Source organism: Marmota monax, unplaced genomic scaffold (assembly GCF_021218885.2).
Source record: "Marmota monax isolate L192 unplaced genomic scaffold, Marmota_monax_Labrador192_F-V1.1 WCK01_AAM20220418_F8-fsc00454, whole genome shotgun sequence".
NCBI lineage: Eukaryota > Metazoa > Chordata > Mammalia > Rodentia > Sciuridae > Marmota > Marmota monax.
The window spans coordinates 358,614-430,702 of NW_026694720.1; the positions used below are offsets into that span (position 1 = coordinate 358,614).

A 72,089-nucleotide genomic window follows, 5' to 3' on the forward strand; every position below is an offset into this window, starting at 1 on the left:
GTACTGATCTACTATCTGAAAGTTTAGTTTTAGGGAATTTTCTTTAAAAAAAATGGAACATTCTTTTCCCTTTTGGTTATGAGAGAATAAAAGGGAGGATAAAAGGAGAGTTACTTAGGTTTTACAGTCCTAGTTGCTGGTGTCCTTGGGTGTTATCTATCCTTTCCCCAGAGTTTTCATGGCACCCTTGAAGAACAATCAAAACAAAATAGATGCTAATTCACATATAGAATTCTGTTTTGTAGTGTCAGAGTGTTTTCTTCTTTAAAAAATTAAGAATTAATTTTATCAAAGTAATGCAGGGATCTAGTTTTTAAAAATCAAACAGTACCAATGGGCTTATAATGAGAAGCCACACTATGTCGCGGGGCCGCCACCCCCTGGTCTTGTTCTCTAGAGGCAATCATTGTCTACTCTTTCAGCTCTGTCTTCCATATTTATCTCCATATTTCCAAATAATGTGTGTAACAGGACATGAAATGTGTTTTTTTGTGTGTGTGTGCTTTGGTCTCAGAATTGTAGCAATAGCCTAAAAGCTGAAAATAATAGATGCTAAGAACTCCTTCAGTCTAAAGAGAATTGACAGCATGACAGGATTTGTCTCCCAAGATCTTACTAACATGTAGCAGAAATAATCATCCTAACCTAATCTTACACACTGCTCACCGTTCTCAGGTCCTATTCTAAACTCCTACGACTTACTTATCATTTAATTATAGTAGTGACCCTGTGAGGGAGAGGTTGAGCATGCCCAATCCCCCCCCCAAAAAAGTTCTAAAGTTCAAAATGCTCCAAAATCCAAAACAATTTGAGCACCAAGGTGATGTCACAATGGAAGATTCCACACCTGACCTCTTGTGATGGGTTGCAGTGTGAAACTCAGATGCACTAAGCATGTAGTATAAGATTATCCTCAGGCTATGTATATAAGGTACATAATTAACATGAAGGAATTTTATGCTCAGACTTGGGGCTCATCCTAAGATACACAGGATAGCCCGTGACACATGTGCAAATAATCTCAAATCTGAAAAATATCCCAAATCTGAAATTCTCTGGTCCCAAGCATTTCAGATAATACCCAACCTGTACCTCTGTTTTACAAATAAAGTAACTAAAAAATAGAGAGATTAAGTAGTTTTGCCCGAGGATGGAATCTGAGTTCTATTTTGGGTGGTCTCTGGATAACATGACATTGCTTCTCAATGGCTTTGCTGCCCTCACCTGCCCCTTCTGCTCTGGAAATATCTTGGGAACCATAAGCCCAGAGGGAGAAACTGATGCCTCACCCAGTTGCTTTCTCCTGTGCACTCCCCATAGCAGCTCCAAACCAAGACATGGGGTGGGTTCCTCTGAGAAGGGGAGACCCACCTCTCATTCCTCTGGGGAGGTCTGCCGTGCTGCAGATGATTGATTGCCCTTGCTGCCTGTTTCAGCAGGGGAGAAAGGAATGAGAGCAAGGTGGGTGTGGGGGTGTGGCAAGGATGCACAGTTTCTTGTATAGTAGGGGACACCTGGGAAGTTAGCCATCTGGTGCCACCTTGGAAGGCACACAGTAGCAGGAAGCCAGGATGTGGGTTGGGTGGGTCAGAAGAGATGACTCCAGTGGTGGAAATATTCCTGGGGCTCCATCATAAAACTCATGAGTGATGTATGAGCGAATAAGCCCCAAGGTTCTAGCTGCCTGGTCTAAGACCAGACATCAGCTAAGATGTCGTGAGAGCATAAAGATGTTTACACTTTTTTTTTTTCCTGATTCCCACTTCCTGACCAAAATGGAGCCAGGTGAGATTTCCAACATTTCTTCTTGCTCTGGGATCGAGGTTGTGGCAAGCTGGGAGAGGAGAACATTCCATGAGATCCAAGACTAAAAGTTTTAAATGAAGGAAGGTAGGTGGACATATCACACCTTTCTTAGAAAGCTATGGATCTGGCAGAGAAGTTACTAAAAGAAAAACAAAAATTATTTTCCTTCTGTTTTTGATTTCTACTTTTAGTCCATTATGATCAGAGGAGATTTTCATGATTTTCCATCTTCTTAAGTTTTATTGAGAATTGTTGTGTGGCCTAACATATGGTCTATCATAGAGAAGGTTTTATGTGCAGAGAAGAATGTGTGTGTTGGGGGTGGGTTGAGTGTTCTCCAAATATCTGTTAGGTCTGGTTGGTTTATAGTCTTCTTCAAGTCTTCTTTTGTCTAGATATTGTTTCCATTACTAATGATAAAGTATTTACCTCTTCTTGTGTTAGTATACTGGGTTTTATAAATGATTCCTTTCATTTTTATTTCAGAGAAATTAAAAAGAAAAATACCAAATCAACTAATTAGGGTTAATTAAAAACCCTGTAATATTTTATTCTAGAAAAAAATGAAGGAAGTTTTTATGTCTACCATGCATCAGTTTCTTTCACAATTATCTAAATCTTTACAAGATCGTTTAAAATAAGTATTGTGTTCACAATTTTATAGAAGAAGAATTTGAACGCCAAGTTCCTTCAGAAACGTGTCAAGATGACATAATTAGCAAATGGTGGTGCTGAAATTCTAGAGTGAAGGGTTTTGCTCAATGTCACAAGCTCTTGAAGTGCTCAGGCTTCCATTTCATCTCATAGGATCATGAGAATCTCTGAGTTATATAAGGTGGGTGTCTTTATCTTATTTCTTGATAAATGAGGAAACCGTGGTCAAACAATTTGCATGACATTCTCACACACATAAAGTAGCTGATTGGAAAAATCTGAGCCACAACCAAATTTCTTAAGTCTGAATTCCATGGTTTTTGTCTGATGATCCTCAAATCCTTGGTTTGAGGGCAAAGTATTGCCATATAAAAATTTCATGACACATTTACCTATCCCAAATGAATGACCAAATGCAAATCACATGTAATGGCTTGGTAATACAAATTATGATCTCTTTTAAAAAGTGAGTATGTATTTATATAGCAGAAGTGCTGGGTCCCTGACACATTAGCACAGAGGATGTATGTTTAGCTAGCCCTGTTTCCCCTCCTCACCCCGCATCAGGGATTTCGTGTCTAACAGAACCTGGAAGACCTCCGTAGCATCTGTCAGCGGCAAGCTTGCCTCCTCTCCTTTTAAACTAACTTTGAGGGGAGTTGTGCTGAGCAAGCAGGGCCACCTCCACCCCGGCCCCTCTCTCAGTTTATATTGTCACTCCTAATGGGGAAATGATCCATCGCTGCCTTCCTTTGTCTCTTCTGATTAGAATCCCTGATGCCCTTCACAATGGTATCGGGCTCAGTGTGTTCCTGAGCCAGGCCTCACCAGGACAAAGGTTGACCAGCAGCTTCAACTCTGCCAGGAGGAGAGAAGCCTGGCATTTTTCTTCCCGTCTGCTGTTACCTATTGTTACCTGCCCTCTGGTATCACTTGCTGCTAGCCTCCTTCTGGGAATAAGTGTGAGTTCTAGCTTTCAGCACTTAACCTTCAGCTCATCATGAGAGTAGAGGTCTGAATTGTGCTCTGACCGGCCTAGATAGAACCCTGTCCCTGAGGATTGAAACCCCCTCGTTCTTATTTATAGATCCCACAATAATGGGGCCAGGAGGAGGGATGCCTTTTGTATTTTGTGGCAAGCTGACCAGGTTGTTGGTTTGACCTCCTCTGTGTAGACCCTGCTGAGCCAACCTGGAGCTCACCAGTCCCTTCACACTGTGTGTACTAGGTGATCCAGCCAGTCTCAGGTCTGGGCAGGAGGGCCTCTGTCCTGTCTCTCATACTCCAGCAAGAAGCCCACCAGGTCAAAGGGAAGTGCCCACCTGGAACTTCTACCTTCCCTATAAACCATGCTCCAGGTACCTGAGAAGTGAGAATTCTTTGCCTCAACAGCCCCGATCCTGCTTGGGACCCGTGCTGGCCTCCATCTCTGTTACAGGAGGATGCACGATGTGAGGGGCTGGCTGTGTGCACTAGGTGTGGGAAGAGCTTAGGTGCACACAAATGTGTGAGGCTTTGCCAGGCAGGTTCTAGCCCAGAATGGGGAGGAGAGTCAGGCAGGGGGGAGAAGGGAGGAGCTCTGGAATGTCACATTCAGTATTGAACCTGAAGAAACTCAAGAGCTCTCAATTCTAAATTGTTTTTTTTTCCAGGTTGTTTTGAAGTCTGTTTGTCAAGAAAAATGGGTAGAACTTATCTTGCTCGGCAGGCTTTGAACTTAACTTCAATTTGCCTACATTTAGGGGGTGGTGTGTATCTTCCATTTGTACTTTTACTCCAGACTCCGCAGAAGTAGAGGTGGGTCTGGGCTCAGCCCATGACTCATCGGGTCCCAGTTTCCTCTCCCCACTTGTTCATGTTCTGAGATGCCACATGTCTCACTCCAGGGTTGAGCCATAGTGTGACATAAATAGCTCTTCAGGAGGTAGGGAGAAGCCAGGTATGTTCAGAGAAGCTAGAAAATTCTAATATAAATAACAGGACTTTAGAAGCCAGCAACTTGTGCTGACATCCAGCTCAGCTAGCAAGTGACCCTCCAGAGTCTCATTTCCTCCTTTGATCCAGGAGGGAAATGGTCTGTACCTCAGGGTCCAGAAGCCTTAAAGGAAAGGCCCGAGTCACGTTCCTGGCCCACAATCAGCCCTCAGTAGACCTGCCACTTTCTCTTTCTACTTCTGGAAGGTTTCATTCTCCAAGGACAGGGTCTCCCACCTCTAACTCCGGGCCTCTTCTGGCAGGTTGAATGGAGAAGACATTTGCCACTGGAACCTGTCATCGGTTCCTTCCTTTTGCAGACTTCCCGTCGGTCCTCTGACTCCCTCCTTCACGCCTGCTTCCCAGACTAAGCCTTCTCTTCTGACTGTTTTGCTTTTCCAACCTTGGGGGGCAGCTTCTGTCTTGCTTCACCTTGTTTGGAACGGTCCAATGTTAGGTTTAGGTGTGAGATAACACAGGGATGGGCAGAGGTGAAGTGATTAGAGGATGAGAGTTGAAAGCTAGTCAGTGGATTGATCCATTTGAGGAATTAATAAAGGACTGCTGTAAGAGGTGGTGACTACAGACAGGTACTGTGTGGCTGGAAGAAGTAAGTCACTGGGTGCATGCCTTTGACCTTGATGAGAAGAGTGTTCCCTCTCCCTCTCCCTCCCTCTCCCCCCTCTTTCCCTCTCTCTCTCTCCCTCTCCCTCTCCCTCTCTCTCCCCCCCCCTTCTCCCTCTCTCTCTCTTTCTCTCTCTCTCTCCCCCTCTCTCTGTTTCCAGGCTGCCATGAGCTGAGTAGCTTTCTTCACCATGATGTTGGGCCTCACCTCAGGCCCAGAGCAATGGAGTCAGCCAGCCACAGACTGAGCCTCTGAATCCGTGAGACAAAATGAACTTTTCCTCCTCTGAGTTGTTCTCGTCAGGTTTTTTTGATCACAAGGATGAAGAGCTGACCAGCACATTCAGTAGTTCGTCTTTGTGGCTGGGCCATAAGCAGTGCAGGGGTAGGTGTTCTAGTGTTTCGGGTCTGATTCCCTCCTTCCCGGCTCTGGCCCTCACAGAGTGCTAATTTGCCCCGATCTCCCTGGGAAGCAGGACCAGATGGTAGGCGATCACCCAAGGCCAGGAAACAGGGCGGTGGGCGGTGGACATGCTGAGAGCAGCCAGGGAGGAGCTTCTCACCTCGCAACCTGCCAGGTGTGCTGTGAGCAATCTCTGCAGGTCTTCATGATAACTGGGTTTTCTACAGATTCCCTGGCAAAGTTGAATTCTTAAAAAATTCCACCTTGTTTTAATTCAACTGAAAGTGAATACATTTTAGTATATAAATAGTGTTGGTAGCCAAACTCTCAGACTGAAGCTGGCTGAGCACATGGAGAAGGTGTATAAAGGGGTGGAAATTTGGCAGAATATGAATTTAAAATAACTGGAATTATTATGATTGTCCAACTAGGAAATACTTGTATAGGCTGTGGTCTAACAATGGCACCCTGTCTGTCCACTGGCCCAGAAGAGAAGCCTGGACCTAGCCTAGACTTTGTCTTTTCTAAACCTTCAACAATCTTTAAATCCCACATAGGCCTCCCTCAGTGTTCATGGGGGATTGGATTCAGGGACCCCAAGGATAACAAAATCCACGGATGCCCAAGTCCCTTACATAAAACGGTGTAGTATTACATATAAGCTGCACATATTCTCCCATCTACTTAAGCCGTCTCTAGATTATTGATAATATCTAATACAGTATGCATATTATATAAATAAATCCACTATATTGTCTTCTATGAAATAATGACAAAAATTCTGAAAACACACACACACACACACACACAACAGAGATTGAACCCATGGGCCCTTAACCACTGAGCCACATCCCCAGCCCTTTTTTATTTAGAGACAAGATCTCTCTAAGTTGTTTAGGGCCTTGCTACATTGTTGAGACTGGCTTGGAACTTGTAATAAGCGGTTGGGATTACAGGCACGTGCCACTGTGCCCAGCTTCCCCAAAACTTCTGTCGGTAGAGGTTGAGATGGGAGCCAGGAGCTGACCTGGACTCAGAGGAGCCAGCCAGTCTCCTTGAAGGGTGGAGGGGTGGAGATGAGGGGGTTGCAACCTCACGACAGGTGGGCCTGGAGCGGGGCACAGCTTCCTGGGCTGGGGAGCAGCAGCAGACAGTGCCCAGACCCTGCTTTCTAGAGAGGCAGATACCACTCTCACTCTCTAAGGCAGGATTCCATGGCAGTAGGTGGGAGGAGAAGGTGCCCAGCCAGGTGGTCTCCTGGGTTTCCTTATGACCAGGTCCCCAGGAAGCAGTCCCGGAGCTCCTGTATGCATTAGGTGCTTTGCCTGGGTCCTCATTTACCCTTTGTAATGGTCCTTGATGACATTCTGAAATTCCCCTCTTGTGGACGAGGGATGTGAGGCTCAATAAACATGCCCAGGTGACCCAGGATCTCCCACGGGGGTCTCATTCTCGCACATGCCACCTGACTGGCTGGTTCTTGAAGAATCAGGTCAGGGGATCCTTGGAGTTTCTGTTGGGCTGGTCTTTTAGTTTGGTGACATGTTATGTATGATATGCAGCCATCCCCGTGGTATCTGTAGGGGAGAGGCTCTGGGGCCCTCGTGGATACTCAAACCCAAGAGTGCTTAAGTTCTTTGTATAAAATGCTATCATATTTGCACAGAACTTACATAATCCTCTCATATGGTCTGAGTCATCTCTAAATGACTTATAATCACTAATACAGTGTGAATGCTATGTAAACAGTTGTTATACTGTATTGTTAGGGAATAATGCAAGAATAAAAGTCTTACACGTTTGGTACAGATGGAACTACCACAGGGACTGACCCTGTTTTCCATCCAGGGTTGGTTGGATCCGTGGTTGTGGAAGCCCCAGGTAGGGAGGGCTGACTGTCTACACCACCTCACGCCCTCCTGAGCCAACAGGGACTTGCTCAAGGAGGGCTGCAGATAACCCTGGCGAACATGGTCCGCCCTCCCCCCTTCCAGCCAAGTCTCCACTAATGTTGATCTGAAGGGTAATTTTTTTGTCAACTGTGTAATTAACGGGCGGCACACTACAGTGGCCCTCTGTTATTCTGCTCCTCGAAGATATATTTCAAAATGAATAGCTGTTTAACCAATCGCTTGGCAGATGTCTTAGCCCTTAGGTGTCTCTGTCCGTCAAGGTTTTCACACATTGTGCCTGAAGTCGGCAGAATCAATTTGGGTATCTGCTGTGGGAAAGGGAAAGCAGTCACCATTTAGAAATTCTTGGGATATCAGAACTCGTCGCCTATTAGCGCTGAACGGTGGCGGATTGCCCTTGCAAGCTCCTTGGCCCCACGCTCCAGAGCTCCTGCATTGTCTGCCACTTTTAATAAAGCAGGAACAGGTCTTTTGTGGTGGCTTTAAGATAATGTCTTGTGCGGCCTGCGTGTCTGTTCTTTCTCAGCAATTGGAGCATTTATTTGGCCGTTTCCTGCACAAAGGCTCAAAGCGGTAGTTTTACAAGAGAACTTCAAAACTACTGACAGCCCAGGGACTGGGAGATTGGAAAGCATATGCATTTATTCAAAAACGAAATTCTGATACATCAGAGAGATGCTCTAGAGGTGACTTTAGTGGGAGCAGAGTTTGAACAGAAGCTCATTAATGTGGGAGATCACCAAAGGGATCTGGAAGACTTGGTAGATTATTGGAACTAGTCACTCCAACTGGCCTGGCCTCCTGCCCTGTCCAGTACTGGTTGATGAGGCAGAGATTAATGTAGGAACATCTTTGGTGTCCTGTCTTTGAACTTCGTAAGTCACCTGGAGAGGTCTCCACCTGCTGATGGCCTCCTACATGTCTACAGGGGTTGTCTGGTCACCAGACTGCGTGCAGGTCTTGACCTTGTGGACAAGGTGTCTGTGCTAGGAGTTGACTCCCCAGTGGTGACCCACAATTTCCCAGTGAGAGAAGCTGGCGAGTAAGTACTCTGGTTTCCTCTCTTCCATGAAAAGTCAAAAGGTGAATCCACATGATGTCCCAGAAGTCCCCTGAGGGACGGAGCGCCATTTGCCCATAGCAGGAAGACAGATGACGCTCCCATCTTGCCTCTGTCAAAGCACAGGTTCCAAAACCACAGAGTCTTTCTTCTACATGCCATTTGCAGAGAGATGGGCCTGACCTCACCTCCCTTGCTCCAGTTTCCCTCCAGCCAGTGCTGCCCCAATCCAGTGTCCCACAGGGGATCTGTGACATGAGCCTCTTTGCACTTGCTCTCTGTCTCGGGGCCCTGGAGGGGGAACCCCCAGAGTCCACCACACACACACTCCAGTCGTCGGGGATTCTTGCTCTGGGGGTCAGCACTTGCAAATGAAAGTAGAGGCTCCTTGGTGTGGGGTGGGGGCTCCTTTTTGTGCTTCACTGGAGGACTTTTTGCACAGAGCTATCAAGCCCCAGGTGGCCCCTGAGAGGACCGTCCCCAAGCTCTCCCCTATGTCCGCTCTCTCTCCTTTTTTGATCTGATCTTCCCAGCCCTACTCTTCACCCACTAAAACGTAGGGAAATAACCACAACCAGCTGGACACAGTCCCCGTCCCATGTTGTACTGTCTGAAGGAACGGAGCCAACGCTTCCCCCAGATGAGTCTCTAGAAAACAGGATCGGGATGGGATTCAGATACTGACCTCCCCTCAATTGGAAGCAACCATTGCTGGGGTGAGTGGGGCGCTGACCACCCTGGGCCTATAGAAGCCTCATAATGACTCCTTGATGGTGGACTGAGATGAGTTTCAATGAAGCCTAAGCCTGGGCTGACCTCCGAGGGGTGCTGAGGAATGGGAGCCATTGACTGTAGCCAGAGCTGAAGACGTGCAGGAGCCTTTAGAAAATTGGTTTGCAGGAAGACATCAGAGAAAGCCTAAAATACTTTACGCTGAGCTTAGTGGGAGATTCTGGTAGGAGCGCAGAAGACCAGAATTCTATTAGAAATGTAGCAGTGAGGGTCATGCAGGGAAGTTCACCATGAGGATTCTATTGGAATCAGATCTGAGGCCCCATTTGTTATTCGGTGGCAAAGAACTTGTGTGCACTCTGCCCGTGCTGGAAGGCTAAGCGTAAGGCTAAAGCATTCAGGCTGTGGCATGGATACCACTGAGTGATCTTAGCCAAATTCACAGAGAGGATTAAAAGCAAAAAGGGGGCCGAGCATAAGGATTTGACCAATTTGCAGCCTGGCCAGGAAAGAAGCCCTTGTACAGGTGCATCCAATCTGGGAGCACCCTAAGGTTGCTAAAGAAATTAAAGACTCATGAGGGGGAGAAGACAGATCCTCTGCCTTGGGACACTAGGAAAGAGGAAAAGAGGGCCTCTCAGACATCTGTAAGACCATCCCACCCATTTTGCATTTTGGAGAAATGCAAATTCATTTCAAAGGCTCTCCAGGTCAGAGCCCCAGGGTGCCCTGCACACTCACAGACACCTCAGGATTTACTTCCCCATGTTCAGTTAGATGTCAAGTCTCTTCAAGACTGCTGCACCTGTGGCCCAGGGACAGCTCATTCAGGTGATATGGCAGACCTTGGCATTAGCCACGTCATGCGGGTCTTCCAGGCATGCAGACTGTGAGTGTTATGGAGCTGTGGTGGCTTCCACTGAGGTTTCAAAGGAATGTTGGGGAGTCCAGGCAGAGGATCATGGAGTCAGAGTCCCTGCAAGCCGTGACCAGTGCGGTGGTGCATTGTGGTGTTGGGAGTGCCACTGCCCCCGAGTTCCCAGGAGTGGAGTCCAGGCTCAGCAATGGCAGCGCTCCGAGGCAGCTGTGGGCAGTACACAGAGCCAGCACAAGGGGGTGATCATGAGGCTCAGCTTCTCACCAGAGAAGCAAAGCCTTAGAAGTGAGGCTGCCCAAGCCCCCAGGAGCCCACATGTGCCACAGTGCCCTGAGTGTCACACTTGGAATTTGGAGATTTAATACTCATTCTGCTGAGTGTCAGTCTTGCTTGAGTGGATCCCTCCTTTCTGTCCCCTGTTACTCCCTTTGAAATATTTATCGTGTACCTGACTCACCATCGTATGGTACAAGTATATAAGATTCTTATTCTTTTTTTTTTTTCTTTTTTGGTAGAGTCTCACAATTGAATTTGGCTCCAGTCCCAGTGGAGAGTTTGGAGCTGGACTTTGAGCCATGCTGGAGCGAGTCATACTTTGGGACTCTTGGGATGGAATTAAGGCATTTTGCATTAAGAGATGCAGGTAAGACTTTGGGGGCCAGGTATGGGTGCTGTGATTGGAAGATAGAGAAGACCATCAAAGTTCCATGTATGAAGGCTCCCTCTCTGGGCTGGTGCTCCTGAGAGGCCATGAGGACCTTTAGGAGGTGGGGCCTTATGGGAGATCCTTAGGACACCAGGTGTGCCCTGGAAGGGGGCTGCAGGATCCCAGCTCAACCTCTCTCTCTCTGTCTCTGCTTCCTGGCTCATGATGTGTGTATGCAGTTTGCTCTACACATGCTTCCCACCAATGCCATCCAGCACCCTTAGGAGAAGCCCAAACAATAGAGACACTGACTTTGGGCTAGAACCCAAGGTCAGTAAGTGGAGAACACATTCTTTTCTCTTTCTAGGTTAACTTCCCCAGGTATCTCACTACTGGAAGACAGAGAACAATGGTCAGGGTCTTTATGAAGCTTCTGGAGTGGCCTGGCTTCTGTCAACAGCATTAAAAAGACTTGAAGAAACAGGATGAAAGACTCAGATCAGTCAGCCACCTCCTCAGGGCATGAGAAAACATCAGCTAGCTCTGTGGAAGCATTCAAAGAGACCTCCATCTCTCTCAGCTGCTGGACAAGGTGGAGGGAAATCGGGCTGGGACTTCACAGAGATCGGAGAAAGAACACGGTGCACAAGCCTGGTGCCTATCTTTTGTCAAACTTGGGGTCTTGATAGGGGAAGATGTGCCCAAGGATGAGGCATTCACTGGGTATCCTGAGAATCCTGGGACCTGGTTCTGCTGTGGGTCAGGAGGGCAAAGCAGCTCCCCTTGATAAAGAAGAGCTCCCATCCCTTGTCTGCAAAAGGCTCACAGGAAGCCACCTCCTAAGAAGGCGTTTGCTCACTGTGTGACCCACCCTCTGTCTCTCACTCCTTCAGACCAGCCACCAAGGTCAGGCTGTAGCTCAACCCTGCTACTCTTTGCTTGGAAGGAAATAGTGAAAGAGTTTCAAACCTTGGCCAGAGTATACGGAGAGGATCACGGCAGAAGAACTTGCAGCTTTAGACCAGGAGGGGAGGTGGTGATGGTGGGGGCGTCAGAATGCTCAGCTGAGGTATGAATAAGGGTTTCCCATGGCTTATGGTGAAGGTCCTGGCAAGGTCACTGCCAGGAGGTGTCCTGGAAGCTTGAATGTGTCGATGGGTCATGGACCTGGAGTTGTCACCCATCCTGTGGCAGAGGATGGAGCTGGCAATCAAAGGCTGAGAGAGGCGGCAATGTTGGAGAGATTAATTCTGTGAGTCCAGAAAATCCAACCCCTTATGAGAAACTTTCCCCCGTCATTTCCTTCACTAAGAGTAAGAAATGTGCTGGTGAAGTGTTCTGGGAGGTTTAGTGGCAGCTGGGGTTGGTAGCAGGAAATGCTGCCATGGGACTGAGGCCCTAGTATCAATGAGGGAGGAGGATCTCAGAACTGCAAAGGCCAGAGGGTGACATTTAACTGACAGGGTGAGGCAGAAATAATATAATGGGGAATAAAGCTGGTTTAGCAATCAGTGCACCTGACCTTGAGGGATCTAAGGCAGTGGCTATGATTCGCTGTGTTCATCAGCTTTTGTATCGCTGTAACCAGAATTCCCTACAAGAGCACCTTAGAGGAGGGAAAGATTATGTGGGCTCACAGTTCCAGAGGTCTCAGTCCATAGACGGCTGACTCCACTGCTCTGGGCCCACAGTGAGGCAGCACGTCACAGGGAAGGGACCAGCAGAGGAGAACTGCTCAGCTCCTGAGGGGGTCAGAAAGCAGAGAGGGGTGGGGGAAGGGGACACAGGGAAGTTCCACCTTTCCAGGGCACGCCCCAGTGACCCACCTCCTCCAGCCGTGACCCACCTGCTACAGTGACCACCCAGTCATTCAGATTAAGAGGGACTGAATAGGTTACAGCTCTTGCAATCCGATCACTTTACCTCTGAACATTCCTGCATTAGCACAGGAGATTTCTGGTGGGAGGGACACCTTACATCCAAACCATAGCACATGCCTAGGAAAAAGGTAGATAGGAACTTGTGTAAGGTATCACTCAACTTGCACAATCAGGAAACAATAAATCAAATTAAAAAAAATAATGACAGTCCGCCCTCAGAAAGCTAATGCTGCTGGTATTCCAGTGATGGTGACACTCAGATGCCCCACCGACCTCCCTAAAGGCTCTTACCACCACAGAGGTCCCAAACCAGCTTGAGTGGTCTGTGGTCCATCCACAGTGTGGATAGGTCCTTCCAGGGAAGACTGTGCAACTCCATCGTGAGTATACAGAGGATGTCTTCGTCCAAAGGGAGTTCCGAGAGCTGCTGAAGGGACAGGTGTCACTGTCAAGGTCAAGGGGTTAACAGATGCAGGTGCGATCCCCATCGCACCCGTCAACCCATCAGCAGAAGTCATTTGGATTATGGTGGGTGACAGTGGCTGTTTCAGCCTCGGCCAGCGCCAGCCCGATTGCACTTGCTGGGCTAAACGTGGAGAGCTCCCTGGAGCAGAGCAAGCATCAACTTCTACAGAGCAAGGACAGCCATACACATGCCACTGGCCCTGGGTTAACTCTCCTCTATGAGAACATAGTCCACGGGGACCTTGATCGTCATGACATGCCCTGGGACACACAGCGGTTCACCCTAGCAATAAAATGGTGCTATCTGGACCCACTGAGCAGGCGGTGCCAAGTCCTCTGGGTGTTCCAGTATAACGCAGGTTGCTAGAAGATTGGCCTATGGAAAGTCGGGGTTCTGCCACATTCTGTGTGTGGGTTCAGTTGTCTGGAACAGAGGGGCTGTTAGCGAACAGCGTGGCCCTGACCATTCAGAAAGAGACAGTGTGCTTGGTGGCTCTGTGGGTTTTGGAGGCAGCATAAGCTGCAATTGAAAACACCGTCCTGATCCATTTCTTGGGGTCCTAAGGGTACTCATGCGGCTGCAAGTCTGAGTGGGGTCAAGAGGAAGGGTGAGCTCTGCCATAGAGGGAGGCTGGCGGAAGTCACCCTGCAGATTCCCCAGCGTGGAGGCCCCATAGCTCCCTGGGGAGGTCTCAGTGCAGACTTAGGATCCTGTAGCCAGGCCAGCTGTTCTGTGGCAGAGGACTGATTGCTGTTTAAAAATCACTTCCTGGCATGTTATTGTGCCTCCATAGAGACCGAACAGCCACAGAATAGCAAGCGGCTCTCCGAGTGAAGTCACCCCTTGAGGGTTAGATGCTCTGATGCAGAGTCAGTCCTGAGGCTGAGCAGACATGGCAAGGATCGCTTACTGTGTGATGGAAGGAGACCGTTTAGAACTGCATGGAACAAAGTTGGAGGGCACAAGTAAGAACCAGGAGCTAGGAGGCTGGACCTTCTTGTCCCCACCTCTCCATGAACAGACGCTTGTGACAGCATGGACATTCCATCTGGTCACCCAACAGAGGAGAAATTCAGACATGGTTCACAGATAGGTTGAGATATTTAATGTTGTTGTGTAATAATCAATCATATCTAGCATCTCCATGTAATTATTTATACTCTTAGCATATGTATTAAAATGTGGTAAAATTATAATATTGTCTGTTTCTGCTCATGGCACTGGACTGGGCTTCACTGCAGTTCCATGCTGGAGGACTCCCAAAGGACCAGGGCTACTTCCAGGGACCCGCTTCCTGGGGTAACTCGCTGTGCCTTGACTCGGGTGCACTCGAGTTCTGCTTCCTGATCTGGCCTCTCTGATGCTGCAGCCTGGGGCACACTCAGGGATCCTCTGGAGGTGTGAGATCATTGACCCCTTTGCGGCAATCCCTGACCAAGCAGGACGTGGACCCAGGAGTGAGTGGTCTCCCTCTGATCCAGGTGAACAGTTCTGAGGCTCCTCCTATGGGGCTCTCACAAGTCCCAAAGGGATAGGACTCCCACTTTCCCTTGAGCAGTGATGGACATGAAAAACTACCTTGTTCTGACTTTGCTTCTGTACTAGTTAGATTTTTCTATATAACAAAATATTTCCAACTTCAGTTGCTTAAGATCACAACCATTTATTTAAATGGCTCCTTCATTTAAATGGCAGTTCTGCTGATCTGGCCAGACTTGGCTGCTCTCAGCTGGGCCTGCTCCTCCACCTGTGGTCAGGTACTGGGTCAGAAGGGTGCAGGGGGCTGGGGTGGCCACAGTCAGTCTTTGTTCTGCTTTCTTGGAAAAAAAAAACCAGGATAAGACAGCTGGCATTTGAAAAACCGGACTCTTTTACATTGTTTCAGTAAAATTCCATGATGAACTTTTCATTGACAAAGAAGAGCTTGTTATTGGTAGAGAAGCAGAAAATACTGGAGCTAAGCCTGCTTAATGTATGTATGTATTTGGGGCTTTATTAGAAAATTAAAAACACAAGGTGTCAGGCTGGGGTTGGGGGTGGGGCTCAGTGGCAGAGTGCTCGCCTAGCATGTGTGAGGCACTGGGCTCGATCCTCAGCACCACATAAAAATAAAGAAACAAAATAGACTCACTGACATTTGTAACCGTGGAAGATGGTATCAATCACTGGGGTTATTCTGACTCTCAGCTGCATGGAGGGTAGGTTTCATACCAACAAATTCTGCTGAATGCCCCCCACATCTCCCTCTGAATCCTGAATCTGACCACTTGTCCCCACCTGCTGTCAGCCACCATCATTTCTTACCTGGCCTGCCACGTCCTTCTGACTGGGCTTTGGGCTTTCACCTGGTTGCTCCTTTCCGACTCTCTGTGTCTCAGAAGTCGGAGGGGTCCTGGTAACACCCAGAGCCGAGCTCCTTCAGCTCATGGTCCCCCGCACCTCCCGCCACCCAAGCTGAAAGGCAGCATGCACTCGCTCTGAGGGCCCAGCACCCTGGCCTGGTTGCCCTCTGGTCTCTTCTCCCGTCCTTCCTCCCTCGCTCCAGCAGCTCTGGCCTCTTTGCTCTTCCCAAGTGCCCTGAACCTGCTCGTGGCACAAGACCTTGCCGTGGGCTCCCTGTGGGAGGGGCTCCCCCGGGACATCCACCTGCACCCCTCCAGGGGAGCATCATCTACCTTGGCCACTGCTTCACGCCCCGGTCTCCAAGAGGCCCCACCTCCCTCATAGCACAGACCCTGGACACACTGCAGCTGATTCACCCCATAACCTCCTCAGGGTCCCACATCTGACAGAGACTGCCACGTGAGACCCCGGTTCACAGGCCCCATCACAAGAGATAGTTCTCTGTCTAAAGAAGGAGGGTTTGGCAGCTGATCTCCAGAGAAGATTTTCACTCGTATTCCTACATCTAACATGGCTCCATGGCATCGTGATGTGCAGATTAATGGATGTGCCCTCGATCCCGTGCCATGTCGGGCACGGAGCTGGGACTCTCCACACTCCTCCCAGTCCAGCCCACCCCACCGCCAGCCTCTGCAACACTGGGGCTCAGCAGGAACCGTCCCCTGCGCAGTGATGGGGAAGAGCCATCCCAGCCTGTACTTTGTCACTGTCTCTTATTCAATATTCCCTGGCAGGTGCGGGGAATGGCTCATTCCCCTGCTCCCCGGAAAATGTCCCTTTCATGTTTCATAAACAACAGCTTCGCTGCACCATTGTCTCTGTTAGTTATTTTCATAATTCATAATTATCTTAGTTCTTAAAATGTAGACGTACATTTAAAAGCATGATCCAATCGCGCTTGATTGCCGCCACATTGTGTTCAAAGTAATTACCATTCATTTGGCTTTTGAAGCTGTTGAATGAATTTTCCACATGAGATTCCTTAATTTGTACATATTTTATTGCTATGAAATAGGTATTGGCAAGCTGCCTAAACTGTAGCGAAGGCCTTTAATTCCTATCACTATGTGATAAAACAAATTGAGTGCAAACTGAGAGGCTTAAGATAGAACACTTGAAACGGATTCCACTCGTTTTTCTAAACCTAGTTTCCCCAGGTGTGAGACACAGGTAAGATTAAGGTAGCTTAGTTCAGGCTGAGAGTTCAGGATTGTTTTAGCATTTGTATAAAAATGATAATGTCCCTCCATAATGGCAAACCTCTCTCTTCCCATGATCTATTATTCCTCTGGGAAGCGCTGTGTGGAGAGAGAACACTGTTATTAACATATTTCATGCATAGCAAGAGAAATTCAGTATGCACCAAGCAGAGCTGGGGAATTCTTGGTTGCAGTAGAGACCTAGGCCAGATGTTCTGAGCCTTGGGGCCAGGGCTGTGTAGCTTTTGGAAGTCCTTCTACTTCTCTGAACCCAATTTGCTCACTGTAAGATAAAGGGTTGGGAGAAGTGGCTTGTAAATCTAATTACTAATTTGTTTACTGCTGTTGCTAGTATCTTGGTTTTGTTCAAGATCTTTCACTGAGATTTTCTTACCTGAGATTTTTAAAGCTGAATCTGTTTTTTTATGCCACGTTCTATAAACCACACCTGTGATGACAGAAGATTAAGTTGTAGAAAATCTGGTTGTTGAGTTAGATGACCTTCCAGGGCTTGCCCTTCCTAATCCAGAAGCTGCCAGGTTCCGGGGGGTCAACAGGCCTTCCTGGCTCCTTCAATCAGACACCCCCTCCTCCAACTCGAATCCTTCCCTCCACTCCAGGGCCTCCAGGGACCCATGTCCATCCTATGCATTTCCTGTCCTTGCAATGTCCTCCATTGTCCTCTCTTTTCCAAGATCGTATCCTTTTGCCCAGATTTAAGAAAATTATCTTGAGTTCCTTGGGGTCTTTTCCAGTGGTTACTATCCGTGGTGCACAAGACCTTCACCAAAACACAATATGGAGTATGCATAGTACTCCATATTGTGTTTCTTTAATGTTTAATAGGCTTTTCTCTTCTTGTACAATATATTCTATGTTACCTGAGAAAAGAGTTGACGGGATCTTTCTTTTTGGTTTCAATCATAGTAAGACGTGTTGCTGGTATTTAGCAGATAGTCACTGATTGATAGATCCAACATTAATTTTTTAATCATTCATTTATCAAATAATTAATTGGCATGTTTATTCACCCCAGCCCCACCCCAGGGATTGGCTGGTCTGGCCTCTTCCACGGAACATACCAGTTTTCTCTTCGATATTCTCTGCCCTGAAGTTTCATGAGCACAGGCACATGATCCCTCCACCAAATTACCTTGAAAATCAACACATGACCCTCCTTGAATGTTTCTTTTGGGTTTTCACTGTTGGGAGTGAATAAGAAGTAGATTGAAAGAAAGAAATTCAAGGTAATCACAAAATCACATCTGCAAGAGATGGAAGATTTTCTAGTCCAAGTCGTCCTTAATTTTTCTGCAAATGTGAGGGGGTGTTTTTTCTCATTTGCAGTCAGCAGAATCCACCCTGGCAATTTTGAGCAGGAAAAGGTTAAATAAAGAGTATTAGCTTACAGAGACACTGGCAGGTAAAGCCCTAAATGACCGAGTGGAGCTTCTTAGGAACACCTAGATCTGCACCATGGCCTGGTGGGAGCGCTTGCCAAGTTGGGCTCCTCACCCCCTTCTGCAAAGAGAAGGTGCCAACTTAGTAACCCAGGCTGCTGCTTCCAGCCCCTAGACCCATTCACTCCATGACCTTGAAGCTGCAGCTGAAGGTCTCTAAATGACCAAACGTGTCTACCATCCTAAAGACCCTAGGCTCTGCCTCTTGGTTACAAGGTGTGTGTCCTCCTGTGTCCTAGATGAACATCCACTTAGCAGGTCACGAATCCCATGACCTAACTGCAAAAGAATCTTGGAAAATCAGTTTTAGTTTCCTGTCTTTAGAGTTTGGGGGGGGCTTCTTGGGGTCAGAGTGGGTGTTGAGTAAACCAACCTGATGCATTGGCCACATTCAGTGATCTTTCTCATTTTTTTTTTTAATGGCAATCAACTTTTTCCTAACTGTATTTCCAGATCCAAGAACAACCTCCCTGGTAGATTTTCACAGAGATAATCTTTCCCTTCAATGCTCCTAAATGCCTGACCTCATATTCCAGGTAACAAGCCAGATACTACTTCCATCTTGACCAGGTCAGTACACAACCTGAAGGTCCTTGTGACTCTTCCTGGCATGTGTCTTCAGTGTCAGGCTTTCTGATTCTGTTCTCATAGAAGTTCATTGTTTATTTTATACTTGGCCTTGGTCATGAATTCTTGTCATTTGACGATGCTCCTTTGGGTCTCACCTGTGCCATTGCACTAATTATGTAGGTGTGCAAGAGATGTAAGATTGATAGAAAAATTTTGGGGGGAAATTTCAGTGAATTTGTACATCCTGCAGGATGATGAGGTTTTGATGATTCATTTGTTCTTCAGCAAATATGTTTTCCTTGACCCACCCTGAGCTGGAGGACAGTCATTTTATGTATTTAGTATGGGGGCTAAAACAGGGAATAATACAGAATAGTCCATGTCCTCACGGAGTTTCAGGAAGCATACGCAGAGCTATCACCACACATGGAATTGACTTGCATTTTCAAAGGCCCAAGATGGGAGGGAGGCTCTTGTGTTGGGGGGCTAGAAAATAACTTGGGTGGATGGAGGAAGTAGGGGACAGGAAGGAAAAAAAATGGAATTCTCAGATGCTTTCCTTTCAAACCAATGTACACTAGGACACCCAGAGAGGGAAAGCCATTTGTTAAGAGATTGACACTGCAGCAACAGCAGTATTTGGTGAGCTCAAGTTTGGTCCATTTCTGTAACAGTTCTGTAATTCCTCTTCCGTGTTTACCAGATATTAATCATCTTTAGCATTTTTCCCTGCTGCAGGTGTTTCTGATTAGACTGTGCCTTTAAAATATCCGTGTTCCCTCTGATCTCTTCCAATCTGGAACTTCATTCTAGCAAGTGTATGGCATTCACATGGCTTTACCTTAACCTGTTTTGGCTGCTGTAACAAAAACAGCACAGAGGGCAGCGCAGTTCATAACCGCCAAGATATGGAGCCAACTTAGGTGCCCATCAACAGGTGAGTGGATAAAGACAATGTGGTGTCTGCACACAATGGAGTTCTACTCAGTCCTAAAAAAGAACAAAATTATGTCCTTTGCTGGTAAATGAGTGGGACTGGAGGACAGAAATTCACGGGTTGAAAGTTTTCTTTTACACTTGGAAGTTAAAGAGAAATAAGGCGTAATAAAGAGGGGGCATCTCACGAAAATAGAAGGGAGAACAGCGGAGGAGAGGAGGAGGGCGGAGGGAAGGAGGGGACAGGGAAAGTAGAGGCGCTGAGGAGCGAACTTGACCAAATCATGCTACCTGCATGTATGAAGGTACCACAGTAAAGTCCACTTTTATATAAAGTACAGTGCACCAGGGGAGGAGGGCACGGGGAGGGAGAAGGGAAGGAGCGGGGATAGAAACAGAGCAAATTCCGTCCATGGTTGTGTATCGCACACCTATAGAAACACAAAGAACAAACGGAACAGCTTAAAAACAGTAGAAATTTATTTCTCCTGATTCTGAATGTGAAAATCCACGGTGGAGTTGAGGGCAGATTGGGTGCCAGGGGAGGGCTGGCTTCCTCCTCCACGGGAGTCCCCTAAGCGGTTGGTTTCTTTATCTACAGGAAGGGTCAAGGCTCTCACTCCACTCACTAGGGTTCTCCCTTCCTGACTTAATCCCCTCTCAAAGGCACCACTTCTTAGTGCCCTCACGAGGGGGGCTGAATCTGGGCCTTTTTGATACAAAGTCAAACGATAGCATCACCACTGAGTATTGTCACCTTAAATCCACTTTCCTAAACCTAGATATGGGCTTCTAGAGGTGCAGGAACTCAGGAAAGTTCTCCTTTCCTAGTAAAATAGCATGCACCAGTTGCTGTTTTCTGTAAAACACACTCCTTCTGTCATGTCAGGTTGCTGGAGCAATTTTTCCTGACATGCACCCCAAATCTGATGACATTAACTCAGACATGGGGCAATGCAATGAAACTCCGATGTAGGGTCTTGTTTTGTGGTGACATTAATGAACACATGTCATAAGTAATGAAATCAGTCAAGAGATGTAAAAAATGATTTCAACAGCAAATCCACATATGGCCAATTTCACTTTTAAAATATGATAGTTCACTTTCCACATGTTGTGATTTTTTGACCTATTTCTTGGTAGATAACGTGATCGAGTCTATTGTAAAGAGACAACCATCAATGGTATTTTAGCAATATTTCATGGCTAAATGAAGAAATCGAGTGATCTTGAGCGACTGCTTCCTGTCTATTTGCCGCTGCAGGTAGGGTCTGCGTGGTAAATGGCTGTCTTGGATTTGGAGGTGTTTGTCGTTCTGCACCCCCCCCCCCATGGAAAATCCTGTGACATTCATCTTACTTCCATCCAGTGAAGAGGTAGGTGCTCCGCTCAGAGGGCCTTCATCTGTCCTTGTCCTGGTGCTTATTAAAATTTATCTCCAAGGAGAATGAACTAGAAGGGGAAATAACTATGAAATCACAACTGGTTGACATGGAAATCATTTGTGATGGCCACAATTGCCACCAGGACTCAGGGATGGTGTGACAGGAGGAGGTGGGAGAGAAGGAGGGTGCCAAGGTTCGCATGTATTCAGCGTGTCAGCGTCTCGCTCCTTTATTCCCCCCACAGGCAGTAAAAGAAATTCAAGTGTCTGGGGGTGCAGTTATTAGGAAGCCACTGTACCATGCAAAGTCAAGCCATTACTAAATCTCAGCAGTTAGGTCTACTCTGTAGGAATTTGGTTGTTAAACACCACACACACAGTAATAATCGAGGTGCAGAGAAGCTGTCTCTTTAACCAAATACCTTAGAAAGGAAGCCAGCTCTTCAAGGTCATGCTGACCTGTCAATCATGACAGAGCTCCAGCCATGGGCCCTGTAAACTGCTGGTCATAGCAGAACAAAATGTTCCCAGATCATATCCTACAGCATCTAAATGGAATCCAGCACTTAGACACTGAGGTGACAAGTGTCTTGGGCCGTATTCCCACTGCAAATGACTCAAGGCTAACTACTGATGTGGGGTTTGTTACTGCAATTGTAAATAACAAGGTAACAGGGATGTCCGTTGGGCTCACCATTTTAACTTTCGTGATTGAACTTTTGTTCTGCAAAACCTTAAGCATTCTCACAGGTGGGAAGAATAGCAAAAAGCCACAGGTAAGAAGGTATGGAACAACGGGCGTCCTGAACTCGGTAGGAGCTACTTGGAGTCAGAGATGAACCTGAATTGTAGGAACACTTTTAAAGTAGAACAATGACCACGCACCTGTTGGAATGGCTGAATTCCCCAACACTGACAACACTTCATACTGGGGAGGACGTGGGACAGTGGGGACCCTCGCGCATAATGGTACATAATGGTACGGCCACTCTGGAGGACAGTTTGGAAGTTCCTTATAAAACTGAGCACACACCTGCCATGTGACTTGGTGATCTTGGCTGTCCTGCTGGTTATCTCTAATGGAAATGACCCAGCATTCTGGCTCCTTGGTATCTACCCAAAGGAGTCGAAAACTTACGTCCATACAGACACCTACACACGGGTGTCCATAACAGCTTTACTCATAGTTGCTAAAACTCGGAACCAACGGAGATGTCCTTTGGTGGGTGGATGCAGCCACTGTGGCATATCCAGACCAGATTATTTAATTCAGTGCAAAAAAGAAAGGTGCTGTAAAGCCATGAAAGATCTGGGGAACTTAAATACCTGTTACTAAGTGAAAAGAAGCGTGTCTGTAAAGGCAGCTTACTGTACGGATCCAACCGCAGGACATTCTAGAAAAGGCAAAACCACGGAGACGGTAAGAAGATGAGGCATTGCCTGGGTCGGGGGAGGGAGGGACACAGGCAGAGCACAGAGAAAGTTCAGGAAAGGGAAACACTGGTTATGGTGCGACCATGGTGGAAACGTGCTGCTGTGCATCGATCGGAACTTAACTAGAATGTACAACACCAAGGACGAGCCCTGGAGCAAACTGGACTCACGTAGTAATGATGAGCTGGCGCGGGAGCCTCCATTACGGCAAATGTGCCACTCGGGTTGGGGACTTTGACATTGGAGAGACAGCAGTTGTGGATGCAGATGATACAATGGAAACTGTACTTTCTGCTGCCCAATTTTGCTGTTAAATAAAAGGTAAAGTCTTGCTTAAAACCAAAAAAAAAAAACAAAAGGCAGAGCCAGTTGGAATCTGCGGCGGCCTGGGCAGGAGTGTGAGGGGCAAGGCCGAGGCGTGGGCTTGAGCTGCGGGTGAGGCCTCCTTCTCTGCTGCTTGTCGACGTATCTTCTTTCTGTTATACAACCACAGACACTTTCGCAAATACCAGAAAATTACTGATAATTATCTTAATAGGTGAGCCCCTCCGAAGTACAGGCTTGATCATAAATCACAGAGCAAATGGAGGGGAAGACAAGTACCCTTTAGCTTGTGAGTTCCAGGTCACTGGGTTAGGCCTTGGGAGACCTGGGCCCTGGAAGCATGTCCCCTGGTTAAGGCCACTGGTGCCTGGGCTGGAGCAAGCACACGAATGGAGCTGGGGTTTGACGGTGTTCCAACAGGGATAGTCCTGCATCCTGGGACTGGGTCCTGGGCCGGCTGCTCTTCCTTTGGGGGGCAGTCTCGGGTCACTGAGACTGGTTCTGAGGGCTTAGCACGTGAACTTTGTTCAAGTGCAGAGAGTACCGGCCACATCCCCTGTCCTCCCTGACCTTGGCCTCCTCACCTGCGAAATGGCTTTGGTAGTGGCTGTCCTCCCCACCACAGAGCCCTTCTCAGAGCATGTGGAAGAAGAGGGTTGAAAGTCCCCCGAGCACGGCAGGGGACATTGTCACTGGTTGACTCAGTCCCTGAGAACCCAGAGCTCTGCTTCTGGTTCAGACTATGTTCGTATTTGGCTGAAGATGACCTATGTGTCCAGGCCTCTTTCTCATCTGTTCACGGAGATACATGGACAAGAGACCCCCACCCCTGTTGGTCTAGCACAGATGGTGTCATGAGCCAAACCACACAGGAAGCCTGCTGTTTCTCGCTCAGTGCTTGGTACCCAGTTCTCTCCAAGCGGCTAGTCTAAGCTTTCTCCCTCCTCAGTAGAATACACAGATACACACATCCTCTTCTTTCTGTTTAGAGAATCTTGGTGAAGACACTGTACAATGTAGGACTAAGGGATCTTTATTTCCACCAGCAGTGAAATCAATTGCCAGGCCCTCTCCAGGGTTTGGGGAGCACTGTCCCCAATATCACCATCACCCCTGTGCTGCCAACTGACCTGTGTGCTTCAGGTCTTCCCAGCTAATGCTGCGTAATGCTGCAGCCCCTCTGAACACTGAAGAGAGGCATGACCTGGTGGCCCCCTGCGGCAGGAAACCTCCTGTCCCCTGTCCAGCTCCACTGCATGGAGATGGTGGCATGTTTCTCATACTGTCTCTAGAGTGACCAAGCAGAGTGTGAGATCTGAGTCCCTGACAAGCTCCCTGGTGAGCCCCAGGTTTCTGGTCCATGGAACCCAACTCTGGGGGTCAGATGAACTTGAGCTGGACCCCTGGCTTTGGCCCTGGCTGACTCTGGATTATGGGGATGCCATGGGGCCTGAATGAGCCTGTTTTCTTATTTACAAATTGGGGGTCATAAGGCCTGGCTTGTAAGAGTGCCATGTGAGTCTGTGACATCGTGCCGTGGAGAGCCCGGTCCAGGACTGGTGCACAGCTGTCCCTCAGTACCTGTTCCTCTTCTCCTTCTTCCTGCTCCTCTGTGGAGATGCCCTCCCAGGGGATCATGGCAGAGGTTAGTCTGCAGATATGCAAAGGCTTTCGGGCTCCCTCCCCAGGTCTGAGCCTGTGCTCTTCCTGTTCCCAGTTCCTGGATGCGTGAGGTTAGACTTTGCCCATCCCACATGGGTTTTGTTGGCCCACAGTCATTTCTGCTTTGGAGATGTTTTATCATCCCCTGCCCAGTCCAAGCTGACCTTTGATATATAACTGCTTGAAAAATGAGCATTCTTAGGGAATCATTCCCCACAAAGGGCAGCTCCACTGCACTCCCCAGTGAGGTGGGGGCTGGGGTCCCAGAGAGTGACTTGGCCTCATCTTCCGACGGTGCACTTTTCTCCTGGGGAGAAAGGTCCTGGAATGCAATTTATTGTAAAACACACAGCGGTTACAGAGCGGCCACACTCAATGATACTCCCTTTATTACCACTCAGATGAGAATAGAAAATGACATTGGAAAGCACTGAACTCACCAGAAGGGCAGAGAAAGTCATTAAATCCAACATGCATCATATTTCATAATCAGAACCCTGCAGTCAGCGCTGACACCAGCGGATGAGCTTGTTGCAGTCATGATAATGTAAAACCCACCGCATCTGCTTGCCTGGGCTCTTGCTTTTAGGATCCTCGCTGGGGCCAGGCCATTAATCACTGGAGGCCGGGGAAGGTGCAGACCACTGCGCTCTCAATGGCGTAAATTGAAAATACATCAGTGTTAGTGGGGAACACTGTCATTCGCTTGTCTCCGGTTGGGGGCAGTGGCTTTTGAAGGGGTGGGGGTTGTTCCAGTTAAATCACCTAATGAGAGCACTGTCATCACTGTCAGCTCGAGGGGGGTGCCACCCCTCATGGCCTATGTAGGGAGTGGAGCCTGTGCCTAGAACTTGCAGGGACATAGACGGAGTCTGCAGGTCAACCTCGGTGATGGTTTAGAATTGAGGGTCCCCCCAAAAGCTCATGGGTGTGACAATGCAAGACAATTTAGAGGTGAAACAATTGGGTTGTGAGAGTTTTGGCCTAATCGGTGCATTAATCTGCTGATGGGTATTAACTGGGTGGTACCTGTAGGCAGTAGGATATGGCCCGAAGAACTGAGCCACTGGGGTGTGCAATTGGGGTTTATATTTTGTTCAGTGGGGAGGGGATATCTCGATCTGCTTCTTGGTGCCATGTCCTGAGTTGCTTTCCTCCACCTCACCCTTCTGCCATGACAGTCTGTCCCCGCTCGGTCCCCAAGGAATGGAGTTGACTATCCATGGACTGAGATGTCTATAACCGTGAGCCCCCCAAATAAACTTTTCCTCTTCTAATTGTTCCCATCAGGTCTTTTGGTCCCAGCAGCAGCAGAAAGCTAACTAAATCAACCTCAGGGAGGCTGATAACCATTCCCTCCACCTGGCCTGGGCCACCACAGGTGCATGGCAGGTAGGTGCCGGGCTTGTCTTAGAATCTGATTTTTATTTTTGGACTCTGCAATACACTCTATGCATTTGTTTGATTTCTAAAATAGCATTTCGAAAATGCTTTATGTCACCTAATATTAATAATTTAGGGAAAAGTGGAAAGAGCATCTTGAAGCTTCCTACGCCCCGGGCACACTGACCATGGCACTGGGTATGCACTTAAGAAGTCCATGCCTGAAGAATAAAGTCCTCCACTAAACTCCTCCTACAGAGCCTTCCTGGTCACCCCCTTCCTGGATCTTGTGCCTCAGCACACAAACCCGGTCATCTCCACTGCCACCCTGCTGAACTCTGAGCGCCCGCCTCTCCCTCCTCTAGCCTCTTTTAACCTTTCAAGGAAACCTGCCCGTTTCTTCCTGCTCCCGTGGAGCATGTCCTCCTGTATTTGCAATTGTTGGTTTATCCCTTTCTCCTTGACTTTGAGGTCACCTGGTTTTTAAATGGCAGGGTCAGGATTCAAAGCCAAGTAATCCTCAGCCCTCAAATAGGGCCACGGCTTAGAATTCACGAGGTACTTTAAGCGCTGGGGAAGATGCCAGCCAGGAGGCCATTGATAAAACCACTCAGCCCGAGATGAAAACCGCTGTCGCCAGAATCAGATCATTATGGAAAGAGTAACAAGTGGGACAACTGTGACAGAACATCCGGATTAGCCAAATAAAAGTCAGGATCTAGAAGAAGACACTAGACCCCCCAAAATAATAGAAAAATAATGCCAGGCGTTGGGCATGGGAGGCGGAAGATACAACTGCAACCCGCTGGGGAAGGACTCCCAGACAGGGGGAAGGACAGGGCCATGGTGATTTGGAGAGAGAATATTCTCAGGCCAGAGAAAAAGTGCTTTCTGAGCTTCAGGGAGAACAGAGAAGCAGGAGTGTCACCAAGATACCGCTTTTAAACTCACTCCCTTTAACTCAAAAAAGCGAGTCCAGCATATTTAACTTGCGAGGGTGGACTGGAGCCGGGGTGAGACAGAACCCTTGACTCTGTTTTCATCAGCTGTGAGGGCTGTCAGGTCACCTGTCCCTGTGCTCGGAGGACGTCTTGGGCAAAGCCAATAACTTCTTTCATCATTTTTGATTTCTGAACATCCAGTCCTCTCTAAAACCTCAACCTGAAAATGGGTTTGACCCTACTGCTTAATTTGCAATTCTCTCTTCAGTGCCTTGACCAGCTCAGAGTGGACAGAAGCCACCTGGCTGTTCTCCTTTCATGATCCAGGTCCTCGGGTGGGTGGAGGGAAGCAAAGGGGGGGAAGGAAATAGTGGCCAGGTCTCAGCGGCTTCCCGGGTCTCCCCTCGGCCGTTTCTGGTTCCATTGACCACTGTAGATGCAGTCCGAGGTTTCCACAAGGCCAAGGTTAGCTGCATTTCAGCAACCCTTCACCACAGCCTTCCAAGTGGACATCTTCTTTGCCTTCTGATGACCTGGCCATCCCATCTCTTGAGAAGTAAGGTTAAAAGTGCGTTGGGTGCTCCTACTGCTTCTCGTTCCCTTCTCTGGCCTTTGGGGTCCTTTGGGAGGAGCTGCAGGAACGAGAATGGTCCTCTGAATCCCCCAGAGAATGGGCTTCCTGGGCATGGGTGGCTCACGCCGCCCTCCTGTCCCTGGCACACGACCCATTTTCCTCTGTCCTTCAGCTGCATGGAGCCTCCCACTATGAGAAATCCAGGGGACAGGCACATCGTGGGTTCACACAGGCCCCCAGACTGCATGGACACATGACAGACCCCCCAAACTCCCCTTTGTTCTGAGGAGAACCCCTGGGTGACCCGGTGTTCTTGAGCTCACCACTCCCAGCCAGAACACCCAGGTGCCTCTGCTGGAGGTCTGGTCCCAATGTGGTGGAAAATTTAAAAGAAGTTGGGCCTCATGGGAGGTAATTAGGGAGGCCAATAGGTCATGTGGGCTCCACCTTCAGGAATGGCCCTGCTGTCCCCTGGGAGTAGGTTAGGTCTGGTGGCACTGTGTCAGTTCCCAAGAGGACAGGTTGATATACCCAGCCTGACAGCCTCCTGAATCCCTCTTCCACTGTGATGCCCTCCTCAGAGGCCCTTCCCAGAGCCAAACACAGGCCAGCATGCTCTGATTCTCTAGAACTGGGAGCTAAATAAACCTCTTGCCTCTGTAAAGTACCCAGCCTCTGGAATTTCTTACAGAATGGACAACAGACTAAGACAGAGGCCAAGATCTGATCCTGGCAGGCACCCAGAAATGCAGGGAGTTTGCCTACTGGAGTCCCCTGTGGTCCCAGCAACCTTCTCTCTCCTCCCCCAGTGTCCTCCCCTTCAGACTTGGACACGAGTGGATTCTGAGACAGGTGAGGCAGAAGGCGGTGTTTGGGTGTGGTGCTCTTCAGCATAGGAGAATGCTGAGGGCATTCTGACTGACTTCAATCTTGAGCCCAAGGCACTCATTCCAGAGCAACAGAAAAAAAATATTACTCTTCATTATAATGATAAAACATTAACTAGTACATCAGGGTAGAACACACCCTGGCAATTTCTAGAAATATAAGATCACTCCCCATATGCATTCTGCTCGTTCACAAATGGCCTCAAAAGCTCTTTTCCAGAGCAACTTTCCCACTTTGCTCCCACATGCACAAGAAGAATCGAGACCCTCTTGTGTCAAGGTGGGACCATGTGACCAAATCCATGCTAATGAACTGTGGGCTCAGGAGATGGCAGCCGCCTCAGCAGGCCATGAAAAGCCTCGTGCCATCCATATTCCTATTCCCTATCTACACAGGCTCTAAGGCACAGGGAAGGGACCAGGGCCCTGAATTCATGTCTTTAAAGAGCCACCTGATCTGTGGTCTCGACATTGTTTACTCGTCCTCTATGGGTAGACTCTGGAATTACTACCAATTCTTGAGGGGTCCACACAATTATACAAAGAACACCTGTGTGTATACAAGAGCATAGTTATGACTACAGGAAGAACTGCTGGGCCAAAAGTTATATATAAATTTGCTTTGATAAAGTCAAAATCCATCCCTCCAAAATTATCCTTTAAAATTTCTACTTATGACATATGGCAGCACCTGATTTATCATACTGATTCCATATTTCCTTTCCTTCCATATTTTCCTTTCCAGCTTACACAGGGATCTCCAGAGGGCAATGGAACAGAGAGTCTGAGCCTATTTTGGGTGGACCAGGGGGAGTAAAATGGAAGTGGGGCTCATACAGGGCTCCGTCAAGGGATGAACTGGGAAATGCGGGTGCCATCTCCCCTCTGGGTGTCATCAGCCATTGGAGCAGTTGACCACTTCACCCTCAGAGCACCCAAGTGTTTCCACCATTGTATCTCAACTTCTTATCTGAGTTAGTTTTGCTGTCTGTAAATATATAGATATATATGTGGCTATTTCTCTCTCTCTCTGCCCCCCCTTCTTATTGATTTTCTCTGGAAGACCCTAATACACAACAAGTTCATATATTGAGACCAACAATGGTTTGCTCATATCCTTAAAATAATCCTGTGAAGATTTATTTGTTCATTGTTCTCAGTGAAAAAAGTACAGGTCACCCTTCTACTTTCTCAATTCCGACTTAACAAAACCCGCCGGCTCTCTAGAATGTATGTGGCATTGATCTTGACCTGGGGTGGTCAAGGAGGTGGGGGTGGGGAACAAAGGAAAGGGAGGATAAAGATGAAATAAGCAAAAATCCCTCTTCTCAAAGAGCTAGGGAAACCCGGCCATGTTTTCAATCCCTCTATGGTAGATTGTATTTTTCTAAAAATAGCAGCAGCAATATTTCCCTCCCTACCCTTTCTTGCCACTTTTTCAACAAAAAGTGGAATCTAATTTCCCCTCCTTTAAATCTGTGCTGGCCTTGACCAGGGGAATGTGCTGATGTGACATTCTGGGACATCCGAGCAGAGGTCCCAAGAAGCCTTGCAGATCTCCCTGGGTGGCTTGGAGAGCTTGTTCCCAGGGTGTTATCCATGGGAACCCAGCTGTACCTCTGTGGGGACTGCAGCCACACAGAGAGGCCACAAGCTGGCACAGTGACCAATAGCCCTGTTGAGCTCCCAGCCAGTGGGGGTCTCATCCACGTGAGTGTGCCATCTTGGATGTCTGCCCAGGTTACGTTTCAGTGGCCTACAGCCCACAGGAGAGGACAAGCGAGAATCCAATCAGCCCACAGAGTCATGATGATATGAATAATTCACTTTAAGTCCTTGTATTTTAGGGCGACTTTTTAGGTTTTTCGACAGTGATTGAGATCAGAGCAACATATAAATAAAGCAGAATATGGCAAGTGTATGGTGATTTTGAATGTCATGTGGCTTTAATTAGCACAGAGCCCGCACTCCTGGGAGTCAGGGCTGGAGTCAGCTCCTGTCATAGTTCAACAAGCGGAACCTGCCCAAGGGGTAAATGGTCAAGTTCAAAGAAACAAGCAAGGGCCGCAGGGGGGAACAGGCTCAGGGCCACCTGGGGAACTCCCGTGGGGAGCTCTTCACACTGACCCACACTGAGGGAGGAGCCCACAGCAGCCATCCGTCCACGGGGTTCAGCCCACATCTCCTTCAGCCCTTTGGCCAGTCAGTGGCCTCTCGCCATAGCCCGCATCTGTCCCTTCTGATCTCTCTCTTCGTCTCAGTTCAGTTCTCCATCCCTTCTGGGTGGGAAATGGTGGTAGCACTCACATCTGGCTGCCCAATTTCCATCTGCATTTCTCCCAACCCAATTTTCAGCTCACCAGGCAGCCAGAGCAGCGGCTCTAAAATGTGAATCCAGTCACATTCCCTTCCCAGTGATGTTTGTCAAAGGTCCCCTCACGAGAAAGCTTTCGAACCTTCTCAGGGCTCAGGAGCAGCGCCTGGTGGGCCATCTTCCTCCCGCCCCCTCCTCCCCACTGCCGCCCAGCCGGCTCCAGTGCTCTCCTTCACCCACATTTCTCTTCTCAGAATCCCGCCCCCTTCTTCTCATTCTCTTCCAGTCCTTCCTCAAAACTCCTGCCAATCATTACTGTCCTGAAAACACTGTCATTTATGTTTATTTTCAAAATGAACACCTTTACTTTCTGGAATGTTTTTCCCCCTTTTAAGATGAAGCGAAGCAAGAAAGCAATTAATTCTGTAACTGAATTCAGAAAGGATCCCTCAGTTCATCTGGAACACAAATGTAAAGAGATATGGTTGGGATGCACTTGAGTGAAGCCTATTTGCAATTCTGATGTGAAGAACATCGTATTCCTTCCACATGAGCACGAGGCTTTGGTGAAGATTTCTGCTTCGCTGTTTATAAAAGCACCCGCACTTCTGGTGTAATTTGGTGAGGAGTCACTATGAAAGAAACAGCTTAGTAAGAAAATTCAACACCCATCAGCAATCCCTCAGAGTTCCAGAATTTAAACTAAAGTTAATTGGATTTGTTCACAGATCTAAGACTTAGTCCACAATCGTGTTTCCCAAAGGGGACTCCATGGAAGTCTGGTTCTAAGAGAAATAAGTGTCGTGTGAGAGTGTCCTGTGATGTGAATTAATGAACCGCAGAGGTAAGCAAGATCAAATGATTCTCGATCCTCGCAGGAAACCTCAGTGGCTTCCCTCTGCCAATGTGTGATGCTGCTCCCCGTAGGGGAGGGTGGCCTGAGTACCCAGGCTCACTGACCACAGCTGTCCTCCGTGAGAGATCATCTCGCACCCCTCGGGTCTGTGGCCTGATCTCCGGAAGAGCGTATTGTCCGGTGAGATGGCAGGATGGCTCAGTTGCCCGTGGAGAGCCCCTCAGCCTTAAGGAAAAGTAGACTGACCTTCCTGAAGAAGGAAACGCGTACTACCCCACTGCTCTATGCCACAAACAGCTTTGTTCCCCCGGACCCCCTGCCCCAGGACCCCCTGCCCCCCGACCCCCCGGGAGCCACAGTGGCTGAGATCCTGTCAGGTAGCCTGATGGAAGTGACTATGCACCTCTCCGGGCGCCGGTGGGGACACACGACCTCGGGATGTGCCTGACAGGGAGGTGCTCAGGCTCTCTTGCTCTCCTTTGCCAGATTTTGGCAGGAGGAGTGGGTAGAGAAAGCAGGATGAATGTTGTGTAGATGCTTAGTGCAGGGGTGTGGTGTAGTTGGTGGCCCGAGACTGGAGATGTGGGCAGAGGGCTGGCTGGACGCTCACGCGCGCGCGCACACACACACACACACACACACACACACACACAAACCTCTGAAATGTCTGGCCTCAATACTCTGGCTGATTAGAAAGTTCTGGAAAGTTCTGAGGCCAAACACTCAGGGTAAAATTTTAAAACAGAAGGAAGAATTTCTCCTTAACCCTCCCCTCAACTCAGCCTATAAAATAGGCATTTTTAAGGAGGAAAAACCCCATATGCGATCATACTGCACAGTATGTATGTGCACTTTTTCTTGTCTCAGATACCAACAAACAAAAAGCCCTGGGAGGCTTGGGGGGTTTGCCTTGGACTGACTTTGGAATGTGCATCTATGAGCAGGGGTGGCGGGGGGTTGGGGCGGGGGAGCCGCTGGGCACACTTTGGGGACTAATGTCCAAGCTGAGGAACCTGGTGGTGCCGGTAAGTGGGGGCTCTGACTGGGTTCTGCAGCTGCTTATGTCCACACTGTGAAGCCCACTCAGATGCCCCAGTGGCGTGGCACACACGCAGGAGGCGGGCTTACACACCCGTCCCTGTTGCTCTGGGAGGTCACCTTGGTCGGGGAAGTGCTGCAGGCAAGGGCTCAGCCCCACCAGGAAAGACCTTCACTTGGGGGACTTTGCATGCCTGTTGAGGACACCTCCTTATATTCAGATGGTGTCTTGCAATTTTCCAGGTACTCCAACGTGTCATTATCTCATTTCCTTTTGACCGCAGCACCATGTGTAAGTAAGCCACCAGGATGCATGATTACATCCATTACAGGACTCTCAGGGACAGAAGGGCCTTCACAATCACTCCTTTGCTAATTCAACAAACATTTATTGATGGTCGTAATAGGAGTGAGACCCACACCAGGCTCTTGGCCCTTCACAGCCTGGAAGTCCCTGGAAGGTATGCATGCATTTACAGAACCGAGGCAGGATACAGACACATACGCAGATAAGCCACAGTTCTCACGTGGTAACAAGGAATAAAATGGTGTAATGGCTGGAAAAGAAGAGGGGAGGTGGTGGCAACTTCAGAGGGGTGGGTCAGAAAAGATCTTTCTAAAGGGCATGGAGAACTAAAGAATGAGCAGGAACTACCTTGTGGTAGATGTTCACTGAGGGAGCGGCACAGCAAGGGGCACCCTTTTCAGAGGAGGGCTTGTGTTTGTGCAGATGACTCACCTGGTGGTGGCAGTAGGAGCCATGGCAGGAAGTGTCAGAATGTGAGTATCCTTTGAAGGCACTTGGGAGGAGACTTACTGAGGCAGGGTGTGAGACAGTGGTGTGAAAGCTGGTGTCAGGGTCTCCAGCCTGCACACCTGAGGACTGTGGCCACCTACTGAAATGTGGAAAGTGAGGATGTTGGCTGATTAGTCAGAGACCTCAGTGGAGACGTTGAACAGGGAGCTACACAGGACTGGGAGTCAGGGGCAGGTCCAGGAGGCAAATGGGAGTTCTTCATCAGTATGCAGACAGCGTGGAGAAGGACAGAGGTCAGGGACAGAGCCCCGGGGTCCTCCAGTGTCTAGAGTTGCAAATGGAAGAGGTATTTAAGGGGGTGGAGTGGGAAAATGCCGACAGTCCAGCTAGAAAAAGACTGGGCTTTGGTCCAGTTTCGCCACATGGAGGTCGGGGACGTTGCAGAGCAGAGGAGCATCTCTGGGGTGAGGGAAGAGGGCTAGGATGGGGGTGGGCTTAGGGACGAGGAGATGAGAGGCTGTGAGCAGGTTCCACCCCTTCAGGGTTTTGCTGTTAGAAGAACCTTGATACACTTGCTCCTCCCACAGCGGTCAGGTCCCCTCTTGGCCAGATCTTGGGAGGCAGGAAGTCTGGGATGACTGCTCTATGCGACACTGGCCGGCCGAAGGAGGACCCTGGGTAGGCGAGGGTGCCGTCGGCCTCCGTGGGCTTCACGTTGGTGCCTTTCTCTTTTTCTAGAACCTACTTTTCCTGGAACTGTGCTTCCTCCTGGGGAATCGTCAGGGTCCTTTTGAGCTCTGTCATTTCTGAGTCTAAGGACAAGCCACTGCTAGAGTCTTCCGTGAGGAACTAAGTGTCCCTTCCACCATCAGGGATGCTCTCCTCCCTGAGAGAGGACCCCGGGTAGAGACTGGAAGGAGACAGGGTCAGGAGAAGGTGCCGGAGTGTGGAGTGTTTGGAGCAGAGGGAGCAGGAGTGGGAGAGGCCTGGTGGGAGGAGAGAGCTGCAGGACTCAAGGAAGGGCAAGGCGGCCGGGGGCTGCCTGAGGGGAGGGGGAGAGGGAGGCCAGGGGAAGGGAGCCGTGGAAGTCAAGGGCAGAGGGAGGTGGAGCAGGGAGGAACGCAGGCGGGGGATCACCTGCCAACCAGCCTGACTTAACTTCACTTTGTGTGTGCTTTTGTTTTCTCTCAGGGGTAAATTTTATTTTATTTTACTTCTATATGCTTCCTAATAAGTTGACTGTCATTATGGTGCGGTGTTTACAGAGCACAGTGTGTTCATGCAGGACACGTGTCCAGTGTGCAGTGTCCAGTCAGGCTCATCAGCCTTTTCCTTCCTACAATGTTTGTGAGTCCTGGTGTCAGGAGGCACCCAGCTCTGTGCTGCTCCTCCTTCGTCCAGCAGAGTAAATCGTCCTGGACGCGCTCACCCGAGGAGCTCCTAGAACATGGAACTCGGTCCTCCTGCCTGACTGCAGTCTCATACCGTCCACCAACCCTCCTGTTTCCTCTCCCCTTCTTTTCAAGATTATGTATGTTGTCTTTATTGTCTGAGGTCTAATCTGTTGTGATGCTTTCAATTGAACTTTTAATTTGGTTTATTGTTTCTTTTATTTCAAGGATTTCTGGGTTTTTTTAGAACCTCTATCTCCCTATTGAAGTAAGCTTTTGCTTCCTGTATTTGCTTATGTAGCTCTTTGTCAGAATGGTCTTTTGCCGCCTGTATTTGCTCTTACATCATCCTTTAGTTCACAGAACATCTTAATCATGCACAACCTGAACTCCTTCTCTGGCATTCTTCTGCTGTGTTGGCCATGGATTCTAATATCGGGGTACTTTCTTCCCTTGTCTTTTCATATTGCTTGTGAGTCTTCCCTTCTAGCACTGCGGATCCCAGGTGTTACCTGTTTTACCCTATAGGCTTATAGTGTCCCTGTAGGGTTCTGATACCTCTCCTTTGAGGCGAAGGACAATGTTAACAGATCCCAATATAAACAATATACACCCAAAAAGAAATGTTTGCTAACAAGATGTTTATAGTTTGGTCACAATGTCCAGAAATGGTGAGTTCAATTATTATCTATAATATACTCAGAAGGATTGTAAAAGGGCTTACAGTTTCTGATGGTGGACAAAGAGCCAGGGTTGAGGAGTGGGATGGTCTGCTGAGGAGGTAGGAGGTGAGGAGACAGAGTTGTCACACCTTAGGAAGTGTGAAAGAGAAATCTAAAGAGGAGGATTAGTAGCAGGAGGAAGGAGAGGAAGTACCTTTGGGTAGATAAGTAAGTGGGAAGACAGTAGAGTACATAAAACACACACACATATACATCAAGAAAAAATTTTAAAAAATGTTAGAATAGCAAAAATTGTTAAGAAAAAAGAAAAAGAAAAAATTTAAAAAATAAAAAAAGAACCAAAAGAATGTACAACACGCGATGTGATGTACTATTCAGAACGTCCCCGACCTCAAAATCCTAATTCATGCAAAGTACTTGGTTCACATATGTTGGGGATAAGAGGGTGGGGGAAAGGAGAGGGGGAGAGAGGGAGGGAGGGAGGGAGGGAAGGAGAGAGGGGGAGAGAGAGAGAGAGAGAGCGAGAACAAATCTTGAAGGAAGTCACAGGCTCATTTTGGTTGGAGATCAGCATCTTTCCTGCTTCCCTTCTCACCCAATAGGTGGAGTGTCTGTTGTTAGCTGGTATCTCTGCCCTCAGGATGATGGAGGTACCCAGGGTGTCACTGTGCTGGGTTTGCGCCCGCTGGGGAGAGCGGGGAGTTAGAAACTGGGTACCCAGAGATGGTGATGAGGGTGACCCAAGATGGAGGCTCCTGCTTCAGCAGTGGGTGTCAGGTTGGGTGGGGGGAGCCTGGCGATGGGGTTGGATGGTGAGCTCAGCGTGAGCTCTGTAGCTTGCAGTGTCGGCCGACTTCATAGCCTGTGTGAAGTTCCCGGATGTACACAGGCTACTGCGCATAGGGGACTGAGTCCACTGCTGCAGGGTCCCAAGATGGCAGCAACCGGGGAGCCCTATGTGGGTAGATGGGGGGCCACACTGGGGTGACGGCCGGAGTTCCTACTCGTGGGAAGCTGCTGGGTGTCCTCTGTGGGAGCGGCATCCGTGATTTCTCCTTGGGTGGGTGGCCGAAAGTTCTGTGCAGGTGCTGCCGCCGCCATTGGTCTCGCTCAGGAACCCGGTAGTCCTGTGTGGGCCAGTAGTTGGGAGACCTGCCGTGACGCTGAGGTCTGGGGCCCTGGACAGGCAGAGTGCTTCTTGTTCCAGGGGGGTTGGGGGGTTGGGGTGAGAGGGGCGCAGGAATATCGCTGGCTGAGAAGCCGTATCCTCACAACTTGTTTCCCAGGTCATGGTGACGAAGAACGCTGCCCCCCCTCTGTCCCGCCATCTTGGTTCCCCCTACTTCCTCCTGTAGGCTTATAGTGTCCCTGTAGGGTTCCAATACCTAAGGAAACAGGCTCAAAAAGGGCACAAGTAAACTACTGCCATCGTCCAAGCCCAAGAGATAAAGTGAAGGGACTCATCCCAAGTGTCCAGTAGGGACCTGTGGTGACTGGTCCCCAAGGATGGCCCCTGTGACACACACCTCCTGGGAGTCACTGACCGCGTCATCCCTCCCACACTGACCCCGTCATCCCTCCCGCACTGACCCCACACTGGCCCTGCTCATGTTTTCACCAGTGGAAGGCTTTGCGTGCGGCACTCTGACCTCTGAGCCACCAGCCTCCATCTCTGCAATACTGGGCAGCTCTGAGCCACGGAGGTCAAGCTCCGAGTGAAAGGGGCCCCCAGGAGAGATGCCATGGAGAGAGGATGCCCTCCTAGTGGCCTCCCATGGATTCCAGGCCCAGCAACCATCCCACTGCACACACATGGGAGACTACAAGTCAGACCAGCAGAAAACCTCCCAGACAACCACACAACCAAAAATTAACGGGCGACTGTGGTAGTGGTCGTGGTTACTTTAACCATGAGGCTGTGGGGTAGTTTGTTTGCAGAAACAGGCTACTGAAACGGAAATGTAAACACATCACATCAAATAATTGACTTTATTAATATCACTAATAAATTGGTGTGGCCAGAATCACATGCAATCATCCAGAGGCCCCTTAGTTCCTGATAATGCAACTGAGATTTGCAGTGCTTTTACTAGGTAATTTTCCCAGATCTGTGATTCCAGAATGACTATAAACATTATTTGCCCCTTATGCATTGTTTAAAAAACTGGTTCTACTAACATGATTTATGGGCAAACTTCCTTTTTCATCGCGGATACCATATTTCCTGCCGTATGCTTGGTGTTCATTAAACAGATGCTCTGCTCTATATAGAGGGCGAGCAGAGCCAGACTCCAGGGCTGTCTTAAAGGGGCTTGTTATGCTTTGATTTACTGTCTTGAAACCACGGGCGCTTGGACACTGGTCTTATAATGCTCTCAGTGGGGGGATGGCACATTGAATATGTGTGTACCTTACTCTATGCATCTGAGACTTCACTTCCTCTATGTTTCACAGGCCTCATTCTGTCCGCACCCCCTTCATTGACGTCCTATCCCCAGTTCCTCAGACGATAACCATGTTTGGAGATGTCTTTTAAAGAGGTGATGAAGATAAAACGAGGATGTTGAGATCGATCCTGATCCAACCTGACTGCAGGTGTCCTTGTAAGCAGAGGGAATTTGGACACACAGAGGGGACACTGGGGACAGAAGAAAGACCATCAAGGACACTCCTCGGCAAGACAAGGAGAGAGGCCCCAGAGTCAAATCAACTGTGCTGACTCCTCGATTCTGGACATCCACCTTCAGAACCGTGAGTTGATGGTTTTTGTGTTCAAGTCACCAAGGCCGCAGTAATTTGTCACGCAGCCACAGAAACACTACAGAAGAGAAAGTGGGTTTTGTTTTCTTTAACCAGGGATTGAGCCCAGAGATTCCTAACCACTGAGCCACATCCCCAGTCCTTTTTATTTATTTATTTATTTATTTTTATTTTGAGACCAGGTCTTGCTGGAAAAGGAAGGTTTTAAAGACCTCGCTCTGGTTTTCCATTCCTGTCTAACAAGCTACCCTAAAGCTTAGGAAGGGACGATGATGGTTTTATTTTGCAAATGACCTTGTGTTTAATAAAGAGTCCAAACCAGCGCTTGGTATTTTCCGTGTTGCTTCGGCTGGAGCTGGGGACCCACCCTTGCTCCCACTCTGCTCCCTGGCATGGCTGCCCGCTCTGCCGGGTGGACTGGGCAGCTCAGCCTGGCCTGATGACTGGGGCCTTTGATTTACTTCTGGGGAGTCTCATGGGCTCCCTGGGTCTCTTCCCAGGGTGGTGGCTGGATCCCTAGAGTGGGTGTTCCAGGGGGAAGCAGAGCAGAGCTTCCGTCTCCTGCGGCCTGGGTGTGGAAGGTGGGAGCCCGGTGCTTGGGCTCTGTTCTAGTGTCCAGCAAAGCTACTAGGACCAGTTCAGATCCAGGAGAGGGGTGCAGAACCCACCAGGAAATGAGAGGAACGGTGAAGAATTCACTGGCAGCTTTAATCTATTACGAACGTGATCGCACAAAGACGTGATTCCCACATGTAGGAGGTGATCACAGAATCCCAGGTTTGGAAGATGAAATAAACTCACTGAGAAGAACTGAGAAGTGGACTCTTGAGCACAGAGAGGGGAACCAGTGGAGTCCACCTAATATGCACCATTGCATCCTCAAATACTCCGGAGTGGAGACCTCACGTCCCTCTGGAACTGGAGGCAGAGGTGCAGGGAAAACAGAGATGGGGTGTGAACTGCAATAGGGAAGGACCCCTGCTCCTGGGACCCCCTCCCAGCCCAGGCTGCAGGACGTCTACCTTAACAGCAAAGGGGGTGCTGACCGACTGGAGAAGGCAGTCCCTAGCATTTGCAGTGGGACCCACGTTAGGGGGCAGGGGTCCTCTGCGGGAGACCTGGTTTAGCTGATCTCACCGCCATCAAATGCTAGGACCCTCCGACCCTGTGCCATCTTTTCCCATGGCCTCCATTTTGCTGGAGCAATGGCAGAAGAGGCCACCCTAGCAGGGAGGGCAGGACTCCCTAGAGCCCCAGGCTGCAGCCCCATCTGGCAGAACTACCAGTGTGGGCCACGCTGGGTGGAGCCACTGGGAGGTGGGAACCGTGTCCCTCCCCATGGGGCCTGGGGGTGGGACTGCTCTGTCCCAGTGGGCCCAGATGGCAGAGCACAAGCCAAAGAACACCTCTGAACACTTGACCACCCCATAAAGCTGGCCTTTGCTGTTTGGAGCTTGCCAGGGGCCCTGCACCTCTTCCTTCATTTCTATTTCTCCATTGTAGAGTGGAGTTGTGGGTCTTCTGTCTGTCCTGTCTGTCCTGCCATTGTACTTTTTTTTTGTTTGTTTGTTTGTTTTGTTACTGGGGATTGAGCTCAGGGGCACTGGACCACTGAGCCCCATCCCCAGCCCTATGTTGTATTTTTTTAGAGACAGTGTCTCACTGAGTTGGTTAGCACCTCCTAAGTTGCTGAGGCTGGCTTTGAACTGGTGATCCTCCTGTCTCAGCCTCCTGAGCCTCTGGGATTACAGGTGTGCACCACTGCACTTGGCTCTGCTGTTGTACTTTTGCTTATGTGTGTGGTGCTGGGCATTGAACCCAGGGCCTCATGCGTGCAAGACAAGTATCCTACCACGGAGCTACACTCACACTCCCTGTCCCCTTTTTGAGGTGTGTCTCGCTGTGTTGCCCAGGGTGGTCTCAAACACTGTTTTTCCCCTGGGAGCTGAGACCATAAGCCTGTACCCCACCCTGTCACACTGTTGTATTTTGGAAGCACTTAGGTGGTTTGGTTTCACAGGTTGGAAGGTGGGGAGGAATCTGCTCAGGATGAGTTATTCTCTGAGTCTCACCCGTAGCTGATTTAGACAACATGCTTGGAATTGGAGTTTAAAATTGAAGCTGGAATGATTTAAGAAATTTGGGGTGGTTGGGACGGAACAAACATACTTTACATGCAGAAAGGACATGGGGGGGCTGGGTTGGGTTGTAATGGACTGAATATTGTGTCGCTCAAAATTCATCTCATGTGTTAACATCTGGACCCTCGAACGTGATGGTACATGGAGACGAGGGCTTGGGAGACGGTTAGATTAGGTCATGAGGGTAGGGTCTTTATGGTGGGATCAGTGCCCTTCTAGGAAGAGTGGGGGACATGAGACCTGTCCCTGCCTGCTGGCTGCCATAAGAAGATCCTCACACACCAGGAAGAGTGCCCTCACCAGACCTGGCACCTGCAGTGCCCTGATCCTGAATGTCTCAGCCTCCAGAGCTGTGAGAAAGTTTGTTAATTAAGCCACCAGCCTGGGTAATTTGTCACCAGAGCCCAAATCAGCCAAGACAACCAGGAAACTCTTTACTACGCTGTTGCTCTCTGGCACTTTATAAAAACTGTTGTTGCCTAAATTTTTTTTGATGATTTTCTTTAGCAGGAAATGGCTCTGCCCACCTTAGGTTGACCCTGCAGCCTTGGTTTCCCGACCTGCTCTGTCACCCCCTGGGGAAGGCGATGCAGGGGCCGCTGGTCTGGGGAGGGGCTGAGCAATGCGATGGCGTTATAACCAGTCCCATAGAGGACCTTCGGGTGCTCCTGGGCCCTTCAGTCAAAGCCCAGCTGCCTTCTGAATCCTGCTGGATGTCACTGTGTGCTGGACACTCTCTGGTCCAAGCTTGACTTGGAAGGAGAGCCTTTCACGGTTATCTCAGCACCCAAGGGATGTGAATTTGATTCTCTTTTCATCCCATCATCTCAACAGCAAAAGCACTGGAGGATTTTGTTCTGAGATCCTGTTCTGCATCCTTGGCTCTCTCCCGACAAGGCACAAAACTGCGGTGAGCTGGGTCATGTGACTTAAAAGAGGAAATTAAATGAAGTTTAAACCCGGAGCGAGTCTTATCTGGGGAATGCTGCAGATAGCAGAACAATTATTCAGAGCAATGAAGGGACCAAAGGGGCCATCCTGCAGGTGTTCCCATATTGTCCCTGGGCTCCGGGCAGAGAATGGAGGGAAAACGTGGAAAAGTTTTGAACCTGAATGTCAGAGGCCCTGTGACATTATCACCCCTCAGGGCGAATGTGTCCCGGGCATTGTCCTTTTCTGTTGGAACAAGCTCCAGGATTCTCACTGCTACCCTTGGCTCACAGAGGGTCAGTGACTGCTCGGAGCAGAAGGAGATTGGGCAGTGCAGAGAGGGCTTCAGGAACAGCCCAGACCTGGAGTGACCGGCACTGGAAACCTCTCCCCTCCTCCTTGGGAGAGACATCTGACTTTTGTTTTTTGAAGTTTTGAGCTATCTTGTTTAGTTTCTGACCCTCTGCCTTCTAAACGCTTCCCACTGTGAGTCTGAGGAGGAGACAGTGTCCCTTTTCTCCTTATGAAGGCCAAAGAGAGTGTGTGAGAAGCTTGCTCCCTGCTCCTGGAGGCCCAGGCAGGACACAGGAGGGTCGAGAAAGTGCACTATCCTTGCTTGTCCTAGTCATGTGACAAAGGCTTAGTGTCTTGGCCCCTCTGTTACGTCCTCTCTTCCTAGTGGCCCTCCCTTGCTCCTCACCAAGACAAGAAGCAAAACTGAGCCAATGGATGAGTCTGGAAGTGGAATTTGAGCACGGCTGGCCGGATTCTTTCATCTTCTTCTTTGGCATCTAAATCCTCGCAAACTCTACCCCTTGGCCTCCTGCCTCTGTGAGCAGGGGAGAGAGGGAGGGCCATAGTTGCCCACCTGTGTCTGCCCCTGGGTTGGGCGGGTCTGTCCGGTTCAGGGTGAGATGTTAGCCATGCCACTTAGCTTCAGACCTAAAGCCAGTTATTCCAAGAGTCGTATCAGTAATAAAGAAAAATACTTCAGTCTCCAGCTGCCTGAGTTTTTAGTTTTATTCTTAATTTGTTCCAAAATCTGGAGGGGAAAAAAGATATTGTTTATTGGTTTTTGAACAAACCTCGTATCTTAATTCACAGAGCTACGAGATACGGGATTTGTGCAGTGGACAGAGTGAAGCTGGGAAAGTGGGGGGAGTTGCACAGATGTGAAGCCTTCTCACCTCTGTCCTGATCACACGGTCCACGGTGGGGGCTGACCCAGGCAGCTCTCTGCAGGCCTTGTCTAGAGGAAGTAACCGATGCTCTATGGCTGTGGCCGACCTTGCCAAATGTGGACCTTAGGTCTTAACAAATCTGGCCCTTTGGGTACACGCTGATATTGCTGACCGCAGCTGACTTCAAGTAAGGCTGACACAAGGATTAAATCATTTTAGGATTTAGTAGGTTGGAAATATCTGGTGTTTACTGTTTTTCTCAGAAAGGACCCATTGAACTCTGAACAAGTGAGTTTCCTTCTAGCACAAACACAGAACACTATATCACCTATAATGAATTCTGTTCTCCTCTGGGTATTCTGAATACTATTTAAGGTCAAGAGAGTCACCTTGTCACTGTGTAAGGGCTGATCCCTGTCTCAGAGTTGATTCCCCAGAGACCCCAATGTTTGTCAAATTGTCTCTACTTCTCTGAGACAGACTGTCATAGACAGTTTTATGTGGCTCTAACAAAATGCCTCAGGCTGGAAGATTTATCAAGAAAAGAGGTTTGCTTGGCTTATAGTTTCTCGATGTCCAAAAGCATGGATCCTCTTTGGCTTCTGGTGAGGGTCTCATGGTGATGGCATCCCAGGGTGGGAAGGCAGGCTGGGGAGTGAGCTGACACATTTGCAGAGGTAACCGTGGCTCCCCACCACTTGCTCTCAACAACTAGCCCGTTCCAGGAGAGCCAGACCAGTCCTGTGACACCTCCCTGAGTCTCCAGAAAGACATTGAGCCATGCGTGCACGATGGGTTGCTCCCATGACCTAGTTATCTCTTGAAGGTCCCCCTGCCTCTACACCACTACAAGGGGAATCAAATCACAACTAGCATTTGGGTGGGAACCACCCACAGCCACACCACAGCATAGATCCCCTCTAGAAAATTCTAGATACTTGTTAGTAAGAAAAACATAGAGATTTCCAATTCCAGGGAAGACCAAGAGCACACGTTCCACCGGCTCCTCCCACTGGACACAAACACAGACCTGGACAGAACGTGCTGAGTGGTTATCAGGAGGCTCCGAGCAGTGAAGGGAACAGGAGAGGACCACGGAGACAGGCCTCCGAGGCAGCTTCACACTCAGAAGAGCACACTGGTGTGAACAGAAAGAGCACCTGCCCTCTCTGTCCAGTCCCAGGGTCAGAAGGACGGTGCCTGAGGATTCTCTGCTTTTCTTTCTTTCTGTCTTGACTCTCCACTGCTGCAGCCCAGTGATCCATCAGCAATGGCTGCAGTAAAGGACTGAAGAGGGACCAGGGAGAGATCTTCTGAGAAGAAAACGCTTCTGCCCCCAGGCAGTTCAGTACAGTCCCGTCCAGTCCCCAGAGGGAGCCCACGTCTCCACTGCTGTTTTCTTTTGTCCCGATGCTGCTTGGTTCCAGATAGAGACATAATTGCAGGAGGTAGATGTCCAAGGGAGGCCATAGAAGCCATGCTGTTAACCAGAGAGTTGGAAAGGCAAGCGCGATGGTTTCTAAGAGATCGCAGAGATCAGAGGGCTCAAGTGAGCATCCTCCTAGGGTCCTGATTGGACTCAATGAAACCAGGAGCTTATTGTTGAAAAGATCAATAACATCGATCCATCTCGCTGGGCTGACAAAGAGAAAAGCAGAGAAAACGCAAATTAGCAATATCAGCAACAGAAGAGGAGGCACACTTGAGTGGTGCCCTAGAGACCTTAGGAAGGTAACGGGGACTCTACGAACAGTCCACGTGCACCACTTTGATAGTGTGCAAAATTACTTTAAAGCCACAAACTATAGACGCTGTCTCAAAAAGGACTATGTTACGTGATTTTTCTTACATCTATTAAGGAGATTGGACACTTAATAAAATAACAAGCCTTTCAGAAAGGCATCCCCTGGTCTTGAAATACTTTTGGGCATGGAAATTCTGCCAGACATTTAAAGAAATATCTCCAGTTTTGTATATAATTACTTCCAAAAGAAGATGAGGTTCGAGAAAATCCCAAATCCAGCATTACCCTGGTACAAAACCAGACACGAATGCTCGAGGAAAACCAGAGATTCATATGTTTATAAACATAGAAATAAACAAAAATTCCATCAAATATGGCACTGCCATTTGAACATGGTTTGTCCCCACCAAAACTCACGTTGGGACTCTGTCCCCAGCGGGAGAGTGTTGAGAGGTGGCGGGGCCTCGGAGGTGAGCGGGTCACAGAGCCCTCTGCCCTCCTGAATGGATGCATATCATTCTCAAGAGTCTGAGTTATTTCTTCAGGGAATGGATTAGTTCTTAAGAACTTGGCCTCTGTTGCTACATGCTTTTTCCTCCCTCACTTACTTCCGCAATCAACTTCTCCACCATGGTATGATGCCACACAAGGCCCTCACCAGGAGCCAAGAAGATGTTTTCACCTGCTCTTGGACCTCAGGATGGTGAGCTCAATAAAACTCTTTTCTTTATAAAGTAGGCAGACTTGGGAATTTTGTCATAGCAGCATCAAATGGAGGAAGGCATCTAGGCATATGTAAGAAGAAAAATATATTGCAGTCAAATGGGTTTTATCCTGTGAAAGTAATGTTAGAAAGCCGATCTGTCTAATCCACCATTATTAACAGTCTAAATAAACACACTCACACACACACACACACACACACACCATCTTATCCACAGGTGCAGGAAAAACATTAGAAATATTTGATGTCCATTATAAAGATTTTAAGCAACTAGAGTTTAGAAGGAAACTTCACTTAAAGGGCATTTATACAAAACCTTTTAGCTAAGATTACATTTAGTGGGAAAAGCCTGAACCCTTTTATCTTAAGTTTTGTAAACAGTATGATGCTGTTCATCACTAAATACTATCGGACATAATACTGGGAGGTCAAGCCAGTGTGATAAAGCAAGAGAGATGCACTTAAAATGGAAAGGAAGAGATAAAATTGTCCCCATGAGCAGTTGATATGATTGTCTGGGTAGAATCTCTTGAGAAATCTACAAAACATCAACAAAAGCTCCTACAACTAATGAGTTTAGCGTCACAGAAGACACAGAACTCATCACATTTCTATATCCTAGCAATGATTGGAACGAAAGCATAAAGATCTTCAAATAGCTCTAAACACTAAGTAATTAGATCTGTTGAAAACTACGAGGCTTCTATCAGTGAAACCAAGAGGATGTGAATACATAGGGACAGAACTTCCCAAGTGACCCAGCAGCCCCACTTCTAGGTACTCATCCTGGAGAAATAAAAACATATGCTCACACGAAGACCTATACCTTGGGGTTTATAGCAATCATTATAATAATTGCCAAGAGTAGAAAAAAATCCCCCCAAAGCTTCCGTGGTTTGTGGATGAAACAAATGATGACATATTCCTACAATGGACAGTTAGGGGCTAGGTTACGGGCAAGGACAGAGGGAAGCCTCCAAGGTACTGGGCTGGTCTCAAATGCCACATGAGGTGTGAGCGGGTTCACGCCACATTCGGGCGGAGGCAAACTAGCTCCACAGAGCGTGGATCCCCCAGGGTGATGGTCATGGTGGAGGAGGGTACCCAGGGCAGTGGTGCAGACTAGGGGTCGTCGGAACTGTCCTGTCCCTCCTGTGAGGCTCTGGAGACACAAATCTAATTCATTGAAAATGTTTACACCTTTCTTTTAAAAAATACCAGTTTTCGTGTAGGTTAATTTAAAAACATACACGTGGAACCAACCACGAAAGGAAGCAGAGGCAGAGAAGAGAGGCACTTGGATTCCTTAACCATGCTCATCCTATGGACCTCAGAGGCGGGGACTAATTGTAAAAGCATGTTTAAATGTTGGAGGCTAAGCTGAGCCTTAAAAGTTGATAGAGAGCAGATGGGGAAAAAAATCCTCATTTTTGCAAGACAAAGAAATGGTACTTGAAACCTGGAACGCCCTTTTTCCCCCCATCTTCTTTTCCTTAAGGCTACAAAGAAAGAGAGATGGCATTTCCTGGGCCCCCAGTGGTGCAGACATCAGACAGATCAAGTTCAGTTTAAATTAAAGGTTCCAGGGAGAGGGATTCTGTAGTCAGGAAAAAAAAATCTGGGAACAGAGTAAGACCTTTATGCTCTGTTATTTATGAGGTAGGTTATTTATCCCAGGCAATTCCATATCAAGAGGCACTGACAATGGCTAATGTAACCCAGGACGGGGAAAAAACCCTGCTCATTAGAAACCACTAGACAAAAGCTGTGCTGATTTCAGTCCCGAGATGCTCAGAAGCCTCTCGGCTCTTAGAGAACAGATTGGCATCAGATGGTTTCGGATGTAAATCCGGAGGAGAAAGCTGTTCTCGTTGCTTTGGGGATGAGGCTGAGCATGCCAGCACTTAAGCTAGCCTTCAAGGTGTGTCTGGGGGCTACGCCCTGAGAGCCCCCACCTCCGTGAGGACCACAGTTAGGAATATGTGGGGGTGTCGGGGACCTCTGCTCAAGAGGAGGTTTCAGGTGCTTGTGCCACAAAAATAACACGGTGACTATGTGAGGTGACAGGCGTGTTGCTTTTCCTGACTGCGGTAACCATTTCGCTGTGCATACGTGTGTCAAAACACCGTGTCATGTACTTAAGTACGCACGATAAGGAAAAGAAGCCTGGGGTGTATTAAAAGCCACTGTCAGACTTGGAAGACGATAAATATAAAGATTCTATTCCCAGGTGTGTCAAAATACGGCATAGCCCATAAGACCCAGCTGTTCCACTCCTGATACTTATTCAAAAGAGCTAAAATCAGCATGCATTTCAGCGTTTACGGCAGCGCAATCCTGGTGCTCAGGTTATGAAATCAGCTGAGATGTCCATCAGTAGGTGAGGGGGTAGAGAAAATGTGGTATATACACACACAGTGAAGTTCTACTCAGCACGAAGAAGAATGGTATGTCATTTGCTAGTAAATGGGAGAAACTGGAGAACTCGCGGTATGTAAATAAGCCACTCAGGAAGTCAAGGGTCAAATGTTTTCTGTCATGTGCAGAAGCTATGGGGGGTAAAAAAAAAAAGGAGATCTTGCCAAAGTAGAGATTGGTAGAGAAATGGGGAACCGAGGGGGACGGAAGAGTGGGAGAAGAGAGTGGTACTGGGGATTAAAAGGGAGGAAATGGTCATCTGCATCTATGAATATGTCCAGATGAGCCCCACTGTTATGTGAAAGCATAATGCACTAGCAACAAAAAGGAAAATGCCAAAAAAAAAAAAAGAGTGTGATAACGAATTTCTTAAAGGGAGATCTTTGTCCTGTTGGGGATTCACAGAGTGTGGGCTCCAGAAAACAGTCGTAGAACGGGGCGGTGGGGGGGGATCACGGCAGAATGACCCAGAACAGGGTGTTCGCTCAGTCCTTTCCCTTTTCCATAAATGACCTTGTCTGTGCCCTGCTTTGAGCCGGTCGGTTTTCCATTTTGTGACACTCGTGGCTGTGCTGGATGGCCAGGGACTCATGCGCCCTGATCTTTGGGTGCAGCTCTAGCACTGTATTAATCTCAAGTTGTCTGTGTCAGGTTGTGATTTATGGAACTCTCTAGAACTCTTTATGTGTTGATGAGGACATGGAGAACTTGGAACTCAGACTCTGCTGGAGGAACAGAAAATGAAGCAGCCACTTTGGAAAAAACAGTTCAGCACTTCCTGAAGAATTTAACCCTTCCTCTCATGTGGTCCAGCAGTCCATTCCTAGTTATTTACCCAAGAGAAGTAGAAGGGTATGTTCCTGCAAAGCCTGAGTTCCATTTTATTTTTGATTGACATCTAGTAATTGCACACCCTGACATGGTACAATGTGAAGTTTCCAATCACGTATTACATTGCATGATGATCAAATCAGGGCATGGAACATATCCATCACCTCAAATATATATCTGTTTCTTTGTAGAGAAATGTTCAAAGCCTCTCTTCCAGCTATTTCAAAGTGCACAGGTCATTACTGTGGACTGTATTAAGCCCACTGTGCAATAGAATTCCAGAACTTATTCTTCCTATTGACCAACCTCTCCATTCTTCTTCCCTTGGCCTCTCCTCACCTCTGGAGACTGTACACAAGTGTTGACAATAGCATTATGCCATTGCCATAAAGTGGAAATGCCACAAATAGCTGTCAGCCAGCCAGAGGACCCAGGAGCTGAATTACATCCACATAGTGGAATGCTACCCGGCAAGAAAAAATGAACGAACGTGCAGCAAAACGGATGGATTTCAAAATTAAGCTGAAGGAGAGAAACCAGACAAAAAGAACTCAGGCTAGGAAATGCAAAATGATCCATAGTAAATGAAGTTGGCGGTTGCTGGGGGGAAAGACTTGGGTAAGCCATAGCAAACCGAGAGGTGGAAAGTTGTGATGATGGACACATTCATTATATGGATGTGGTGACGGTTTCACGGGTGTATTTATGGATCAAAATGCCAAATCATGTACTTTGGACATGTACAATTTGCCATAGGTCAATTATGCCGCAAGGGAGCTGATAAACATTCCCGTGTGTGGCTGCCTGGGGCCAAGTGTCCATCAAGGTCAGGGTTCTGAGGGCAGTGCCGTGCCAGGGCTGGGGTGCTGGGTTTCTGTTTTCGTGACTAAAAGGCTCAGGGGTCACTCCAGTTGAACTGGGCTGACTGGGCTGTGCAAAATAACCACACAAGAGACACAAATACCTTTTTCTTTGGGGTCGCTGTGACGGCTCCTCTGACCTTAAGGGTCCCCAGAAAGAGAGAGCGCGAGAGCACGCGCTGACCCCTTTTATTGAGGAGAAGCTATTCAAATGAGGCAAGGGGTCAGGTTTCAGGGGGCTGAGTCTAGCTTCATGATGTCCACTGTCAGCAGGTTGACTGACATCTGGGTAGGCCACACCCAAGGGCACAGTAAGAGAGGGGGACACACCCAAGGCACTTCCATGGAAGATTCTATCCTAAACAGGGCAAGGGGTTATATTACAAAGGAACAGGTGAGCATAGCTTCACCCATGGGGCTGTAGCAAGACACACTGACCCTCGAACCCAAGAAGGGTGGGGGCTCTGCCACATTTCTGTGACTGATCGCCTCAGCACCCAGCTGGGGAGTGTGACTCAGTCACGTGCAAGGTTGGTCTCCCACACTGGGGGATGCTGTAGAGAACGTGAGGAATACAAAGGCCTCAGGGCCCTGCAGCTGCTTCTCACGCCACAGAATCATTTAGAGAAACAATGACAATCTCAGCTTCCCCACATTCTCAGTGCAACTTGCCGGTTGCAAGCCTGGTTCCTGTGGTTACCACACTAAACAATCTCTTGTCTGTTTCAGTCATAAGGTTGGAGAATCAGAAAAACCACACTCAGTCCTTCACCATCAGGGCTGCCAGGTGGCAGACTCCAGGGTCAGGAAGCATCTCCCCCGACGGCTCATTAGACAAAGGCCATGTTCCTGTATCCTGAGCTCTGGACAGCCTCCAGGGGTCCATGGCAAAATCAGAACCCGTGGTGATCACGACACACGCACAAACATGCGTGTGACAGATCATTCTATTGTGCACCTTGAATTTATTGAATCTTTGTCCATTAAATATTTTAAAATGAAAACTACCTTAATTCCTCAAACAACCATGAAAAAAGTAAAAAACAAAACAAAACAAACAAACAAACAAACAAACCCAGAGGCCAAGGATTACACAGAAAATAGAACATTGCTAATTAAACATGGCAAAAATTTGGGATGTACATGCATTCAAGGGCAAATCAGTCAAGGCAGGACCATGATTGTCAACTGAACTCGTTTTATAAATGTGCAGGTCGGAGTCTATGTTCATTGCACCAATTAGAGTGGCTGGAAGTAAACCTCGTGCTTTGCCCATCTAAAACCTAGCTTTGCTCCTCCCTAGACAATTAAGATGCCAGAAATGACTCAGGATCATGTAGAAGAAGCAGCTAAAATATTCTGGGAGGAAGGGATGAGATCTAGCCTGTCTTTGTAGCCATGATGATTAAGAAGACTCTGCTGCCATTAAAATGATCTTCTTGGTGACGGTAGGGAAGAGGGAAGTCGGGGGAGAGTCCAGCCTGTACAGGATCAGCAGCACTTGACTCCCCGTGGGGAAGGAGAATACTCACCACTTTAGTGATGTAGTCTCAGTGTCATCTTTTCCCCCAATTCATACATTGGAACCTGATACCCATTTTTATTGGCAGCGATGGGGATGCACCTAGGGCCTAGTGCATGCTAGGCCGTTGCTCTAGCACTCAGCTACTTCTCCCTCCCTCCAGACTGAGAAGGGTGAATGGTTCCTAACTGGACACTCAATGCTTGCCCTTGAAGCTTCAAGTAGTCATTTTACCTCCAAGGCCCATTACAAGCTGGGGAATAGCTAATCCACTTACCCGTAAATCGGCTCTGCTGAGGATAACAAGACTCCAAGGCACTTTCCAGTCCCATGGATCCTGTATGAGCATCAGGAAGACACCTGAAAACCTTTTCAATTTGGAAGGAGCCGTACAATAGATGGGAGTGATGTGTGCAATAATACTCGGGGTGCAGCATTTCCCACATGTATTTCTACTGTGTGTGGAGCTAGAAGAGAAGAATCTCAGTGTAGGCGCATCACAGGATGAAAAGGGCCCAGGTCATGGTGGTGATGTGTTCAGGAGACACGTCCAACTCATACCAGCCAGAATATGAGGGAGAAATAATTTTCCCTGTGCTCCTCGACTGACAGAGGAAGCTGCAGGCAGCAGCATCTGGTACCAGTTGCCCTGAGTAACAATAAGCATCCTCTTGTAGTGTTTAGGGGACCGAGTGTAAGCAGGTCCTACGGCACTGCAGGCTGCATGAGCCAGTGGTGCACACTCCTGGGAGAGGCTCCCTGCCCCACCCCCATTTATGGCTTTGGGGGCATTCGTTATATGAACACTAAAAGGCTTTCAAATAAGTTTTCCCTTTCTGCTTAAATTAACCTGAGTCCAATTTTGAAGGAAAAAGGGAGGTTTTGCAAAACACAGGCCACAACCAAGGTGACACAAATCTACCTAGAAAACCAACTTGGTCCTTTCCTAATTCTGAAAACAGGAATCATAAAGAATTCAATATATGTGTGCTGTACATGGTGACCAAAAAATAGAGCCAACGTGTTGGAAAGCGTTTCCAGCTAGTTTGGTCTTCTCGTTGTAGCGGGAGAGACAGGCGCCAACATTATCACCCAGCTCCTCGAGGTACGTGCCTGAGCAACGGCAACGGCAACTTCAAGACAAGAGCCCGGCTCCCTCGAGTCTCATTACCGGTGGTTTTTATTGCCTGTGGCCCCTGGGGAAGGCACGAGCTCACAGAGGGCTTCTTCTCCTCCGGCTACTGAAGGCAGATCATGTCCTCAGGGATGACATTCTGGATGCTTCCAGGAGACACTGTTTGTAATGGCCGGGTTCAAATGAGAGGAAGCGAGAACAACTGCATAAATACGTTCTGTGGGGGCAATTTGCCCTTCATCAAGCCATAATATTTGAACATTATCACTTTTATTGGAAATTGTGCCTGCAAGGAGAACGCACGATGTTGGAATTTCTGTGATCCTGTTCCAAAACATAACCTGTGACTCCAGGGAAAGTAAAGGCAAGATTCAGAGGAAATGCCCTCTAACTAGCAAGGGTGTCGATTCATTACCCCCTCTGCCGACTCTGGTGCACCTTGGTGTTCTGAATCTCAAGAAGGAGAAATGGTCCTGATGTGCACAGAATACAAAACAGACCGGCAATTTAACAGAAATTCAGGGATAGAAAAGAGATGGGATGAGACCCTGCCCAGACTCTTCATTTAACAAGTTGGGAGCTGAGCCTCCAGGAAGATAAATGAATCGGCCAAAGTTGCATCGTGGAGTAAGGCCATGCTCATTGCTAGGTTTCATGTGTCAGTTTGCGTGAAATTGGAATTCTGTTTTGGAGCATAAAGCAGTGTTCTTCAGACTTCAGTGTGGTTAGGGATTATGTGGGGGATCTGATTAAAACCAGATCCTGATGGGTATGATTAAGATGTTTCTGGGATCTGCCTTTCTAACACACCCCCAGACCGATGCTAATGGCTCACAGATATGAACTTGGGTACACATTGGAATCACTCCAGCAGCTTTAAAAATACTGATTCCTCGGTGTCCATCTGCTCTGGTTTGGATCTATGGTGTCCCCTAAAAGCTCATGTGAGACATTCCTGCAAGAATGTTCAGAGGTGAAATTATTAGGTGATGGGAGTTACAACCTAATCACTGGATGAATCCACTGGTACAGATTAACTGGGAAGCAGCTGCAGGCAAGTAGGGTGTGGCTAGAGGAAATAGATTACAGGGGAAATGCCTTTAGGGTTTCTATTTTGTTCTGGTGAATGTGATGCTGTCTCTTTCTCTCTCCAGCTTCCTGGCTGTCTGTCCTTGGTCCCACCCTCCCGCCATGATGCTCTGCCATTGTCTCAGGCCCAGAGCCATGGAGTTGGCTAACTGTGAACTGAACCTCTGAAACCTGAGCCGGAATGAACTTCCCACGCTCTCCATTGCTCTTGTCAGGTTTTCTGTCATCGTGATGCAAAGCTGTCTAACTTACCGTCGATGAATGGAAAAATAATGAAACACGGTGGACCATCCTGAAGATGTAAAACATGAGTGAAATCCTGCTATTTGTAGCAACATAGACGATCGTGGAGGACATTACGTTAAGAAAGAAGCCAGGTGTAGAAAGAAAAGCATGAGAGGCTCTCACTTCCACGTGGGATCTAAAAGTGTTCTGGAACACTGGTTACCAGAGGCTGGGAAGGGAGACAGCGACCGGGAATGGTTCCTGGGGACAGAGGTGCCCTGGTAGGGGTGGGGGTAACTTCTAGGATTCTGTAGCACAATAGGGCAGCTGGGGTCAGCACCACTTAACTGCACGTTTCAAAATAACTGATTTTGAATTTTCCCAACACAAAGAAATGATAAGTGTTGGAGGTTATAGTTACGTCAGTTATTCTGATCTGTGTTGAAATATCACACTGTACCCCATAAATATATGCAATCATTATGGGCCAATTAAAAAATCAAGATTTTTTTTTTAAATACTGTTTTCTAGGCCCACTCCTGCTAGAGAGCCTGATTAATTTGCTCTGAGGTACGACCTGGACATTGAGATTCTTAAATGCTCCTCAAATGATTTGAATATGTAGCCAAGTTTGAGTATCGCTGCTGTAGATTACTTTTACTTGTAAAGTAATTATTTATGAGGAGGATGGCATTTAGGACGACGTTTTAGAGAATCTGCACCATCCTTTGGTCCCAGTGAGTTAATGAGAGTCGGTTCAGAGAGGTGAGGCTTGGCAAATTAACTATCACACAGTTGGTGAGGAAGCTGACCCTCATGGAAAGCAGTTTCCAAAGTGGAGAGAACAAACAATCATCTTGACGAAGGGAGTTTCCTATAACAAACATCATAACCTAATAGAGGTTAGAAGTCAGAAGACATCAGAAATGTTTGTTAAACATTTACTTTAATATAACAGGAAAACTCTGGTTCTGTTAGTCAACAACAGATTTAGATCCTCCTTCATCCTAACAAGGTAGGGAAGAAGGAGAGATTTAGGCTGATTTTAATGTCAATGGACACCAAACTGCTAAGATAACGACATAAAAGTTATTATCTCAATGCTTTTAGTATTTCAGAGGTGCTCACATCTAAGTCTTTTTTTTTTGAGTTTCACTTGAACTGCTTGCCCCCAAATTCCCATAACTTCTAATTTTAAATTCAGTTTTAATTAAGGCTGAATTCAAGGTACCTTCGGTTCCCCACATCTATGGATTCAACCAACTGTTGATCAAAAAAAATTGGCATCTGGGCTGAGTACATTGAGCTCCTTGGCCCTGTCACCCCCGCCCTCAAATCTACAGTGTGACAACTACTCACATAGCATTTGCATTGTATTAGGAACTATAAATTATCTAGAGATGAATTAAAGTATAAAGAAGTGTAGGCGTATTATATGCAAATACTGTACCACTTCCTATAAGGACAGAGAGCACCCACAGATTTTGGTATCTGTGGGGAGTTCCTGGGAATCACCCCTATGGACACTGAGAGAGGACTGCAGTTAGAAGTCACCATAATTTATTTCCACCCCATCACGAGATCTCTGTGCCCAAAGACTAGCCCTTTGCCCCAGGTGTGTGGGATTCCGTTCCGAGTCTGAAGGCTGTCCCTCTTCTTTACCAAGTTTCCACACCTGAGTTGGGACACCTGTTTGTCAACTGCCAGTCAATCAACACCAACCCTGCGGGAGAGGAAACAGGAATCCCAGTTTCTCATTCCCACATCCTCATCGCTGACGTATTTTCTGGGATCTTTATCATTAGATTACCAAGTTTTCTTCCAGAAGGCACTGAGGCCTTGAAAGTGAATCGATTCCAAAGTTTAAAGAGGAAATCGCCTGAGAGAGAAATGCAGGCTTGTCTTGGGTTAGAAATGGAGACCTCTGCTGATCAGCAAGAATCTCTGGGAGGTCATTTTTATGTATTCTACCTTGGCCAGAAAAAACACTGACCTTGGCAAACAAATCAGAATTCAGATCCCATGAGCTGCTTCTCTTTGGGGTCACCGTCTGTCCTTCAAGCTGGCTTTAAACATCAGACCAAAGTGTTCACTCATCAGAACAGGCGAGCCCGGCTATGGTTTATTACATGTGAAAGTTGCTGCCTAAGACGGTTTAAGCCTTCTTCCCCGGAGCATGCGGTGTATTAGTCACTGGAGTCCATAGAAACAATGCAGAGGGTCTGATTCCCCTGAAAACTCGAGCTCTCTGGGGCATGCTCTAGAAAGATGTGGCAGGAGTGAAGCACAGCTAAGATGTGCCAGGTGTCATGTGCAGAATAATGGACCCCCAAATCCACATGCTGATCCCCAGAAGCTGTGAATGGGTTAGGGTATGTGGCAAAAGTTGCAGATGGAATTAAGGTTGCTATTCCGCTGACCTTGAGGGCAGATATTATCCTGGATTATCTGGGTGGGCCCCACATAATCATGAGGGGCCATAGAGGTGAAAAAGGAAGCAGAGTGACAGAAACAAAGAGGTGAAGATATGCAAAGGACTTGGCCTGATGGTGCTTGCTTTGAAGATGGAAGAACGATCCTGTCTTAGTTGGTTTTCTGTTGCTATAACTGTATGCTGCAGACAAGGTAATTTATAAAGACTCGAGGTTTGCCGCAGTCTGGCTGGGCACAAAATCACGAGCCACTCAAGCAGGAACAAAGTTTATTTTTTGAAACTGCCGCCAATGTCCGGTACCGCCCGGGCAGATTTTTTCCACCCACGCGGCCTCCTCCCGGAAGAGAGCTCCTCCCCCGGAACTCCCTCCTACTGTACTTCCCCAACCAATGGGAACTCTCCAGGAGTCCCGTAGCCGGCCTAGGTGAACAGCAGGAGTCCAATATCCATATGAATGCAAATCTTAACATAATCATATCATCTCAATGGCTAGCTGGCGTCACCTTTCGACCAAAAATGCCATGCATCATATACTTGGCTCTTAGCATCTCCCCCCTTATGTTTAAGTAACAAGCAATCTGACTAGGGACCGTGCCTGTTAGGTTTGTCCAATTCAACATATGGTTCTTACCCGTCATCGGAAAACTGACTTTTAGGCGTTAGCCTCCTGTCTTAGGTTGATACCACTGCAATTGGATCATACCCGTCACTGACTACCGGTCCAGCATATAGCCATACTTGTGGATAGGCCTATGTACCAGTGGGGGGGTGAGGTTCTTTGCCTCACCTCTGTTGGCCCCCAAATTTGGCCTTGGTGCCGGTGGGGGGGTGAGGTTCTTTACTTCACCTCTGTTGGCCCCCAAAATTAGACCATCACTAGTAGAAGGGAGGAGGATACAGAAATGTCATGACACCAAGTCAATTAACGGCTCCTAGGAAAAATTGCATCACTGGTGACACATCAGCAAAGATACGCTAGCACTATCATAATTCACTGCATCAACAAATAGATCACAAAGCATACAAGTGATACATAGTCCAGGCAAGTTCTGTAAGCAGTTCAAAGCAGAGGAATCTATCAATATGTCCATATCCTCCCAAAATAAAGCATACAAGTGATACATAGTCCAGGCAAGTTTTGTAAGCAGTTCAAAGCAGAGGAATCTATCAATATGTCCATATCCTTCCAAAATAAATCGACTCATTGATTGAGCATTACTTGGTGAGTTATAAACCATTGATGTATCAGTTTACACGGTTTGTTGTGATAACTCTCGAAGAAGTTGTAGTTTGGTTTTATCTTTGTCTTCACCGGCACTGGGATGAAAATAGGAATTTTGACAATGATGCTAAAAAAAATATGTAACATTTCAACAGGTAACAAGAAAACAATATTTAGAACAATTTACATTATCCTGAACAGAATAATAAAATATAATGAAAAGGAAAGGTGAAAGTAAACAAACATATCTGTTAACCTTCTATTTGTTCATATATTAAAACAATCCTCAACAGCTGTTTACCCAAATTAAATTAAACTATTAAAATCACGTGAATAATAAAAAAAAATTTTTTGGATCCATGTGCATGAGCGCTTCTCATATGTGATATATGGACATACACACATACAGACATACAACACAAAACAGAAGTGTGCACACGTAACATATAACACATAAGACAATAGTAAAGGCCTTGTAGCTTTACCTAGGTGAAATCTCCATTGCAATGTTCAAAAACTCCACAGTCAAAAAATAAAACTGATCAGAAAAAACATTAACCTAGGTCTGTATGAGCTCAAAAATAAAACAGAACTTTATGATGTGGGAAAAAGCAATAATAAAATAGATATTGAAAAAAGCATCCTGGTTAATCACTGTCGCAGATGTAAGAATAGCCACGCTGGAGATCTGGATATCAGCTGTTATGGATTTGAGTCGAATCATTTTCCTTTTGGCCTGTAGAAATTGTTTTAGTTAGTCTCTCTGGAATCCAAATCGGCTGCTGTTCTCCCTGTGGAAAAACACAAACAGAGCCCCGACTCCAGACTATCACTGGGTCAGGACCTTTCCATTGTCCTGTTAGAATATCTTTCCAAAGTACCTTAGGCTTATGTACATTTTTTGGATACAAATGTCTTTCCACAGCACTAAGCCCTGATGTGCAGCAGTCTGGCTGGGCACAATCAGGAGCCACTTGTCAAAAGAAACTAACTTTATTTTTAGAACCACACACGCCAAACAAAACAGCCTCTCAGGAAAAACCCTCAGAGCCTCAACTGCCACCACCGGCTTTCCACAAGCCTCTCTCTCCCACACAAGCTTCTCTCCACCTCCCACAATCCTCCTGCTCTTGAGGCCGATTGGCTGGGTCACGTGGGTGGAGCCAAAAAAGTCCCCCAATGAGCAGCTCCGTGGTCTGAAAGGGCAGGGAAACAGCCCAATGAGCATCACCGCAGAGGAGCCAATCAGCTAGATGTTGCTGGGGCCGCTGTGAGCCAATCATCAGCCAGCAGCTGGAAGTTTGCTGGCAGCTGGAAGTTTGCTGGGGCCCCTTCGGCTGTGGCTCTCAACATCTCCCCCTCTCTGTTTAAACAACAAGCATGTGGCTTAGGGACCGTGCCTGCCTTAGGTTGTCCAATAGTACATATGGTCCTTAGGTTGGTACCATTGCAATTGGATCTTACCCGTCATTGACTACTGGTCCAGTATACAGCCACACCGGTGGAGAGGTCTTTGTTCCAGCGGGGGGGGGGGTGAGGTTCTTTGCCTCACCTCTGTTGGCCCCCAAATTTTAGCTGGATGATCATGACAAGCAGAAGGGAGGAAGATACACCAAGCCAATTGACGGCTCCTTTTGGAAAAATTGTACCACCAATGACATCATCAGCAAAAATACCCCAACACTACCACAAGTCGCTGCACCAACAGATAGTTCACAATGCATACAGGTGAGCTCACAATGTGTCCAGGCAAGTTCTGCAAGCAGTTCAGTGATGGCTATTGTAGAAGCTGTAGATTGGTTTTATCTTTGACTTCACCAGCACTGGGATGAAGATAGGAATTCTGGCAATAATGGCTAAAGAAAAAATTATGTAACATTACAGAAGGCACTAAAAGAAAACAATTTTCTTAACAATTTACATTGTCTTCACCGGCACTGGGATGAAGATAGGAATTCTGGCAATAATGGCTAAAGAAAAAATTATGTAACATTACAGAAGGCACTAAAAGAAAACAATTTTCTTAACAATTTACATTATCTTTAAGAGAATTATTAAATATAATGAAAAGGAAAGGTGAAAGTAAACAAACAGATCTGTTAACCTTCTTTTTTGTTTACATATTAAAACAATCCTCAACAGTTGTTTACCCAATTTAAATTAAACCATATAAATCACATGAAAAAAAATATTTGGATCCATTTTATCATGAGCGCTCATCATATATGATATATGGACATACATACATTCAAACATATAACACAAAACACAAGTGTGCACACATAATATAATACATACAACACATAACATTATAGTAAAGGCCTTATAACTTTTTACAGGTGAAATCTCCATTGCAATGTTTAAAAACTCTATAGTCAAAAAATAGAACTGATCAGCAAAACATTAACCTAGGTCTGTATGAGCTCAAAAAACAAAATAGAACTTCATGATATGGCAAAGGGCAATAATAAAATAGATATTGAAAAAAGCATCCTGGTTCTGTTGCAGATGTAAGAATAGCCAAACTGGAGTTTTGGATATCAGTTGTTATGGATTTGAGCCAAATCATCTTCTTTTTGGTCTGTAGAAATCGCTTTAGTTAATCTTTCTGGAATCCAAATCGGCTGCTGTTCTCCCTGTGGAAACACATAAACAGACCCCCGACTCCAGACAATCACTGGGTCAGGACCTTGGTTAATCTCTCTGGAATCCAAATCGGCTGCTGTTCTCCCTGTGGAAACACACAAACAGACCCCCGACTCCAGACAATTACTGGGTCAGGACCTTTCCATTGTCCTGTTAGAATATCCTTCCAAAGTACCTTGGGCTTATGCACATTTTTTGGACACATATGCCTTTCCGCAGCACTAAGTCCTGATGAATCCAAATTTAAAAAGTTTAGAGTAAAAAGGGTTATTTTAAGTTTATCTTTGGGGAATATATACCCCTTCCCAATTCCTTCTTTTTGCTTTAATAAGTACATTTTAATAATTTGATGAGCTCTTTCAACTATGCCTTGTCCCTGTGGATTGTATGGGATTCCTGTTATATGAGTAATGCCAAATGTTGAGCAAAATTGTTTAAAAGAGGTAGAAGTATAACCAGGGGCATTATCTGTTTTTAACTGTTTTGGAACACCCACAGTGGCAAAATTTTGTAAGCAATGAGCTATAACATCTTTAGTTTTTTCTCTGGCATGAAGGGAGCCCATCAAAAATCCAAAAGAAGTATCAACTGTAACATGCAAATATTTTAATTTTCCAAATTCTGGCAAGTGTGTGACGTCCATCTGCCAAATATGGTTAGGTATCAGTCCTCTAGGATTGACTCCAAGATTAACTTGTGGTAAAAAGGTCACACAATTTTGACATTGTTTTATTATTTGTCTAGCTTGTTCCTTAGTTATTTTAAAACGCTTTTGTAAAGTATTAGCATTGACATGGAACTTTTTATGAACATTTATAGCTTCTTCTAGTGTAGAGAAAATATGTATGTCATGTGTAGTTTTATCTGCTAAATCATTGCCCAAACTAAGGGCTCCAGGCAATCCTGTATGTGCCCTGATATGTCCTATAAAGAATGGATCTTTTCTGTCCCAGATTAGACTTTGTATAGTGGAAAGCAAAGAGAAAACAGTAGAAGAAGGGGAAATCCTACCAGCATCTTCAAGAGATACTATAGCATTAACTACATACTGACTATCAGAAAATAAATTAAATACAGAATCTTTAAACATCACAAAAGCTTGTAAAACTGCATTAAGCTCTACCTTTTGAGCTGATTGTTTGGGTACTAAAAATGTAAAAGTTTGATCAGGGGTAACTACTGCTGCTGTACCATTATTTGACCCATCAGTGAATATATTTGGAGCATTCATGATAGGTGTTTTTCTTGTCATTTTTGGAAAAATTACAGGATGCAATGACCAAAAAGACAATAAAGGATTAGATGGTAAGTGGTTATCAAATGAAACATTAGATTTGCACATGATTATTGCCCAAGTATTTAACTCATTAGCTAACTCATCAATTTGATTCATAGTATATGGAGTAATAATTTTATTGGGAGAAATCCCAAACACTCCCTTTGCTGCTTTTATTCCTTTGAGTATTAATTGTCCTACAGCCTCAGGATACCTAGTAAGAATAGTGTTAGGAGAATAAGATAAATGCATCCATAATAATGGACCTTCTTGCCAAAATACTCCTGTAGGAATATTTTTTGTTGGTAGTACAATAAATAATAAAGGAAAACTTATATCAATTCTATCCAAATGCATATTTTCCATATATGTTTCAATGATTTTTAATGCCTTTCTTGCTTCAGGTGTTAACATTCGGGGTGAATTTGTATCTGATGGACCTTTTAGGATATCAAATAAAGGTCCCAACTCTCCTGTTGGTATACCTAGATAAGGCCTTATCCAATTTATGTCTCCAAATCACTTTTGAAAGTCATTAAGTGATTTGAGTTGATCTACTCATATTTGAATTTTTGGTGGACGGACCATGGTTGAGGATAATAGAATTCCTAAATAATTAATTGGAAAATTTAATTGTACTTTATCTATTGCTATCTCTAGATTATAATTTTTTAATAAGTTTGTAAGTGTGGCATAACATTCTAGCAATGTGTTTTTATCTTTGTGTGCTAATAATACATCATCCATATAGTGAAATATTTGTAGTTCAGGATTTTGATTTCTAAGTGGCTGGATTGCTTTGTTAACATAAATTTGACACATAGTTGGGCTGTTAGCCATCCCTTGAGGGAGTACTTTCCATTCATATCTCTGATCAGGACCTTCATGATTCAGTGCAGGGATAGTAAATGCAAAACATGGACTATCCTCAGGATGAATTGGAATTGAAAAAAAACAATCTTTAATATCTATAACTAAAACATACCAGGTTTTTGGCAATCAGACAACTGAGGAATCCCTGATTGAGCAGGTCCCATAATAACCATCTCATTATTAATGGCTCTTAAATCTTGCAATAATCTCCATTTACCAGATTTCTTTTTGATGACAAAAATGGGAGTATTATGGGGAGATACAGAAGGTTGTATATGTCCTTCCGCTAATTTTTGTTTGACCAGGTCATGGGCTGCTTGTATCTTTTCTTTAGTCAGGGGCCACTGAGGAACCCATACTGGTCTTTCTGATTTCCAAGTAATTTTTATTGTCTCAGTGGCCCTTTCTGAAAATCCAACCCATGTCTTTCTGTTCCTTGATCTATTTGTATTGGTGCTGCTATACCTTGTTCTTGTTTTTCTAATCTTTTTCCTTTCCTAAAACCTTGTCTAGTCATAATAGTGGGTGCATTTTGGTTGATGTTATTTGTTAATGTCAAACCTAATTGATCTAGGACATCTTGTCCCCATAAATTTACTGGAAGATGATCTAATACATATGGCTGTATAGTTCCTTCACATCCTTCAGGATCCTTCCAATCTAATACCATTGCACTTCTATGGGGATTAGTCGCCACTCCTAGGCCTCGAAGCGTTTGAGTGGCTTGTTGTAATGGCCAATGTTTTGGCCATTCTTGACGAGAGATGATGCTAAGGTCTGCACCTGTATCCAGTATACCATTAAATTCATGTCCTTGAATATTTAGTTTTAGCATGGGGCGAGAATCTAAATTTAAAGAAAGCATAGCCCAATCTACACCTGTGGAGCCTAATCCCTTGGAACCTCTTTCTACAGTACGACTGGAAAATTTATCATGTAGGCTGGGTATTATTAGTAACTGTGCTATTCTATCTCCTGGTGAAATTACTGATATACCCTTTGGAGAACTAGCTATAATTTTTATTTCACCTTCATAATCGGGATCAATTACCCCAGGACTTATCATAAGTCCTTTTAGAGTAGAAGAGCTGCGTCCCAATAATAAGCCTACTGTTCCTTGGGGAAGAGGTCCTTTCACCCCTGTGGGAATGATTTGAACTCCCATCTCTGGAGTTAGTACTGCTCTGGCGGAGGCGCAGATGTCCAACCCTGCGCTCCCTCTGGTTTGTCTGATGAGGGATCTGATGGACAATGTGTCCTGGGCACTACCCTGATGGGGTTGCTGGGTTCCTCCAGTGCTCCGTATATTTGTGGTTTTGGGCCCCGGAGCATTGGGCCCCCCTGTCCATTTTTTGGCAATGGAGCCCGATGCCTTTCTCCACGATATCGTGGATAAACACCTGGTCCTTGTTCGTTTTTTGATAATGGAGTACCCTCTATGGTGGTTTGAGAATGGCATTCATTAGCCCAATGTCTCCCTCTACGGCATCGTGGGCAAATACCTGGTATTCTACTCCTTTGATACCTAGTTTTGTTAAACCCTCCTCCAATGGGGCAATTCCTTTTAAAATGTTCTGTTTGTTCACAATTGTAGCATGTTCTTGGCCTGGCATCTAAAGCCTGTTTTACTGCAGCTGCCACAATTTGCCCTTGTTCATTAATGTCTCTGGCATCTAAAGCCTGTTTTACTGCAGCTGCCACGACTTGCTCTTGTTCATTAATGTCTCTGCATAATTTAATATATGTGTTTAAATCTTCATGTTTCCATGGTCTAATGATATCTCTGCACCAACGATTCGCTTGCTCATAAGCCAGGTGTTTTAGTAATGGCATTGCTTGTTATGTATTCCCCAAAACTCTGGTAGCTGTTTGAATAAGCCTATCTACAAATTCAGCATAAGGTTCATTAGCTCCTTGTATTACCTTAGATAATTGACCTTGTAAACCTCCATGTCCTTGTAAAGTCTTCCATGCCTTAATTGCATCTGCAGCAATTTGTGCGTATACGCCAGGATCATATGCAATTTGTTGCTGCTGATCCTCATAAGGTCCCTTTCCTAACAACATATCTAGATTTCTCTGAGGATAACCAGCTGCTGCATTTCGCCTAGCCGTCTCCTTGCAAAATTCCTCATTGGCAACCTTCCATAACAGGTATTGTCCTCCATTTAGCACAGCTTTACACATATTAGCCCAATCTGCTGGCGTCATGTTCAAGTTGTTAATGGATTCGACCATTCTTACAGTGAAGGGTGCTTGAGGACCATAGGTTGTTACAGCCTCTTTTAGCTGCTTCACTGTTTTGAAATTTAAAACTTGGTAAAATCGCTGCCCTCCTGCCTCAAATACAGGGCATGTTAATATTTGAGATCTTGTCTCAGGATCCCAACTATCAACTGCGGGGGTTGGGGACCTCCCAGCATATGGAGGTGGCCTTGTTAGTTGGACACTTACGTCCTCTGGTGATAGAAAGGTGTTAGTAGCAGTCTCCTGTTGTAACTTTCCCCCTGATGGCTTTTTCTGTTTTACACTTTCTTTCTCTGTCTGACTAGCTTGAGAGGCCTTCTCTTTTACTTGAATCTTTTCCTCTGTCTGACTAACTTGAGAGACCTTCTCTTTTACTTGAATCATTATGTCTTCTTCTTCCTCTACCATTGTCTGAACTGAAGGCCTTGGACTAAGCAAACAAGATATGAACGTCCACAATGGCAATGTGCCAACTGGCAGAGTCCCTGGGCTTTTCTTTTCTATTCTTTTTAAATCTTCACCATGATGGTTCCATTGTGATATATTTAACAACTCCTCCTTAAAAAGCCATGGGCCACATTTTTGTATTGTATCAACGTATGCCCTGATTGTTCTTGATTTTACTGAGATGCCTCCTTCCTCTAACAATTTACTTAACACTCTTTCAGTTTGTTTTTTACTAATTTCTGATCCCGTATTTCTACTATAATACAACCCAACAAGATAACGCCTAACAAAACTGAAACTGAGTGAAACAAAATTGGAACAACACAAAATCATTATAATAGCCTCCTGAAATGTCCATCCGTCCTTTCTCCCTATCTGTTCCTCAGATGTGAGTGGTTTTTCTTCCATCTTACACATCTCCAGGGACAGGCAACTTAAAACAAAAGTGAAACAAAATAACAAAAGAAGAATCTTAAAATGGCTACCCATCCTCTTGCCCTGCCCTCAGGGGCGAGCAGTTCACTTACCCTCAGTCGCTCCCCGTGCGAGCCACCAAATGCCGCAGTCTGGTTGGGCACAATCAGGAGCCACTTGTCAAAAGAAACTAACTTTATTTTTAGAACCACACATGCCAAAGAAAACAGCCTCTCAGGAAAAACCCTCAGAGCCTCAACTGCCACCACCGGCTTTCCACAAGCCTCTCTCTCCCACACAAGCTTCTCTCCACCTCCCACAATCCTCCTGCTCTTGAGGCCGATTGGCTGGGTCATGTGGGCGGAGCCAAAAAAGTCCCCCAATGAGCAGCTCCGTGGTCTGAAAGGGCAGGGAAACAGCCCAATGAGCATCACCGCAGAGGAGCCAATCAGCTAGACGTTGCTGGGGCCGAGGAGCCAATCAGCTAGATGTTGCTGGGGCCGCTGTGAGCCAATCATCAGCCGGCAGCTGGAAGTTTGCTGGCAGCTGGAAGTTTGCTGGGGCCCCTTCGGCTGTGGCTCTCAACACTGATGAATCCAAATTTAAAAAGTTTAGAGTAAAAAGGGTTATTTTAAGTTTATCTTTGGGGGATATATACCCCTTTCCAATTCCCTCCTTTTGTTTTAATAAGTACATTTTAATAGTTTGATGAGCTCTTTCAATTATGCCTTGTCCTTGTGGATTGTATGGAATTCCTGTTATGTGAGTAATGCCAAATGATGAGCAAAATTGTTTAAAAGAGGTAGAGGTATAGCCAGGACCATTATCGGTTTTTAACTGTTTTGGAACGCCCACAGTGGCAAAATTTTGTAAGCAATGAGCTATAACATCTTTAGTTTTTTCTCTGGCATGAAGGGAGCCCATCAGAAATCCGGAAGAAGTATCAACTCTAACATGTAAATATTTTAATTTTCCAAATTCTGGCAAGTGTGTGACGTCCATCTGCCAAATATGGTTAGGTATCAGTCCTCTAGGATTGACTCCAAGATTAACTTGTGGTAAAAATGTCACACAATTTTGACATTGTTTTATTATATGTCGGGCTTGTTCTTTAGTTATTTTAAAACGCTTTTGTAAAGTATTAGCATTGACATGGAACCTTTTATGAACATTTATAGCTTCTTCTATTGTGGAGAAAATATGTATGTCATGTGTAGATTTATCTGCTAACTCATTGCCCAAACTAAGGGCTCCAGGCAATCCTGTATGTGCCCTGATATGTCCTATAAAGAATGGATCTTTTCTGTCCCAGATTAGACTTTGTATAGTGGAAAGCAAAGAGAAAACAGTAGAAGAAGGGGAAATCCTACCAGCATCTTCAAGGGATACTATAGCATTAACTACATACTGACTATCAGAAAATAAATTAAATACAGAATCTTTAAACATCATAAAAGCTTGTAATACTGCATTAAGCTCTACCTTTTGAGCTGATTGTTTGGGTACTAAAAATGTAAAAGTTTGATCAGGGGTAACTACTGCTGCTGTACCATTATTTGACCCATCAGTGAATATATTTGGAGCATTCATGATAGGGGTTTTTTTTGTCATCTTTGGAAAAACTACAGGATGTTTAGACCAAAAAGACAACAAAGTATTAGACGGTAAGTGATTATCAAATGAAACATTAGATTTGCACATGATTATTGCCCAAGTATTTAACTCATTAGCTAACTCATCAATTTGATCTATAGTATATGGAGTAATAATTTTATTGGGAGAAATCCCAAACACTCCCTTTGCTGCTTTTATTCCTTTGAGTATTAATTGTCCTACAGCCTCAGGATACCTAGTAAGAATAGTGTTAGGAGAATAAGATAAATGTATCCACAATAATGGACCTTCTTGCCAGAATACTCCTGTAGGAATATTTTTTGTTGGCAGTACTATAAATAATAAAGGTAAACTTATATCAATTCTATCCAAATGCATATTTTCCATATATGTTTCAATGATTTTTAATGCCTTTCTTGCTTCAGGCGTCAACATGCGGGGTGAATTTGGATCTTATGGACCTTTTAGAATATCAAATAAAGGTCCCAACTCTCCTGTTGGTATGCCTAGATAAGGCCTTATCCAATTTATGTCTCCTAATAACTTTTGAAAGTCGTTAAGTGATTTGAGTTGATCTACTCGTATTTGAATTTTTGGTGGACGGACCATGGTTGAGGATAATAAAACCCCTAAGTAATTAATTGGAAAATTTAATTGTACTTTATCTATTGCTATCTCTAGATTATAATTTTTTAATAAATTTGTAAGTGTGGCATAACATTCTAGCAATGTGTTTTTATCTTTATGTGCCAATAACACATCATCCATATAGTGAAATATTTGTAGTTCAGGATTTTGATTTCTAAGTGGCTGAATTGCTTTGTTAACATAAATTTGACACATAGTTGGACTATTAGCCATCCCTTGAGGGAGTACTTTCCATTCATATCTCTGATCAGGACCTTCATGATTTAGTGCAGGGATAGTAAATGCAAAATGTGGACTATCCTCTGGATGAATTGGAATTGAAGAAAAAACAATCTTTAATATCTATAGCTAAAACATACCAGGTTTTTGGTAAAGCAGACAATTGGGGAATCCCTGATTGAACAGGTCCCACAATAACCATCTCATTATTAATGGCTCTTAAATCTTGCAGTAATCTCCATTTACCAGATTTCTTTTTAATGACAAAAATGGGAGTATTATGGGGAGATACAGAAGGTTGTATATGTCCCTCCGCTAATTGTTGTTTGACCACGTCATGGGCTATTTGTATCTTTTCTTTAGTCAGGGGCCACTGAGGAACCCACACTGGTCTTTCTTATTTCCAAGTAATTTTGATTGTCTCAGTGGCCCTTTCTGAAAACCCAATCCATGTCTATTTGTTTCTTGATCTATTTGAATTGGTGCTGTCATACCTTGTTCTTGTTCTCTTAATCTTTCTTCTTTCCTAAAGCCTTGTCTAGCCCTAGTAATGGGCGCATTAGGATTGATGTTATTTGTTAATGTCAAACCTAATTGATCTAGGACATCTCGTCCCCATAAATTTATAGGAAGATGATCCAATACATAGGGCTGTATAGTTCTTTCACATCCTTCAGGATCCTTCCAATCTAATACCATTGCACTTCTATGGGGATTAGTTGCCACTCCTAGGCCTCGAAGCATTTGAGTGGCTTGTTGTAATGGCCAATGTTTCGGCCATTCTTGATGAGATATGATGCTAAGGTCTGCACCTGTATCAAGTAGCCCATTAAAGTCATGTCCTTGAATATTTAGTTTTAGCATTGGGCGAGAATCTAGATTTAAAGACAGCATAGCCCAATCTACACCTGTGGAGCCTAATCCCCTGGAACCTCTTTCTACAGTGCGACTGGAAAATTTATCATGTAGGCTGGGTATTATTAATAACTGTGCTATTCTATCTCCTGGTGAAATTACTGATATACCTCTTGGAGAACTAGCTATAATTTTTATTTCACCTTCATAATCGGGATCAATTACCCCAGGACTTATCATAAGTCCTTTTAGTGTTGAAGAACTGCGTCCCAATAATAAGCCTACTGTTCCTTGGGGAAGAGGTCCTTTTACTCCTGTGGGAATGATTTGAACTCCCATCTCTGGAGTTAGTACTGCTCTGGCAGAGGCGCAGATGTCCAACCCTGCGCTCCCTCTAGTTTGTCTGATGAGGGATTTAATGGATAATGCGTCCTGGGCACTACCTTGATGGTGTTGCTGGGTTCCTCCATTGCCCAGTATTTTTGTGGTTTTGGGCCCCGGAGCATTGGGCCCTCCAGTCCTTTTTTTGGCAATGGAGCCTGATGTCTTTCTCCACGATATCGTGGGTAAACACTTGGTCCTTGTCTGTTTTTTGATAATGGAATACCCTCTATGGTGGTTTGAGAATGGCATTCATTAGCCCAATGTTTCCCTCTACGGCATCGTGGGCAAATACCCGGTATTCTATTCCTTTGATACCTAGCCTTGTTAAACCCTCCTCCTATGGGGTAACTCCTTTTAAAATGTCCTGTTTGATCACAATTATAGCATGTTTTTGGCCTGGCATCTAAAGCCTGTTGTACTGCTGCTAAGACTTGCCCTTGTTCATTAATGTCTCTACATAATTTAATATATGTGTTTAAATCTTCATGTTTCCATGGTCTGATGACCTCTCTGCAGCAACGATTTGCTTGGTCATAAGCCAGTTGTTTTATAAATGGCATTGCCTGTTCTGTATCTCCAAATACTCCCGATGCTGTCTGAATAAGCCTATCTACAAATTCAGCGTAAGGTTCTTTAGCTCCTTGTATTACCTTAGATAATTGTCCTTGTAAATCTCCATGCCCCTGTAAAGTTTTCCATGCCTTAATTGCATCTACAGCAATTTGTGCATATACGCCAGGATCATATTCAATTTGTTGCCGTTGACCCTCATAAGGTCCTTTTCCTAATAACATATCTAGATTTCTTTGAGGGTAACCGGCTGCTGCATTTTGCCTAGCTGTCTCCATGCAAAATTCCTCATTGGCAACCTTCCATAACAAATATTGTCCTCCATTTAGCACAGATCGACACATGTTAGCCCAATCTGCTGGCGTCATGTCTAAGTTGGTAATGGATTCGACCATGCTCACAGTGAAGGGTGCTTGCGGCCCGTAGGTTGTTACAGCCTCCTTTAATTGCTTCACTGTTTTGAAATCTAAAGCACGGTGAATTCATTGCCCTCCTGCCTGCTCAAGTACAGGGCATGCTAATCTTTGGGGTCCTGCCTCAGGATTCCATCCATCAACTACGGGAGTTGAGGGCCGCTCAGCTGTAGATGGAGCTGTTGGTTAAATTACGCCCTCTGGTGATAGAACGGGGTTAGTAGCAGCCTCCTGTTGTAATTCCCCGCCTGATGGTTGTTTTTCCTCTAAGCTTTCTTTCTTCAAATCTTCCTCTGTCTGACTAGCTTGAGAGACCTTCTCTTTCGCTTGATCTAACATGTTTTCTACCATAGTCTGGACTTCTAACAATTTACTTAACAGTCTTTCGGTTTGTTTTTCACTAGTTTCTAATCTACTATAAAGGTAATGCAACCCAATAAGATAGCATAAAACAAAACCGAAACAGAATGAAACAAAAACCGAACAAAGAATAGTTGTATCAATTTTCTCTTTCTCAGGGCCGAACAACTTCAAACCTTGAGCCAACCATTTTTCCCAGTTTGCCTGAGAAAATTCTAGGGATAGGCAGCTTGAAACAAAAACAAGATAAATCAAAACGAGAACACATTGTTTTTTGAAATGGTCACCCATTTTGTTGCCTTCCCTCAGGGGTGAGCAATTTTACTCACTTCCAAGCTTCAGGCGTTCCCCGTGCGGGCCGCCAGTTGCCGCAGTCTGGCTGGGCACAAAATCACGAGCCACTCAAGCAGGAACAAAGTTTATTTTTTGAAACTGCCGCCAATGTCCGGTACTGCCCGGGCAGATTTAGATGGAAGAACGATCCTGTCTTAGTTGGTTTTCTGTTGCTATAACTGTATGCTGCAGACAAGGTAATTTATAAAGACTAGAGGTTTATGTAGCTCACAGTTCTTCTGGAGGCTGGAAAGTCTACCAGCATGGTCCTAGCACCTGATGAGGGCCTCCTTGCTGTGGGGGACTGTATGCAGAGTCCCAAGGCACAGGGCATCACCTGGTGAAACAGAAAGTTTGGTAACTTGGGTGTTTCTCTTTTTATAAAGTAATATGACTCTGGGGGTCCCCCTTGATGACCTCATCTGATCTGAATTACCTTCCAAGTCCTTGCCTCCCGATTCCATTAACGCCCCACTTGGGGATTGAATTTCACCCTGAGCTTTGGAGGGACAAACATAGGAAGGCATAAGCCAAGGAGGGCGGTAGGACTCAAAACTCCAAAAGCCCAGGAAACTGATTCTCCCCAGAAAAGGCTACGTCTGCTGCCTCCTTGGTTGCAGCCCAGTGAGGTTGATGCGGATTTCTGATTTTCAGAATGGCAGGGTGATAATCTGCCCTGTTTTAACTGCTGTGTCTGCCGTCACTTTCTCTAAGAGCAATAGGAAGTGGATCAGCAGGACACCTGAGTGGTGCTGCTTCCTGAAGACTTCCCAGAGAATTTAAGGAAAATCGTCTTTTTTCACCTTTACTGAGATTGAAAAATAAAGATGGTACGTGTTTGTATTGTCCTTAAAGAAAAGGGGAACAGTAAACTCCACACACCTCCATGCTCCCCCTCTGTTCCCCCAAACGCAGCCCCATTAGGGGTGAGAGCAAGCCTGAGCGTCCAGCTGCTCATTACCCCGAGGGACACTGGGGCCAGGGCAGGGCAGTGGTGTCCATAGAGAGCCCCTTCTCACATGTTTGCTCTTTGGACTCTGGTCACTTGGTCCAGCTAAGAGTGGATGCAGATGCTGTTGATGCCTCTGCAGCCTCACGTGCAAGGTGACTGAGGCAGAGCTGAGGGCCTTTGGGAAGGACAACTGTCCCTCCTCCAGCCAGCACCACTGGGCAAAGCACCGTGCGGGAGGGAGGGAGGCCCTGCCTGGCCAAGTGACGAGGAGCCGAGGGGCTCTCCTTCTGCCAGCATTTCTCCATATGCCGTCTCACATTAACATAGGACTGACTTGTAAATACCCCCCCCCACTTTAATATGATGGCCACTATGATAGTTCTGGGTTCCCTGGGTGCTTTCTTTGGTCTCTCGGCCACCAGTCCCATTGCCCTGGCACAAGCGGCTGTGGATATGACAGTACTCCAGGTGAACAATATGAGGCTCTGAGTTAGGTACACATTGTGAGGTGGCCACCACCAATAAGCTACTTGACATTTCCACCTTGGATAGTTACTATGTGTGTTGGGGGGGAGGAGAATGCTTAGCATCTGCTTCCTGCAAATTTCAACTGTGGTCCTACACCCCAGAGCGCTGCTTTGGTCAATGAGGGACCGAGTGTGCAACGGGGGTCCCCTGTGGCCCAGGTGGCAGCAGGCTGCACCATCTAGGTCTGTGCAAGGGTGTTCTGTGAGGTGCATGCAGTTAAACCGTCTAAGGGCGCATTGCCCAGAACATACCCCATGGCAGGGGGCACATGGCTGTGCACATAGTTGTCAAGGAACGTCACCCTAAGAACCACTTTTGTCGTAGCCCTCCTGGGTGGACCCTGCCTGCTGTTCAGGGTCTGTGTCCGCTGAGCTCTGCCTCCTCCTGCCTCTCTCCTGCTGCCCCGCTTCCTGGGCTGAGCAGCCTGCTGGGAGCTATGGCTGAACCCCTGTGGCCCTTTGCAGCGCTTGCTGTCTCTGGTGGCTGGGAGGGATCATCGTCTCCGTGGTCCCTAGCACACATGTTTATTAGCACTCTTGGCCAGCGGTGCCCAGATGCCTCCCCTGCCCGTCCTTCTCCCTGCCTCTGTCAGGAAGAGGGCTTGTCACTCTAGGGTGGTTCTGCCTTTGCATGGGACACTTTGTACTGAGGTCTGCTCTGTGCCAGATGCTGAAAAGCACTTGGGTAATGTTCGCTGCAGAGGTTTTAGGGTAAAGTGTCTGGGCAGTTGAGGTAAAATTGTGATTGACGTTCTTCTTGATCCCGTTGGTGTTCTTTATGTAAGAACTCGGGGCAGATGTGACTCAGTCGAGGGAGGAGGTGCTTATCTTGCATGTGACAGCAGGACACAGCCTGGAGGGGCA

The 72,089-nt window shown here is 46.6% G+C and overlaps 2 long non-coding RNA genes across 2 annotated transcripts; both read left to right on the forward strand.

The window, feature by feature from the left end:
• The first annotated feature begins 18,427 nt into the window (after positions 1-18,427).
• LOC131423382 (uncharacterized) lies at positions 18,428-25,800 on the forward strand. Its single transcript, XR_009224864.1, has 3 exons — positions 18,428-19,604; positions 20,868-20,979; positions 25,698-25,800. It is a non-coding gene; the product is annotated as an uncharacterized LOC131423382 (long non-coding RNA).
• A 7,941-nt stretch (positions 25,801-33,741) lies between these two features.
• Positions 33,742-57,034, forward strand: LOC124078881 (uncharacterized). Its single transcript, XR_006847087.2, has 3 exons — positions 33,742-33,835; positions 37,686-37,982; positions 52,632-57,034. It is a non-coding gene; the product is annotated as an uncharacterized LOC124078881 (long non-coding RNA).
• The last annotated feature ends 15,055 nt before the right edge of the window (positions 57,035-72,089 follow it).